Source organism: Bidens hawaiensis, unplaced genomic scaffold (assembly GCF_021521415.1).
Source record: "Bidens hawaiensis isolate Kalapana, Puna unplaced genomic scaffold, B.hawaiensis_p1.1 tig00017448_1, whole genome shotgun sequence".
Classification (NCBI taxonomy): domain Eukaryota; kingdom Viridiplantae; phylum Streptophyta; class Magnoliopsida; order Asterales; family Asteraceae; genus Bidens; species Bidens hawaiensis.
In genome coordinates this window covers 325,979-398,067 of record NW_027492637.1, presented here as the reverse complement: position 1 = coordinate 398,067, position 72,089 = coordinate 325,979, and positions in this window count along the sequence as shown.

Genomic DNA, 72,089 nt, shown 5'->3' with positions numbered 1-72,089 from the left:
ACCAGCCACGATTCAATAAGCGATTCGGTTAGCTCACAAACTAACGAATCAAGCAGTGACCCAAGGTGCGCTACCACCAAGGGGTTCAACCATCAAAGCCCGTGACAACCCAAGTACTGACAACAACAGCAACAGCAACCCGAGCAGCGGAAAAAGAAAGTTTGACAACACCAGATCCTCATCCTCGAATCCCCCACAGCAACAACACTACCGTAAGCCCGAATTCACTCGGAGCTTCAACAATCAGGGTCACAACAACAATAACAACGGTAGTGGGCAGGGTTCGAGCGGATATGCTGGGAAATATCCGAAATGCAACAGGTGCAACTATCATCATGCTGGCCCGTGTGACCGTGTCAAATGTCAGAGATGCGGAAAAATGGGTCACCAGGCAAAGGAATGTAGAGGAGACCTTGCGGCAAAGGGTGCTCCTAAACCACCCATGACAACCAAGGGATGTTTTGAGTGTGGACAAGAGGGACATTTTAAGAAAGACTGCCCTAAGCTGAAACAGAACGACAACAATGGAGGTAATGGAAGTGGCAGTGGTGGTGGAAACAATGGAAAAGGAAGAGCTTTTGTTATTGGGTCGGGTCAAGCCCGCAATGATCCGTACGTGGTGACTGGTAAGTTCCCTGTGAACGATTGTTTTGCTTCTGTATTGTTTGACACTGTAGCTGATAGGAGTTTTGTGTCGAAAGCCTTTAGTCAACTCTTAGACCTAACTCCAACTCCGTTAGATGCTAAGTTTCCTGTTGAATTAACTGACGGTAAGACTATAGTAACGACTCATGTACATGCGGGATGTAAGTTGAAACGGTCAGGTCATGTTTTTGATATCGACTTTATTCCTTTTACGCTTAGTAGTTTCGATGTCGTGGTCGGCATGGACTGGTTATCCGAGAACCGAGCGGAGATTATATGTCACGACAAGATAGTCCACATTACTACCCCCTTCAGGCGAGATCATTTCGATCCGAGGTGAGAGAAGCGGCATGACCACCAGCGTCATTACCCTCATGAAGGCGCAGAAGTATCTACGAAAGGGTCATCTGGCAATTTTAGCGCATATTGTCGAGAAACCAGCGAAGGAGAAACGAATCGAAGATATACCGATTGTGCGAGATTTTTCGGAAGTTTTCCCGGAGGATTTACCTGGACTCCCTCCTATTCGACAAGTCGAATTCCAAATCGAATTGACACCCGGTGCAGCACCCATAGCACGAGCCCCGTATCGGCTCGCACCGGCGGAACTTCAGGAACTGTCCACTCAGTTACAAGATTTGTTGGATAAGGGTTTTATCCGACCTAGCTCATCGCCATGGGGAGCCCTTGTCTTATTTGTCAGAAAGAAGGACGGGACTTTCCGCATGTGTATCGACTACCGGGAGTTGAACAAGGTGACAGTCAAGAACCGTTATCCTTTACCCCGAATTGATGATCTGTTTAACCAGCTCCAAGGATCGAGTTATTACTCGAAAATCGATCTGCGATCTGGTTACCATCAACTAAGAGTGCGCGAAGAAGATATTTCAAAGACGGCTTTCAGAACACGGTATGGTCACAACGAGTTTTCGGTTATGCCTTTTGGTCTAACTAACGCACCAGCCGTATTTATGGATCTCATGAATCGAGTGTGCAAGGCGTACCTCGACAAGTTTGTGATTGTGTTTATTGACGATATCCTGGTCTACTCCAAGGACAAGGCTGACCATGAGGAACACTTAAGGGTAATTCTGGAATTATTGAAGAAGGAACAACTGTACGCAAAACTCTCGAAATGCGAATTTTGGCTTCGCGAAGTTCACTTTTTAGGACATGTGATCAATGAGAATGGTATCCATGTCGATCCCGGAAAGGTAGAGGCCATAAAAAACTGGGAAGCACCTAAGACACCGACTGAGGTGCGACAATTCCTAGGACTGGCCGGCTACTACCGGCGTTTCATCGAAGGATTTTCAAAGATTGCTCAACCTCTCACCGCTTTGACTCACAAAGGCACTAAGTACAATTGGGGTGACGCGCAAGAATCCGCTTTTCAACTGTTGAAAACCAAACTCTGTAGCGCCCCTATTCTAGCCCTACCTGAGGGAACGGAGAATTTTGAGGTACACTGTGACGCATCGATACAAGGTCTCGGTTGTGTGCTGATGCAACTCGAGAAGGTTATAGCTTATGCCTCTCGACAACTACGGGTTCACGAGAAGAACTACACGACCCATGATTTGGAGCTCAGAGCTGTGGTGTTTGCCCTTAAGACATGGAGGCATTACTTGTACGGTACCAAGTTACCATTTACACCGACCACAAGAGTCTCCAGCATATCTACGATCAGAAGGAGCTAAACATGCGACAGCGTCTTTGGGTCGGCTGCTTAAGGATTATGTTTGTGCCATCAAGTATCACCCTGGAAAGACCAATGTAGTGGCCGACGCTCTCAGCAGAAAAGAAACAGATAAACCCAGACGAGTGCGAGCATTGCAACTCACGATTCATACCAACTTACCCGATCAAATTCGCGAGGCGCAACTCGAAGCTTTGAAAGATGATAATCTTCCATCGGAACTCATGCGGGGCATGAACAGGCAACTTGAAACCAAATCGGACGGGGTCCGATATTTTGAGAACCGGATTTGGGTTCCACGATACGGAGAGTTGAGAACTCTAGTGATGGACGAAGCTCACAAGTCCCGATATTCTATCCACCCTGGCTCAGATAAAATGTACCATGACTTAAAGGCACTTTATTGGTGGCCAAACATGAAGGCCGACATTGCCACCTACGTGAGCAAATGCTTGACTTGCGCCCGAGTCAAAATAGAATACCAGAAACCATCTGGTCTACTGCAACAACCGGAACTTCCAATGTGGAAATGGGAACACATTTCAATGGACTTCATCACAGGATTACCTAAAACACCGACGATATGCGATACCATCTGGGTGATCGTTGACCGGTTGACTAAGTCCGCACACTTCTTAGCGATTAAGGAATCAGACAAAATGGAAAGACTGACTCGCGTCTACATGAAAGAAGTAGTGTCTAGACACGGAGTGCCTGCCTCAATCATTTCTGATCGAGATTCCCGTTTCACTTCGCACTTTTGGAAGTCGCTACAGAGCGCACTAGGCACCCGTCTTGATATGAGCACAGCATACCAACCTCAGACGGATGGGCAAAGTGAACGAACTATTCTGACCTTAGAGGACATGTTGCGTGCATGTGTGTTGGATTTCGGAAAAAGTTGGGAACCTCACTTACCATTGGTAGAGTTTTTGTATAATAACAGCTACCACGCAAGTATTAAAGCAGCGCCGTTTGAAGCACTGTACGGACGGAAGTGTCGATCACCTCTCTGCTGGGCAGAGGTGGGTGACAGCCAAATCACTGGTCCAGAACTGGTACTTGAAACTTCGGAAAAGATTGTTCAAATCCGAAATCGCATGGCAGCAGCATGAGATCGCCAAAAGAGTTACGCCGACAAGCGCCGAAAACCTCTCGAATTTCAAGTGAATGACCAAGTGTTACTCAAAGTCTCACCTTGGAAAGGTGTGGTTCGCTTTGGAAAGCGAAACAAACTCAACCCCAGATATGTTGGTCCTTACCGGATAACGGAACGTGTTGGTTCAGTGGCGTACCGACTGGACTTACCAACGGAACTCAGTGGCGTACACAATGTATTCCACGTATCCAATTTGAAGAAATGTCTATCCGATGAAACCCAAGTAGTCCCTTTGGACGAACTGCTAGTTGATGAACAATTGCGCTTCATTGAAGAACCAGTCGAAGTTTTGGACTGGGAAACCAAAACACTCAAGCACAGCAAAATTCCAATCGTTAAGGTTCGTTGGAACTCAAGACGTGGACCGGAGTTCACGTGGGAACGCGAGGATCAAATGATGAAAAAGTATACTCACCTTTTTGAAGGGCTGACCAAACACCGGAAACCGCGAAACCCGACAAACCGTCAGAAATCACCGGAGGTATGAATTAAATTTCGGGACGAAATTTCTTTCTACTAGGGGATGATACGACAAACTGAAAATTTTTCTTACTTTTTCAGACACTCATCACGACTTAACTCAAATTTTCGGGACGAAAATTCTTTAACATTGGAATGATGTGACAATCGTCAATTTCAGGTTACCGTCAATTCAAACTTAAAGATCACTGAATCTATAACGCACATCTCATTACATTTAAACTAGGGTTTAAATGACGCTTAACACTTACTACATGTGTAGTCTTTCGGGAATTGCACCGAAACGCAAACGAGTTGACGCAAACGATTAGTGAATAAACGAAAAATGTCAAAACAATAATTTTGTGATAATTATGTGTTAGACTTATGTGTTATGTGATAACATGTTATATAACGTTAACTCAATGTGCTAGAATTAGTTAATTAAGCTAGTAAAGTAACATTTGAAAGTTAAGGGACCAAAGTGTATTATATTATTATTATTAATATAAACCTAAAACCCTAACTCTCCTCTTCCTTTCTCTCCCAAACCGACGGCAGCCTCTAGACCCCCCCCCCCCTTGCGATCGGCCTCATACACACACATACAATCAAGATTGTTCAAGTTTGATTGAAGATTAAGGTGCTAGGAAGGTATAAACAACTATCCTATGCATCCTCTATGTTTAATTTCGGTTTTAATTGATATGCATGGATAGTGGTTATGGTGTCTAGAGTGTTATATGAACGGATTATTGTCCATAGATAGTTAATATGTTGAGTTTGGATGCAAACAGTTTCTGAACAGATTGTGTTGTTGATGTTCAATTGACTGTAACAGGGTGTAAATGTGAAAATTGGTTGAGATAATTGATACTACAGTAAACTAGGTTGAGTCTAGTTTCTAAAGAATATAAATTTGCAATTTTTGGACGTGTAAAAGTTAACCTTTATGATTTTACAAAAACGTTGTGCAAAGCTGAATTGTTAGACCTGCTGTTAGGTTGTTTTGTAAATATTATATCTCATGAACTACGAGACCAATTGGGTTGGTTCCACTTCTGGAAGTTGGCTTGTTGAGTTAGGAACCTAACCCAATTGGTCTTGCATTTGTTGGATTTTTCATTTAACGGAAATTGCAAATAACTTTCTGTTGCACATAAATTTGACTGTTATGAGTTTGCTGTGGTAAATTGATCATTATGAGAAATATATATGGAATAAAAATACAACAAAATATGTTCTGGAAACCTAACACATATATGCTTTTGTGATGATTTTTGGTAAATTAATTGAGATGCTATGATCGGTGGAATAGACTAGTTTTACAAGTAGAATTCTGTCGTTAAGAAACTAGTTGCTGAATTTTGTAAAAGTTGCATGTAACATGGTAATTGCTAATTAATTGTTGTGTTTTGACCAAATTGACCTTGAGGGGAATGATTGCTAATTAATTGTCGTGTTTTGACCAAATTGTCCTTGCGGGGAATAATTGCTAGTTAATTGTTATGTGTTGACCAAATTGCCCTCACGGGGAGTAATTGCTAGTGATGTACATTATTAATACATGACACGTAAATAGTTGCTCACACATGTAATGTATCACAAATGTACTTGTTAAAGTCACACACGATTCACAAACGAAACACGAAACACATTGTGCGCATAGGTATTATGTGCCGGGTCTAGAGACTCGATAATAGTTCCGACACTTAGAAAAAAAATCTCTTTGTTGTTTTAGAACGCTAGAGAGAGTTTTTCTGTGACGCGCATCCTTTGGTGATTTATTTTTGGGAATTATTCACAAACAGTGAGTTCACTTACCCCTTCTAAACTATTTTCAAACGCTTTTCACTTGGGGGAGATAACATACTCTAAAAACGCATTTAAGATTTTGTTAGTATAAATTATATATCACTTGTAAAGACTAAGTGTCAAACGCGTTAACTAAAGTCCTTCATTCACATCGAACCGTTTAATATTGGATAATAGCGAGTCATTGTTGAGTAGTACTACTGGGTTTGACAAACCCCACCCAACGCTAAACTCGACTGGAGGTCGAGTGGGTGTAATCTTGGCGAAACACATACCATGGTCGGGATAGACCTGGTGGCAAGGCAAATGATAAACAGTCAGCTTCGGTGTCGAACACTTAGTAATACTTGTTTTATAGGCTAGCTACCTATAGATATATAATTGACATAACACTATCTGGTAACGCAAAACGCTTAACGCAAAACGCTGAACGCAAACGCTAAACGCTTTATTTTATATAAACTTGTGAACTCACCAACCCCGTGTTGACACTTTTAGTATGTTATTCTCAGGTAGCCGAGGCGGGCGCGCGGTATAGAATCATGCATGGTTTTTGAGCATTCTGATATGCAAACATGTTTTAACTATTATTACTTGGGTTTTTAAGTCGTCCAGCGTGACGTAACTTTTGTCTTTGGTTTTTACGCTTCCGCACTTATTTTCATTTAAAAGTTTTTATGGTTTGATTATAACTAATGATTCCGATCCTGTTAGTTCACACCCTCTGACGGTAAAACTCCGTTAGTGGATTTTGAGGGTGTGACAAAAAATCCGAAACTTCGTGTCATACCCCCATTGTGTTGACCAAAGGCACAACATCCACTTTCTTGAACTGCTTGGTTATTGAGTTAGGAGAGTCTTTAATCTACAATACTCATCACACAACCTCTTATGTAATGATGAATCTTTTATCTGACACTTTGGTTGTGATATTCGGCTCTGCATTTTTGTCAGTAGATATCTTTGATTTTGTTCAGAACTCTTCAACCAAGTATGAGTGGATGGTTGGGTTTGCACTGATAGCATAGGCTAGCAAACAATTTGTCAATCCATTTTTCTAGCAAACAATTTGTCAATCCATTTTTCATTGAGACACATATCTTGTTATATGGATCTGTAGGGATTTCCCGGAGAGCAAACTTGTTGTGAGACATCTGCAAGCAAATCATACTTAGTTAGGAATAAATTAAATTAAAAATAAAAAAATAGAAACTTTTTTCAAAGTTTTGAAAAAATTTTCTATGTGCAGGACTTCGCATTCACAAATATGAGATTCGCAATCGCAAATCACACCGTTCAACTGCGAGATTAATTAGAAATGTGAAGTGACACTGCTCACTTGCAAATGTGAGGTGAATAGTTTGTGAATTGGATCAGTTGTGAGTCACATATTTGTGAAGCGATCATGTAGTCTCTTGCAAGTTGGCATGAAATGCGAATTGATGATTATTTTTGAATTCATGTTAGATTGCAAATGCGAACCAAACAGTTTTTGAAGTCAGCAATTTGTGAGTTTGATCTAGATTGCGAATTGGCTTCCAGTTGCAAATGCGAGTTGCTTTCAGTTTTGCAAATGGGAACTGAACCTTATGTTTGCGAATGCGAATCGGATTATATCTAAATTTTCATATTTTTCAATTTTGATAAAAAAAATCCAATTCCTTTTGGATCCAAGTTCGCAATCATATCAAAAGCAACCTTATAACATCAGTTTATGCACATACACTTTCAACAACCCGATTTTAACCAAATTCGAAACCTTAGAAGTCATAGAATCTCATGAAAACGTGTTTAAAAACAAATTCGACACATGTACAACATCATTATAATAGCAAAACCAAAATTCCAATCTTAGATCGGGCAAATAACAACCTTAGATGCCCAAATCTGATCCTCTTTAGGGAGTTTTGTAGAGAGAGGATGTGGGAAAAGTGAGAAAATTATTTGAGATTTTCTTATACAAGATCTGACCATCTCATGATATGGTCAAAAATTCTCGATAACTTTGGAAACTTTCAAAAAACAACCCTCGATATAAAAACCAATCCCGAAAATATCCACCCCAACCACTCAAGTTCTTTAGAATTTTCATTTCGGTTTCAGAACATTAGCTGGCTTCGCATTAATGATCTTAACAACAAAGTGTGAAGATAAATGAAAATAAATTAAGATAAAGTAAATAGAAATAAAAATAAAACTTTTGCAATTCCAAATATCTATTAATATTTATACAGCTTAGTGAGAGATTATAAGGTAAAAAAGATCATGGGATTATCTTGACTATAATACCTTTAACTCATATTTGTTTCAGATGTTATTTCAACTCTAAGTCTGAATCAGTGGCGGATCCAGGAATTTTTTTTAGGTGGTTCCCTCTTAATTTATAAGGTAGTTCCTACGCGTCTTCTATATATCCGTACACTATTATTTCGAAACTCGGGTGGTTCCGGGGAACCACCCGTTTGTATGCTGGATCCGCCAATGGTCTGAATGATTGCTAATATCTTGATCCACTTTATGCTTGCATATCTTCTAGAACCTTATGATACTAGTTAAGTTATGACGCCTAATACCTATTATGCTTATGTGTGGCTTATTCTGCATTTTTTTCCAAATAACCCCAAATTGACTTCAACCCCTTAGTGTTTGGTCAAAAACTTTTAAAAAAACATAGTCTATTAAGATATTCGAAAACTTTTACAAACAATAAAGGTTGAACCATGGAATTACTTGCCACGCAGTTCAATCTTACATGTTTCTCATTCAATGTGTTTAGGATTTACTATTGTCATACTTATTACCCCATCTCAAGTAGTTATAATATACCCCTTTATGTTTTCATTTTATCAACATTTTATGTCGATTTTAAACATTTAAGCAGTACTATTGTACTTTATTTATGCTTTTACTATGAATTTTCATCATTTGATATTAAAAATAGTAAAAATTTTGCTTTTCATGGTGAGCAAACATTAACAAACTTGTGTATGACTGGTCATTTACATTTCTGCATATCATCCAGAAACATGTATTTTGAAACATGCACAATCTTTCAAAGAGTAAGACCACTAAATCTAGAAGATTTTAGTTTATATCACATCAAATCTTATTTAACATGTTAAGCCTATGAAGCACATCAAATTCTGAGCATATTGCTCTTTTTAGCCTATTTTATTCATGAGCTAGGTGCATTCAGTCAATCTATTATCATTTCCCAAAGTTCGAATAAACTTATCAAAAATTTAAAGTTTATACTCTCTCTAAAACCAAGATCCTTCTTTTTGAAGCATTTTCTGATTTTCTTTAAACAAAGTTAAATCTTTTTGGTAAGTTAACGAACTCATTATCTTCCTCTAAATTTGAGACATATAGAAAAATATTTACAAATTTTATATACAAAAAGATGTTACAGTGAACTTTTAATCAAAATTGATCATGCTAAGCGATTCGACAAGTTATTCGAATTGGGCATGATCGAAAGCTTTTGTGAAAAGATCTACAAAGTTGTGACCAGTATGAACCCTCTCAGTATCGATATGCTTACGATCATAGAAATCTCGAAGGAAACGCATTCTTAAATTAATATGTTTTGTCTTTGAGTGTTGGACTGGGTTTTACACAATACACACGGCTGCTTCATTATCATGCTTAATTAGAGTGTTAAAAGATTCAAACCATAGTCTAGCATCAGATGCATGATCCAAATGATTTGGGAACATCAGCAGCAAGATGTGGTGACGTATCCAGCCTCACAGTCATCTGCTTCTTGCAATTCTAAGTGATTAAGCGATCACCAAGGAATTGACATCCTAATGAAGTTGACATTCTGTCTAGATTGCAACCTTCATAATAACTGTATGTGTAGACATGCAACTTTCCGCGAGGTTCTCCCATAAGATACCGAAAGATATGTTTGACAGTAGTTAATTGAGATTCCTTGGGATCGGATTGATATTTGGTATACTGACAGAAATGAACATAATGGTCGGCCTACTTTCCGTGACAGAAATGATCATAGACCTGTAAAGGTGTTGATCGGATGAATTCCAAAATGGATATGGAGTCAACACGAGTCTTGTAGCAATCGGAGTAGAAAATGAAACAACATCCTTGAATACAAATTTCTTCACAATGTCATGAACGCACTTTTCTTGATGAGTCAAGATGTCATACTTGTTCTGTTCAACTTGTAGACCCTAGAAGAAAGTCATTTCTCACAACGAACTCATTTCAAAGCGACTCTACATGACCTTGGAGAACTCTCTACAAAAATCATCATTTGTATATCCAAAAATGATGTCGTCAACAAATATTTGGACAGGAATTAGATCATCAGCTACATTATTGACAAGTAGAGTGATTGATTACACCCCTCTTATAGCCATTTTCCAAAAAAAAATGCTCAGTTAGAGTTACGTACCAAGATCGAGGAGCTTGGTGGAGGCCATGGAGGGCTTTGTAAGGTTGGTAGACATGGTCTGGATAATCTGGATCCTCAATACCTTATCATTGCTTAACATAAATCTCTTCTTTGAACTTACCAAATAAGAAAGCAGGCTTGACATCCATATGATAAAGCTTAAATTCCATGTATGAAGTATGATCCAAGAAGATTCGAATCGCCTCAAGTCTAACAACAAGGGCATAGACTTCATCATAATCAAGGCCTTCTCGTTGGGAGAAACCTTGTACCACCAATCTGGTCTTGTTAAACAATCACACCATTGTCATGTTTCTTGTTCCGAAATACCAACTTGGTTCTAATCAGACGCTTGTTGGCGGGTCTTTCAACAAGCTTCCACACATTCAACTTTTTGAACTAGAACAGTTGTTCCTACATAGCTTCAACCCATGGGCTTTCTTTCTAGGAATAACGATAATCTTTGGGTTAAATTTTTGAAATGAAGCATGCGAAAAGACACTTTTTGATGACCCCATACATGCTTCGTGTCAAAATTTCCGCAGTAGGAAACCCAATGATAGTGTCTGTTGGATGCGTCTTGTGAATTCTCATTTGAGGAAAGGAATCTTCCTGCAATTCAACAGTCAAATTATCAATAGGATGAAATATAGATGGAGTACTTACCTAAACAAATTTAGTTGGATAACCCTCATTATCTAGTTGATCTACCAAACGTTCTGGTGCAGCCAAACCATCCGAACAATCATACAAGAATGGAACTAGAATTGTTTGTCAGGTCCCTAATTTGAGGTAGATCTTTACAAAATCAAGTCATAACTCACACAATGATGTGTTGACAAGAGAGTTAATGACGGGTTGCTATATTTAGAAAGAAAACCGTTTGATAAAGGCGGAATCAATAACAAACGATTTGGTTGCTGAGTACTTAATCAATGATAACAAACACACACAAGATTCACTCAAAAGATTTCCATCTATATAATATCAAATCATACAAATGATAATCTTATCTAGGGTTTCTTGATGGAAAGAGCAGCCGATACTTAACAAATATTCTTTCTATTATCGTATTCAGCCGCCTATACTTTCCGTGTCTGTCTCTCTCCTTAGGTGTGCCCTAAATATTCCTTTTATAGGCCTTACACCTCAGGACATCTTTCATTCCTTCTGGAAACCCTAAATAGAACGTACATATCCAAATTACATAATCAAAGCTATGCTAAGTGTAAAATAAGTCTTTCGGGTAGGCTTTGTAGAAGTAAACTTCTCCGAGTAGACTTTATGCTCTGCCTTCCCTTGTAGACTTGATAACCTTGAAGTGTGCCCAGGAACAGTTTCCGGGTATGTTTTACTTAGAGTATTTTCCAAAGGAAAATACTCACCAAGCAGACTTCAATCTTCTTGAGTATATCAGACTTTGCCTGACATAATCCAACAAGCAACCTTGTTCTTCAATGGTCCATAAACTCCTTGCTTGGAATTAGCTTATTAGCAAAGTGTGCTTGGGAGCACTGTACCTTGATTGAGTTGAACCTTGCCGATGTTCCTTGATATATTTCGTTATACATCAAACATACTCGGGCCACTGTTTTATTAAAGAATACCTTGCTCGATCTTCCAAACACTTGGTAACCTGAGCTTGGTTAGCAAAAAGCTTACTCGGCTGTGAAGAACAAACCTGCTTGATATAGTGAACCTTGCCCGGATAACAACTAAAGAAGGCTACTTGAAGATAACCTTGCCCGATAGGCAAGATATCATGCCCGACTAAGTAAAAGCTTGCTCGGATGTCTAAGGTGTGTCCGGTTCCATACTTAGTCATTTCTGAGGAGGTTGAGAAGATTCAAATCTTCCATATGATCAGTTTTGGGTCAAATCTTGACTCCACAATCTCCTCCTAGATTGAAACACCTCAGCTGTCCCAAAACACTTCTGCACTTACACATAATTAAAATACACATCAAATTCAAAATCAAATTACATATTCAAATAACATAAACAAATTACATATTCAAAAGCTGTCCGAAGACAATGCAAAGTAAATCCTACTCTAAGAATCTTGTCTTTTTCTTGCATTGTGGTAAGTTTGTCTTCTATTTGCAATAACACTTCCTGCTCTTTGCTTAAAGATATCAAGGACATGGTAATGAGTGTGACTTTCAGGAATGACCATGTCCCTTATATCCATCAGATCTTCAGTGTGCAGGTAAGTCAGATCCTCATCTCTTTTGATGATCCCCAGTGTTTTCCCATTAGAGTTTCTTAGCACATAATGGCCATTTTCTTTGTATTCTATCTCATCTATTACTCCATTCTTTTAAACTGTGTAATTGGGGCGTGTCATTCTTCTTTCAGAACTAATGCAAGTATTCATGTTTGACAAAGGATTCCTATCTCTGACATTCATCTTGTAGTACCTTTCAGCACTGTCCATTTTCCTTAACTTTGTTGTTCTTGATTTGTGAAGTTGACTTGTTTTCCAGCTTCTCTTTTCCTTTAGGAATTGGAATCCCTTCTCATCTTATTCTCTTAAGTATTTGGAGAGATCATTCTGCTGTCTTCCAGCCCTCTTGATTCTATCTATATAATCATACAAATTGAGATTGGCCATTCTTTCCAGTTGTTCTTGAGTATATTCATTAAAATCACTTCTCACAACAATGTCTCTCAGTTGTCTACTTTCCATAATCACTTTAAGAGATTCAGAAACAGAATAATAGTAGAGTTCTCTTGGAAGATCCACATCTGATTGTGGTCTTTCTGTTCTTTAGGATCCACCCATACTAGATCCACCACTTCCACCTCTTCATGCTTGTGGATATCTTCTTGAAAGTGGAGGCCTGAATGGAATGGATTTCATGGGTTTTCTATGCCTCAATTTGAAAGTATTGATGTAGATTGACTCTAACATTTCAGGTGGGAGGTTAGCAAGGTCAGCAAGGTTGTGTCCTGCTTGTTCTTTAAGAATAATAATCATTTTCTCTATCCCAGGATTGTTTGACAATCCTGCAGGCACAAACCTTCCATCAACAAAGCTTCTAGGGTTCTCACCTTCCCTTAGAGCCTTTTCCTAGTCAGCCTTTTGAATATAAAAAAGTTCTTTTAGATCTTCCTTTTCTAATGCATTAAAAGTGGCTTCATCCATTCCCCTCTGATTTATCATTATCCCCCTTAATATCTTAATCATTTCTTCATTTTCCCAAGGAATTATAGGTTCATCAGTTGTTTCAGAATTTGGTTCCTTTGGGATTGGGGTTTCATTAGTGGTTTCCTCAATTAAATTTTCTTTTTTTAACTTCTTACTTCTTCCTTAAGGTCATTAATTTTCTCTTCTTTGTGGAATGCTCAGATTGTTCTTCTTCTTTCTTAATTTTTCTTTTCAATAATCTGAATTCTCTCTCAACCATCTCCTGAGTCATTGATTCCACATCATTGAGTGTTCTGCCATGCTCTATCAGATATTTACACTTTCCTCCATATTTGTTGTAGATCTTTTCAAGTCTTTTCTTTTCTGCAGCAATTTTCAGTTTGGCTTTCTCAAATTCCATCTCTTTTTCAGCGTCTTTGGTTTTATTGTAGAGATTACTGAGTTGCTCATGAATACATTTTTTTCAAATCAGTTTCAGGGTGGTTGTGAAAATTCAGATACTCTATGAATATTTTCCTTTCCTTTTCTTGCTTTGATTCCTTTTGTTTAACATTGGTTGTTTCAGTTTGTAGCAACTCTTTCAATTCTTCTTTTCTTTTCATTTTGTTATAGAGTGTTTCAACTGCATCCTTTTCCAAGTAATCAATCATTCCAGGTGTCATCCCTCTCTCCAACAGATAACCACATTTTCCTTCAAATTTTCTTTTCAAAGCTTCAAGCTTTTCAATCTCTTCATTTTCTTTGACATATTTTTCTTTTACTTTTTCTCTTTCACTGTTATAGAGATCTTGTAGTTTTTCAACTTTGAAGTTGCTCAAATCTTTTTCAGAGAATCCATGCTTCCTTAGATAATCTCTATATTTCTGAGCATCTCTATTCTTTTGTTGCAAAAGCTTTTTGATAGTGTCATTTTCCTTTTTCTAATCTCTGCTTCAATTCATCATCACTCATAGCAGCCAAAGTTTCAAAGCTTATACCAAAGCTTCTCAATTTCACAACCAATGGATGTTTCCTTTTAGCTTCCATCATACTCAGCTCAATGTTTGCCCTTTGTTCCTCAGTCATAGTGACTTGAGGAGACACAACACTGGCAGCTTCAGCACCTTTTCCATCATTGTCATTATGATCATCAGATTCATCAGACTCATCCTCCTCCTCTATGGATTCATTAACTGCATCGATTTTAGGCTCATCAGAGGTTGGATGTTCTGGGTTTGGTGGTTCACTCACAACAGGAATATCAAGAACTCCATGCAGGTTTTCACCTGGTTTCAATGTTTGTAGAGGGACTGCCCTGATTGGACTGTCTTCATCATCAGGAGTTTCCACATAACACTTGTTCTTTTCATCCCATTTCCCACTTTTTACATTCAAATCATCTTTCATACCTTGATCTGTGGCTTTTCTCTTTCTAGAGTATGTCTTTTCAAATCTTCCCACATTCTCATGTATCCTTGAGGCTTTAGCCAACATCTCTTCTATTGATTCTCCTTTTTCCTTTACAGGTTCCTGTTGAGACTGGCTTGTAGTTTGAGCAGACACACTTACTACCAGAGCTAGGAAGTTATCAACTTCCTCAACTCTTTTCAACTTAATCAGTGCTTCAATAACATCTTGATCATCAACCTCTTCATTAATTACTTTGGCAACATTGGCTTGACTGATCAACTCTTCCTGTGCTGCTATCTCCTCAACTGTCAAGGTTTGGGCTAGTATTTCCCTATCCCTTATCTCTCTTACTAGATTTTCAAATTCTCTTTTTGCATCAGCAGCAGCTTCTTCATTATCTTTAAATAAAATGTCTTTTTCAAGATTAGCCTTAATAGGCTCTTCTTCAACCACTTTTGCCTTACCTTTTTCTAATCTCCTCTGCTCATCATCTTCATTCTCAGATTGTTCATAATCATCAATCTCTTTTTCAAGTGCTTCTAACTCTGGATCAAACTCTACCCTCTTGGAGCTTTCAGGTTGTTCAGTTTTAGTGACAGGCTCCTCAATAGCAGTATTTTCCATATTGATTTCAACATTTTGAGTTTCTTTTAAAGCATTTGTGACCACATCAGAAGTAGCCATATTCTATTCTTCATTTGTCTGTTCAATTTCATCCTCTGCCTCTTCTTCATTAGACTCCTCCTCTCTCCATACAACATTCATTATTTCATTATTAACATCATAGTTTTCCTCTCCTACATAAGATTTATCTCCTTCATAATCAACATCCTCCATCCTTCTTTCATCACTTTCCTCCTCATCATCATAGGCATTTAAGATGCGTGTCAAACCATTCATAGTCTCCACACCTGTATCCTTTTTAGTTTCAACACTCACCAAAGCATCAGTTGGCATATTTACATTCTCCCCCTGTTTTAGGGCAGCCGAGGTCTTCTCAACCTCCTGCTCCAGGGATTGAATTTTCATCATAGCTCGGGCCAACTTTTCTAACAGTAACACATTCTCCTAAGTAACCTCCTCATTTATTTCTCTTAGCCTTGCATTCTCCATCATTAGATCAAGGTTTCTTTGAAACAAAAGATTGTCAGCAGCATGGGTTATTGGTGATGAGGTAGAGAAAGGGTTAGGTTCAGATTGTTCTTGAGATGGTGGGGTAGGTGATTCAGGTGGGGTTTGGTTATGGGTAGGTGTAGGCTGGATTGTAGGGATTGTTTGTGATGGTGATTGAGTATGGGGAGGGCTTGGAATAAGTGTATCAATTTGAATTGGACTGTTGGTTGGTGGTGTTAGTGGTGTTGGAGATGTATGAGTTGATGTTTCATGATGGCTCAAGGTTAAGGTCTGGGTAGGTGATTGAGGTTGTGGTGATTCAGGTGGTGTTTGAATAGGTAGGTCAGTTGGTAATGGTTGGTGTGGTGGAGTTTGTGGTGGTGATTGTATTGGTTGGTTAAGTGGCAAAGGTTGGTTCTCCCCCTGATCAAATACATCAACATCCATGGCTACTATAGCCCCTTCATCATTTCCATCATCATCATCATTATCTTCCTCATCAGAATCATCATCATCACTTTCAAAATCATCTTCCCCTTCTTCCTCCTCTGAGCTCAACTCAGGTACTGGCATAATCTCCAAATCATGGTTCAATAACCATGGTATAATTTCAAATGGGGTGTTGGGATTAAATCTGTTTGCCTTTCCCGGATTTACAATTCTTCTAAATGTGTCGGGATTCTGCAGCAGATGAGTAGTTCCAATTGTGGGTAAGTCCTGTAATTCCCTATTGAAGATTATCTGTAGAAATCTGGGATATTGTAGGAATCTATCCACCTCTGCCTTCTTTAAATTTCCTACCATGCCTTCAAATATCATCTTGGAAAAGTTGAATGGTAGATCATATATAATACCAACAGTGGCATTTGCTAGGTCACGACTCATCAGAGTCCATGAACCTTTTCTTGGAGCAAACCCCTGTATCACATGATGAATTAAAAATCTATACAACATAGGGAACATTCCCTTTTGGAGTTGCCCATCATTACTGTCCCCTGATATCCCATAGTTTGTTCAAAGATTCTCAACAGGTGATCAGTATTGAAGTTTATATGATTGTGGTCGTCATCGCGTAACTGCAGACGTCTTCTTATCATTTGTTCTGTGATTTGGATTTCTTGTCTTGCAATTGTTTCTTCTATTCTTCAACCATTTATATCATCAACCAGTTTTGCTGAGTGCCAGAAATCGAGTGAATGATTTCTATAAATTACTGGGCACTCTGTGAAAGCAAAACTCACATTTGATCTTGCCATCCAAGTAATCATCATAGACACCGGCTCATTGTCAGGAGTGACTTGCAGAGTGCTTAGGTTAAAATGGATACTTTGGTTGATCATCGTCTGCCATATCTGAAAATAAATACAATTAAACACATTCAAAGTGAAATTAGTCATAAAGTACATTACTTTAACCAATTTCAAGGTATAAACTTGAAGAAGAAAGAGAGAAAAAATCATCAATAACCTATTCTTCGACAAGTTTATAACCGAGTCGGAATTAGAGGGCTGATTAAAGTTATGGTTTGGAATATAAACGAATGTGATAAGTCGGTTTGGGTTTCTTTGAGAGTAAGCAGTTGCAGTGGAATGAGAGAGAGAGAGAGAGAGAGAGAGAGAGAGAGAGAGAGAGGAAAAATAATGTTGAAAATATCCCTAACTCCCTCTTATATACCTTTTGAAAGTGGGTTTTAAATGTGTCGTGTAGTGTGTTATTAGCTGTCAAACATAATAATGTTATCCATTTAAAACCCTACCCGACAAAATTATAAGTTCAAACTTTGCCCGAAAAAAAAATTTCATTATAAATTGATAAAGTTTACCCGGTATCTTCCTCTTACAAACCTTGCTTGGTCAAGTTAACTAATTTAAAGTCAAGTAAAGATGAAGAAAGCTTACCCGAAATACCAGATTTCTTGAGAACTTAATCATAAGGAAAATAATCAAGTATAACATTTCAAATAAGCATCCTTGCTAGGAATCAATTAAGATACCCATATGAATTTCTCAAATATAAATCAAATAACTCAATCTTGCATAAACCCTATTAGAATCAGAAACACATTCAATCAAGTATATTTTGATGTATAGTGTGCCCGAGCGACCTTTATAAGAGTACAAAGTGTGCCCGAACAGACTTTCCATACAAAGTATACCCGAATAACTTTTCCTGGAGTATAAAGTGTGTCCGAAATGATATCTAGCAGACAGTGTACTTGGAATGTCAAATTTTGAAATTTACCAAGTATATTAAGGGAGCAATAGTGTACCCGGAATATAAAGTGTTCCCGGAAGACAAAGTTTGCCCGAAAACACTTGTAATTTCAAAGCAATCATAATCACAAATAATACATAATATGCTCGGAATGAAATTAAACATAAAACACCTAAGTGTGCTATAGTCTAAAAATTTCAAAGAGCTTGCCCGACAATCCTATGTTAGCATTAAGCTTGCTAGGATAATCATATTCAAACATCAGGTATGCCCGGGAACTAAACTAAACAGTTTAATCTACCCGAAAAACTTCAAATCAACAAATCATACCCGAAAAACATATTCAAACATAAACAATCAGGCTTGCCCGGAAAGTGACTAAAATAGTAACTCTAACCGAAAAGTATCAAATACTTTAAAGCATGCCCAAAAACAGTAAACTTAGATAAAAACATCTAAGTGTACTCAGAAAAGTTATAAGACATTAAACCTTACCCGAAACTTCATATTCAACCATATTCAACTGTTTTGTGCCCGGAAAGGTTAGAGAACATCAAACCTTACCCGAACTTACATATTCAACCTATTAAAGGAAAAAAATGCAACACTTTTTAACTTAAACCACTTGTCAAAGACATTTTTTAGGTATGTATCATTACATATCATAGTTTAAGAGCAAATGGTGCATTTAGAGATCAAATTTCAGTTATGTTTCTCTTCAAAACATTTCTTTTATAAACTGAAAAGATCTCAGGAATGTGTCATATTGACTAAGTAGCATTCTCAATACTTCATTCTCAGCATTATTATGACTACAAAGGCAGGTCAACAGCAAGTCTAGACTTAACATAATTTTCATCTCTTTGGTGATATGATTAAGTTTCAATTAAGTTGCAGAATATTTAATGGATAACACATGTTGTGTTCTGATGTTCCTTATCTAACCTCAAGGCTTATTTGGCTTTCTCCAGATCACCCCAATTTGACTTTGACCCCCTGGTTTTGGTTAAAACTTTTAATGACAGAACATATTTTTGAAAGATTATAAGATATTTCTTTTCAAATCTACAAACTTATGTGAGGTTGAACGCTGGACTTACATGCCACGCAAATCGGACTTACAGTCCTTTCATTCAGGATGTTTAAAGGACTTATATGATTGCCTTCACCCTTGTAGTTCTGTTATTAACCCTCATGTTTGTATTTTTCCAATAAAAATATGTGAACATTTATCAACATTTGGTTGATTAAATATTTGAAATTAAGTAGTTCACAGTTGTTCGTTGTCATTCATTGTAAGATGATTCATTTTGGGTAACCAAAAACCAACAGGCTTTTGTATGACTGGATAATCACTTTTCTGCCTATCATTTGAAAAGATTTATCTAGGAACATTCATAAACAAAATTGTAATTCCACATAAATCATAGCATTTTCTTTATGTTTATATCACCTTAGATTTTACATATCATGAGAAAGCAACCATACATGTTAATGATTGTACTAAGAGTCCTTTTAGCCTAATAAATCCATATGATTGGCTAAGTAGTCAATGTACTATCATTTCCCAAATTAAAACAGTTTTAAATTCAGACACCCCAATATCTCATATTTGACAGGTAAATGGCTTTCCTTTTTGACCACAAGTGGTCAACAGGACCAAACATATATGTGAGTATATGTCCTTTCAAATCAGAATTATTGACATAGTTCTAAGTGAATGAATAGAAAACAAGTTACAGATTGCCCCAAATGCCTTCAGTTTTCTAGGTTAATATTTATCCAGTCAGTCTGAAAAACATATGACAGGACCAACATATACAAGTATATGCCTTTTCAGCAAAAGTAACTCTTGAGACTTTTCATTGAAAATCCTTTTAAACTTCTATAAAGCTTGAACTGAATAGTATTATCATATCTCTACACCATTAACAACTTGCTCATGTTTTGATCAAAATAAAGTGATTATGCAAAATTCATTAGAAAATTCATTTTATCATTTAATTTTGATATAAAACTCATTTTGACACAAACAGTTGCAACATATTCAAATCTTAAGCATACTTAACATCATCAAAACAAGTAGATATTCTTAACATTCATAGTCTATCCTATCATAATAACATCAAGATGGTCAGATAACACACATATTCAAGCAATCATAATCAAGTAATTACTCATGCCATCAGATAAGCATTTAGTATCATAGAGAATTCAAGCTACTTATCATAACATCAAAAAAGTTAACTGATAATCAATTATTAGTATCAATGACACATAGATTTCACAGATAATCACTTAAGCACATACCAGTTAACATCAAACAAGTAACATATTCATTCAAGATTCAATGTGTGTGACTTCTGATGTGCTAAAAGTAGTTATAAAAAAAATAACTAAAATTATACTAATCTAGACACTAAGTAATACTCTAGACCCTTAAACTTAACTTAAACTACTAACCGGCAAGTGAACCGGTCGACTCTAGTACAACTAAGTAAGTCCGGATATCGAACCCACGAGACTCTTTAAATTACGAAACTAACAAATTAGACTCAACTACAAGACACGCCTATTTATTAATAATATTTGAAGGGGATTAAACCTAATTAATTAAAACTCTAATATTAACTAATGATTACTTTAATTAAACTATTAATAAACGAATTAATATAATAATAAACCCTAAACTTAATTATTATAATAATAAAACATAATCATTACTTAAACTTAATTAATTAATTAAACTTAACCTAATTTAATTTATCTAATAAACAATTTAGAAAACTTTGATTAATTCAGATGATTAGATTAACTACCCAGGCCGGAATCCCCAAAGTTACTGTTATTAATTTAAATAGAAAAAACGCAAGTTATGGAACCGAGATCATAAGATAGACCCTTGACAGAAAACCCGAACAGGACCCTTGAACTTCAAGAAGACGCCTATGGATTTCTTACAAGTTTTAAGACTAACCAGTTTTATATTAAACTTCCTTACGGTTATTTAATTGCTTATGTCTAAGTATCTTTTATGACGAAAACCTACCTTACAGCGCGGAATTTAAAAGATAGCAAAGCAAACCCAATTAATTTAATAGACTAAGCTGACAATCAAATCTAGACGGACTCCTTACGAAGAACTAAATCTAGCAATACCGACAAGCAAAGATCTATTAATAGCCTATCACTTTACAGCTTTTTAGACTAGCAGCTCACTTTTATTTGTTTAATTGATTTTATTTTTTCCATGATCTTAATCGATATCAATCATAAACTAGTCAAGAACACACAGTAAATGACCTAACAAAACCCTATCCTATGAAACAATCAACAAGGGCAATGTGAAACAATAAATTCAAGTAAACAAAACCAAGCAATCATACGCATCAACCAAATAAAACTCAACCGTTTACTTAAAACATAATATCCATAACGAAACGAAAATCCAAATAAAATCAAACCGAACTAAGGTTCATCACGACCTGGGCAGTCTATGGAATTTAGCTTAGCATATTAAAATCTAAATCAAACAAAACAAATAGTAACGAAAACATGGTGAAAGTATAAGAAACGGGGAATCGAAGATGATAAAACCCGTAAACATGAACGTGAACGTGTAGCTCTTCACCGGATGTTCTCTCACCTTCAAAATCACCAACAAACGCATAAAATAGCTCCAAGAACTCTCCAAAATCGGCTGGTGTCTTTCAGGTTATGTCAGGTTTAAGTTAAAGGTGTTTAAATAACAAAAACAAGGCCCGACAATAAGCAAAAACGAATTCAAAACCCATCAGCAGCCCCTAGGCGCCACGCTAAAGGCTTTAGCCTTCCCCCTTCGCGCAGCGCGACTTTTTTTAATCATCATCAGGTCTGACCGGTTCTCTGTTCTGGTTCTTCCTGACGCGTTCCGGATCTCCGTTTCGGCTCGTTTTAGCTTGTTTTTCGCCCTTTTTAATCATGATCAAATCCCGGAACCTACGACACACAAAAACGTTAGTAGTATACTAATCTTGACTAAAAATGAACAAAAACAATTAAAATATTAAATAAAATAAACAAGGGAAACATATATATTTAGCATTATATCAAATATCCCACACTTATTCTTTTTTCGTCCCTGAAAAAGTTTGATGCAGTTGGATCAGAATCGGAAAATTAAAGTCTAACAAACAAATAGGTTAATTTTTAAAGCTCAGAAAAACGCAAAAACCACGATCACCGATATTGTTGTCCACTTAAACCCATGTTTTAATCTTTACCGGGACAAATATGATCCAACAATTTTTTTACTCAGTGGTTTACACAATTAAGACCCGCTTATTTTCAACTTTTACCGGACCAGACCACCCCAACTTGACTTAAACCTCAAAATTAGCAGATTTAAAACTTTTGTTGCTCTATTTTTTCATGAATAGCTAAGATGATCAAGGGTATTGTTTATCCACCTAAGATTAAGCATCAAAGTCTACCAAGCAGCCATTAGATACGATTAAGGTTCAATTATTTTATAGCTAGTGTTCCCCACAACATGACATACCCCCGTTATCAAGCAACACCCCGAACCCTTCACCATAGGTGAGTATGCAAAATTTCATCTGTAGGGCTTACATGTAGCGTGTCCCTTGTGGTCCGTTTCTTAATGGTAATGAGACGCGAGCAAGGGGACCCCACATGGCTAACAGTGTGGATGATCAAGTCTGTAGTGAATTTTGTACTTTTGTACTCTTTTGATCATGTTTATAGACTTATAAGGGTTTGCTTTTTTTGGCTTAATTTTAAATATTCACAAACCCATTTGGAATTGTGAATACCCAGATGAATAGTCGGCATACAGACTCATGGTCTCCGGACCCGAAGCATCCCATCAATACAGAATTTTAGGTTATAAAACCATACGCCGATGAGGTGTAAAACACTAAACTAGCAGTTTTAAGTTTATATCACAGGCTACACGGTATACTCTAATGTTAAACCTACCCAAACATCATATGATAACGTATTCATATTTTTTTAAAATTTATAATATTTTCATTTTTCATACCAAAAATTGAGGCTTGAGTATGGCCCGACCTTTCATTACTTATCTTCCACGGACAAAACGCTTTACCCACAAAAGATTTCCGTTTTAACCATTTTATCAAATTGCCCTTTCATTTTCAAGGCTGAGCCTACCGAAACATCCCAAGTTAAGTGCGCTTTCTATTATTTATCTCATATTGTTAGTTGTTTGAAAAACCAATTTCCGATAAAATCATCATCTCCCACTTTAACGCAACAAAAACTAGACTCAAGGGACATTTTTAAAACATTTTTATTTATTTATTTATTTTTAAACAATAACGAAAACAAAACTACAATTAGTTAAAACAATTGTGTCCCATCCCCACACTTAAATTTTGCATTGTCTTCTATGCGGGCACGGGAAAACACGACTCGAAAATTTAAATCAAAACTAAAAAATATAAAAATAAAAAGAAAAAACCTAAAAAAATAAAAACAAAGTCATAAAAATAAAAACATAAAAAAAAGTACAATGAAAAAGACTTAGCTGGTAATATGCGAGACTGTCAATGTGCCAGTCTATTTCCATGTGTGCTCTCCTTACCGACCGCTCAACTTGAATTGGTAACTCATTCTCTCTTTCTGAACGGACACGGCCTCTCCTCTCGACAAACCTAAGTAACATCAGACATAGAAACTAAAACATAAAGGCTACTTATAAAGTTCAAGCATCCACCAACTTCCAACCCGCCAACCCAACCAAAAAGTCTAAAATAAAATCCGGATAATCGCTCGCATCACACATGAGCTCAAACGGTAAATTCCAATCCGGTGAAACGAGAATAGGAGCACTTACAAGTTGATCTTTCAGAAACTTGAACGCCTTCAAACAATCCTCATCGAACACAAAAGGGACATCTTTCTCTAATAAACGGGTCATCGGGCGGGTAATCTTTGAAAAGTCTTTAATAAACCTCCGGTAAATACCCGCATGAGCGAGAAAACTTCTTATAGCTTTGACATTTGTCGGTGGAGGAAGCCTACTAATCGTATCAATCTTCGCCCGATCCACCGCTATACCATCTCTTGAAATTTTATGACCCAAAACTATCCCTTCCGTCACCATAAAGTGACACTTTTCCCAATTTAACATCAATTTCGTCTCGATACACCTCTTCAACATTTTCTCAAGATTAACTAGACAATGATAGAAAGAATTACCGTACACCGAAAAATCATCCATAAAAACCTCCATGGAAGTCTCTATCATGTCTTGAAAAATTGCCACCATAAAACGCTGAAAGGTAGCCGGAGCATTACACAACCCAAGCGGCATGCGACGATACGCATACGTACCATACGGACACGTAAAATTCGTCTTCTCTTGGTCTTCCGGTGCGATAGGAATCTGAAAATTACCTGAAAAACCGTCAAGAAAACAATAAAACTGTTGACCAGCGAGACGCTCCAACATTTGATCAATAAATGGAAACGGGAAGTAGTCCTTTCAAGTAGCATCATTTAATCTCCGGTAATCAATACAAACCCGCCAACCGGTAACCGTACGTGAAGGGATAAGTTCATTCTTCGCATTCATGACAACCGTCATCCTCCTTTCTTTGGAACAACTTGAGTCGGACTTACCCATGGGGAGTCCGAAATCGGATAAATCACCCCGGCATCCAACAACTTAAGAACTTCTTTCTTGACAACTTCTTGCATATTTTGATTCAAACGCCTTTGGGGTTGAACCACCGGTTTATATTCATCTTCCATCAAAATCTGGTGGGTACAATAAGCGGTGCTAATACCTTGAATATCTGAAAGTCTCCATGCAATCGCCCCTTTATTCATCTATAATACTTCTATCAATTTTGACTTTTCTTCCTCACTCAACTTAGACGAAACAATAACGGGCAAATCAGAGCCCTCTTCAAGATACGCATACTCTAAATGTGATGGAAGAACCTTTAATTCCAACGGAGCGGGTTTTTCGACCTCTTTTTCACAAATAATTTCACTAACCTCCATAATCTCCGCAGAACAAGAAACATCATCTACCAATTTTTTCTCACCATCCTCCATAATTTCCGTCAACTCGTCATCCATCTCCATCCCAACCAAATAGGTACCACAAATATAATCAAGACACTTATCAAAACCCGGAATAAAAGAATTAAGAAAATATACCGAATGGCATGGACCACTAACATCGTCACTATCATCCCGGTGCTTCACCGACTTTGCAATATTATAAGTAACATTCTCGTCACCAACCCGAAGTGTAATTCGCCCCTCATACACATCAATAAGAGCCTTAGCCGTTCTCAAAAATGGCCGACCGAGAATAATGGGGACTTTCTCGTCGGCCTCCATGTCAAGTACCACAAAATCAACCGAAAATACAAACTTGTCAACTTCTTCTAATAAATTTGCAATAATACCTCGCGGATACTTAACAGAACGATCCGCCAATGACAACGGCATACGAGTCGGTGTAAGCTCACCCAACTAAAACTTCTCAAACAACGAATACGACATAAGATTAATACTCGCACCCAAATCCGCCAACGCTTGACTCATCATATCGCTTCCGAACGTGCACGGGATTGTAAACACACCCGGATCCGACAACTTTTCCGGGACCCGGTTCAACACTACCGCCGAACAATACCCGCTAAGCGGAATAGACGAAACCTCTCCCAACCGATCTTTTCTCTTAAGTAAATATTTTAATAATTTTGCATACTTTGGCATGTGTTGGAGGGCTTCAACAAACGGAAGATTAATTTTCAATTGTCAAAACATGTCTAGAAAATGCCCGTATTCCCTCTTGTACTTTTGATTCTTGAGGCGAGCGGGATATGGAACATGAGCAATATTAATATTGGGTGGTGGCCAAAATACGACCGGGTTTTTTAGCACATAGAGACACACACTAAGCACATATCCTCAATCAGACCTCATCTGAGTTGATCATTCCCAGAGCTTTCCAAAGAAATTTCAATCTGGTTTTGTCAAGTGGCTTGGTGAATAGGTCAGCCAAGTTGTCACTTGTATCAACTTTTTTCATTTCAATCAAACCTTTTTCATTACAGTCTCTTATGAAGTGATGTCTGATTTCAATATGCTTAGTTTTTGAATGTTGGACTGGATTCTTAACAGTAAAATATTTAGCAGTATTATCAATGAAAATAGGAGTGTTCAGAAAACTTAAACTATAATCCCGCATTTGGTTCTGAATCCAGAGAACTTGTGAACAACAGGCGGATGCAACAACATATTCAGCTTCTGCAGTTGATATAGATACAGTTGTCTGCTTCTTGCATTGCCATGACACCAGCCTGTCTCCCAGAAATTGACATCCACCTGAGGTTGACTTACTACTCATGTTACACCCATCATAATCACTGTCTGTGTAGGAAATAAGGTCAAAGGATTGGTTCTTTGGATACCAAATTCCTAAGTTTGGTCTTCCCTTCAAATATCTAAAAATTCTCTTGACAGCATTCATGTGGGAGACTTTAGGACTTGCTTGGAATCTTGCACAGACACAGACAACATACATAATGTCAGGTCTTGTAGCAGTTAGGTACATCAGGGATCCAATTTTGGCGCTATATTCATGTTCATCCACATGCTCCCCCTTTTCATCAGCAATCATCTTTTCTTTGGTGTCCATTGGAGTTGAAGCTCTCTTGTATTCATGACATTTGAACTTGTTCAAAATGTCCTGCACATATTTAGTTTGGTGAATGAAGATCCCATCAGCTTTTTGTTGAACTTGCAGTCCTAGAAAGAAGTTCATTTCTCCCATAGAGCTCATGTTGTATTTGGACTTCATTACCTCTTCAAACTCCTTACACATTTGTTCATTTTTTGAACCAAAGATGATATCATCCACATAGACTTGTAATAGCAGCAAATCTGATTTCTTTCTTTCGTATAAGAGTGTCTTGTCAATGGCTTCCCTCTGGAAACCATTTTCAAGAAGATGGTTTGATAACTCATCATACCATGCTCTGGGAGCCTGATGCAATCCATAAAGGGCTTTATTTAGCTTATACACACTGTTTGGATACATTGGATCCTCAAAACCTGGAGGTTGAGCAACATACACCTCTTCATCAATCTTTCCATTTAAGAATGTAGACTTAACATCAAGTTGGAACACCCTAATGTTCTTTGAGGCAGCATATGCAAGGAAAATCCTTATAGCCTCAAGTCTTGCAACTGGTGCAAAGACTTTCTCAAAGTCTATTCCTTCTTCTTGAAGGCATCCCAGTGCCACAAGTCTAGCTTTGTTTTTAATCACCACACCCCCCCCTCATCCCTTTTGTTTCTGAAAACCCATTTTGTGCCAATTGCAGACCTGTTTCTTGGCCTATCAACCAGATCCCAAACATGGAGATCTCTGAACTGTGCCTGTTCCTCCTGCATTGCTTCCACCCAACTATTGTCCTTTAGAGCTTGAACAATGTTCTTTGGTTTTATTTGGGATAGAAAGCAGGAGTATAAACAGATGTTTGCAATTTCATAATGGCTTCTAGTAACTCTTTCATTTATATCTCCAATGATGTTTTCAGTGGGATGATTCTTTTCAATATAAGGGGTTTGAACTATCATATCCTCATACATATTTGTGTCAAGATTTGATTCATTAAGATTTGGTTCTTCAATGATCAATTCTGTTTCAGCAGCATGAAACTCTGGTGCTTCTTCATTGTACTGTATTGAGGTAGGTGCACCATTGTTTCCTATATTCATTCTCTCAAACAAATTTTGAAATCTTGCAGTAGTCAAAACTTCTTCATTTATTTGATTGCTTGGGTTCTCCTCAGTCTGAACTTGGTCATTCTCTACTTCTTGATTGTCTTGATTGAGATCTGCATGATCTTGTTCTTGGTCAACAATGTCACTGAGATACCTTTAACAAATGTATACTCCTTTTCTTTGCTAGAAACCTTCTTCGATAACCCTTCTAAGTCCAATGATTTCTTCTTTTTCTCTTCAAATACACTGGTCTTGTAGAATGATGTGACAATCGTCAATTCCAGGTTAACTCCGTTAACTCAACTCCGTCAATTCAAACTTTAAGATCGTTGAATCTATAACGCACACTTCATTACATTTAAACTAGGGTTTAAATGACGCTTAACACTCACTACATGGGTAGTCTTTCGGGAGTTGCACCGAAACGCAAACGAGTTGACGCAAACGATTGATAAATAAACGACAAACGTAAAAACAATAATTATATGATTATTATGTGTTAGGATTATGTGCTATGTGATAATACTATGGTCATGTTAACTTATTGTCCAAGTATGATGGAATGTTCTAGAAAAACAACACTTGGAAAGAAGAGGGACTAGAATGTAACTTGATTATTTATAAATATAACTTAAACACTAAACCCTAACTATTTTCCCTAACCCTACAACTTCCGATCGGAAGTCTCTTGTTCCCTCTCCACGGCTGCCGTCCACAAAGATCACACACACACACATCAATCAAGAGATTAATCCAAGAACTAGGTGCTAGGAAGGTATACTTGATCATCCCTTACCTCCTTGTTGTGTAATTTTGATGTTTAATGGGTTGTATGTAAACCCTAAGTAGGCCGATTATATGTATGTATGTGATCAATATGATTCTTGTTAGTTGCATAATAGATTGATAACTAGATTGATGTTGTTGCATGATTCATTGTTGTCTTTGATTTGGATTAGATCACAAACCCTAATCTTGTATGTATGGTGTGATTGATATGCATGGATAGTAGTTATAGTGTCTAGAGGGTTATATGGATGCATGATAGTTCATAGGTTGTGATTATGTTGAGTTTTGATGTGAACAGATTCTGGACAGAATGTATATACGATGTTTAACTGACTGTAACGAAGTGTAAACGTGAAAATTGATTGAGATTGTGGGTACTGCAGTAAACTAGGTTGAGTCTAGTTTCTATGAAGTATAAATTCGTAATTTTTGGATAAGTGGAAGTATACTTTTATGATTTTACAAAAACGTGATGCAAAGCTGAGCTGTTAGACCTGCTGTTAGGTTATGTTGTAAATGTTATATCTCATGAACCACGAGACCAATTGGGTTGGTTCCACTTCTGGAAGTTGACTCACTGAGTTAGGAACCAAACCCAAGTGGTCTTGCATTTATTGGATTTTTCGTTTAACGGGAATTTCAAATAACATTCTGTTGCGCATGAATCTGACTGATATGAGTTTACTGTAGTGTTTTGATCATTATGAGCAATCTATATGGAATAAAAATAAGATAAAACATGTTCTGGAAACCTAAGATATGTATGCTTCTGTGGTAATTTTTGGTGAATTAATTGAGACGTTATAATCGGTGAACTAGTGCAATCTTTCAAGTAGAAATTCTGTCATAACGAAACTAGCTGCTGAGTTGTATAGGAATGCATGAAATATGATAGTTTTTATATAATTGTTGTATTTTGACCAAAATACCCTTGCGGGGAATAGTTGCTAGTTGATTTCCATGAATTGACCAAATTGCCCTTATGGGGAATAATGGTTAGTTAGTCTTTGTTTGTTGACCAAAATGCCCTTACGGGAATAATTGCTAATAAGTATGTTATTAATACGTGACACGAAAGTAATTGCTCACTCATGTATCGTATCACAATTGTACTTGTTCAAGTCACACACGATTCACAAACGAAACACGAAACATGTTACGTGCATAGGTATTATGTGCCGAGTCTAGAGACTCGTTAAATGTTCCGCTACTTAGAAAATTTCCTTGTTATTTTAGAACGCTAGAGAGTTTTCTACGACGCGCATCACTTGGTGATCTAGATCGGATATTCTTCGCAAACAGTGAGTTCACTTACCCCACTCTTAAACTGTTTTCAAACGTTTTTCACTTGGGGGAGATAACATACTCCGATAAACATATTTTCTGAGATAAACGCATATGAAAGATTTTGTTATAAATTATATATCACTTGTAAAGGCTAAGCGGCATACGTAACATTTGAAGTCCCACACATCGGACCGGTTAATATTTGGAATAGCGAGTCACTTTTGGGTAGTACTACTGGGTTTGACAAACCCCACCCGACGCTAAGCTCAACTGGAGGTTGAGTGGGTGTAAATTTTGGCTAACACTTACCATGGTCTGGAGGACCTGGTGACGGGCACTTGATAAACAGTCAGCTTCGGTCGCGAACCACTTAGCGATACTTGTTGTATAGATTAGCTACCTATCGATATATAATTTGACATAACACTATCTGGTAATGCAAAACACTTAAACGCTGTAACGTGGTTACACACTCAAACGCCGTAACGGGGTTACGCAACACTTAAACGCTGTAACGTGGTTACACACTCAAACGCCGTAACGGGGTTACGCAACACTTAAACGCTGTAACGTGGTTACACACTCAAACGTCGTAACGGGGTTACGCAACATTTAAACATCGTAACGAGGTTACGCAAAACGCTAAACAATTTACCTTATTTAACTTGTGAACTCACCAACCTTGTGTTGACACTTTTAGTATGTTATTCTCAGGTAGCCGAGGCGGGCGCGCGGTTTAGGAGCATGCATTAATGAAAACACTTTTATTCTGCAAACTTAATTTTAACAGTTACATTTGGTTTTAAGTCGTCCTGCGTGACGCAACTTTTGAATTAAGGTTTTACGCTTCCGCATTTACTTTCATTTAAACGTTTTTCTTTGGTTTGGTTATAACTAATGAATCCGATCCTGCCAGTTCACACCCTCTGACGGTAAAACTCCGTTAGTGGATTTTGAGGGTGTGACAGATTGGTATCAGAGCCATTGGTTATAGCGAACTAGAAACTGCATGCATACTAGACTATAACCGCGACGACCCATTAGTTATAATGATACACACTGCATAGGTTTGTGTAGTCTTGAAATCTTATTTCTTTACCTCCTTTACTCATACGCGCGCATATACACGGCTTACCTGTAGAAATGTCGACGCCACCCTCATCATCATCCGATTCGATGACGCATGCTCACGGGAAGGAACCGCAGTTACCTACTGCCTCGCCACCCCACGTAGTCCCGGAACTCGAAGCTCCTGCACCGAAGAGGTACCGCCTATCCGGAGGCTTGTATGACAACGACGTTAGCTGGGAGTGGTACCCCAACATGATCAGACGTATGGTCTACCGTGAACAAGTTCCCCCATTGCCTCACCCGAACCACCCTGCTTACCCTAACACTCTACCACCTATACCCGAACCTGTAGAGCGAGTTCTCGCAGCTGTCGTTTCTTGTTTGGAGCGTGATGTGGGTTACATGCGCTACACTAGAGAAAATGTTGCCAGACTGTTTAAAGATGGAACCGAGACTCAGGAGGAGATTGCCCGCATGGCAGCGGCAACGAAAGAAATGCAAGAGACTAGTGAGCAACAAACCAAGGTTATGATGAAGATGCAAGCCGAGATGATAGACTTGCAAGAGCAACTCCAAGAAGCAAGGACCCGAACCGAAATAGCATTAGAACGTTGCGATATCCTACAAATGCAACTTGCCCAGAACGCAGCAGAACCCGAGGCAGAGCCTGAAGAGGAACCTGAAGAAGATCCCGAAGAGGAGCCTGAGGAGGATCCCGAGGAAGATCCCGAAGAGGAGCCGGAGGAGGAACCGGCTGAGGAGGAGGCACATTCAGAGGTGTCCTCCGATGACGACATCTAGTGATGATGACACTTAGATGGAGGGGTTGTCTCCATCCTAACTATTATTTTTCTATGATTTTAAGGATTGATTGGAAATACTTTGTAGCGAATACAATGGTTTTAATCATGAATTTTTACTTAGACTAATATGTGGTTGTGATGTGATGTTGTTCCTTATTTTTCTTTCTTACCTATTTTTTTTTTATTACATGTATGGTGTGTTGTATATGAAAGAAAAATTCATGTTTAACATTTTATACTGTGATTCTAGGAAATGGCCGGAAGAAACGCTGGACGAGGACGTGGTAACATCAGCATGACTGCAGCTGAACTCCAAACCCTGCTGAATGACCATGTTGCTGCCGCTTTAGCTGCACACGTTCAAAATCAAACAGGAGGTCCGAATGGAACATGTACCTTCAAGAACTACCTTGACTGCAAGCCCAGTACGTTTAAGGGCACTGAGGGAGCTATAGGCTTCCTGCGTTGGGCTGAGAAGGCCGAGTCGGCCTTTGAGATGTGTAACTGTCCCCCTGCCAGTAGGGTCAAATTCGCTGCTGGGACACTTGAGGATTCCGCCCTCACTTGGTGGAATTCGAACGTCCAGATCCTTGGATTAGAACTGGCTAACGCGATGAACTGGGAGGAGTTCAAAAACATGATGCGAGAAGAGTACTGTCCGAGGGAAGAAATTTCGAAGTTAGAGTCGGAGTTTTGGTCATTGAAAATGGTGGGTTCAGAGATTGAAGCCTACACTACTCGTTCGCACGAGTTGGCGGTGATGTGTCCGCGGATGGTGGATCCGCCGAGCAAGAGAATAGAGATGTACATTGATGGGTTAGCACCACAGATTCAGGGTATGGTGACGTCTTCCAGACCAGCCACGATCCAACAAGCGATCCGTTTGGCTCACAAACTGACGGATCAGGCTGTGACCCAGGGTGCGTTACCACCGAGGGGTTCGACTGCTAAAGCCCGTGACAACCCGAGTAATGACCACGTCAGCAACAGTAACAACAACAGCAACCCGAACAGCGGGAAGAGAAAGTTTGACAACACCAGATCTTCATCCTCAAACCTCCCACCGCAACACCACTACCGTAAGCCCGAATTTACTCGGAGTTTCAACACTCAGAATCACAACAACAACAACAACGGTAGCGGGCAGGTTTCGAGCGGATATGTTGGGAAATATCCAAAGTGCAACAGGTGCAACTTTCATCATGTTGGTCAGTGTGACCGTGTCAAGTGTCAAAGATGCGGAAAGATAGGTCACCAAGCGAAGGAATGTAGAGGAGACCTTGCGGCGAAGGGTGCTCCTAAGCCACCGATGACGACTAAGGGATGTTTTGAATGTGGACAGGAAGGTCATTTCCGGAAGGATTGCCCCAAGCTGAATCATAATGACAACAATGGGGGCAATGGAAGTGGCAGTAACGGTGGAGGAAATGGCAAAGGAAGAGCGTTTGTGATTGGATCGGGTCAAGCCCGCAGAGATCCGCATGTGGTGTCTGGTAAGTTCCCTGTAAACGATTGTTTTGCTTCTGTTTTGTTTGACACTGGAGCTGATAGGAGTTTTGTGTCAAAGGCCTTTAGCCAACTTTTAAACCTTACTCCAACCCCGTTAGACGCTGAGTTTCCTGTCGAATTAGCTAACGGTAAAACTGTAATAACAACTCATATACTTGCGGGATGTAAGTTGAAACTGTCAGGTCATGTCTTTGACATCGACCTTATTCCTTTTACGCTTAGTAGTTTCGATGTCGTTGTCGGCATGGACTGGTTATCCGAGAACCGAGCGGAGATTATATGCCATGATAAGATAGTCCATATTACCACCCCTTCCGGCGAGATCATTTCGGTCCGAGGCGAGAGAAGCGGCATGACCACCAGCGTCATTACCCTTATGAAGGCACAGAAGTATTTACGAAAGGGTCATCCGGCAGTTTTGGCGCAGATTGTTGAGAAACCCGCGGAGGAGAAACTAATTGAAGACATACCGGTTGTGCGAGACTTTCTGGAAGTTTTCCCGGAGGATTTACCTGGACTCCCTCCTATTTGTCAAGTCGAATTTCAGATCGAGTTGACACCCGGTGCAGCACCCATAGCACGAGCCCCGTATCGGCTCGCACCGGCGGAAATTCAGGAGTTGTCCACCCAGTTGCAAGATTTGTTGGATAAAGGTTTTATCCGACCTAGCTCATCGCCATGGGGAGCCCCTGTCTTGTTTGTCCGAAAGAAAGACGGGACTTTCCGAATGTGCATCGACTACCGGGAGTTGAACAAAGTGACGGTCAAGAACCGTTATCCTTTACCCCGAATTGATGATTTGTTTGACCAGCTTCAGGGATCGATTTACTACTCGAAGATCGATCTACGATCCGGTTATCACCAGCTGAGAGTGCGCGAAGAAGATATTTCAAAAACGGCTTTCAGAACACGGTATGGTCACTACGAGTTTTCGGTTATGCCTTTTGGCCTAACCAACGCACCAGCCGTATTTATGGATCTCATGAATCGAGTATGCAAGGCGTACCTCGACAAGTTTGTGATTGTTTTCATTGATGATATTCTCGTCTACTCCAAGAACGAGACTGACCACGAAGAGCATTTAAGGATAATCCTGGAACTACTGAAGAAGGAACAACTGTATGCTAAACTCTCGAAATGTGAATTTTGGCTTCGCGAGGTTCACTTCTTAGGACATGTGATCAACGAGAATGGTATCCATGTCGATCCCGGTAAGGTAGAGGCCATCAAAAACTGGGAAGCACCTAAGACTCCGACTGAGGTGCGACAATTCCTAGGATTGGCCGGCTACTATCGGCGTTTCATCGAGGGATTTTCAAAGATTGCTCAACCCCTCACCGCTTTGACTCACAAGGGCACTAAGTACAACTGGGGTGACGCGCAAGAAACCGCTTTTCAACTGTTGAAAACCAAGCTTTGTAGCGCCCCTATTTTAGCTCTCCCCGAGGGAACGGAAAACTTTGAGGTACACTGTGACGCATCTATACAAGGTCTCGGTTGTGTGCTGATGCAACTCGAGAAGGTTATAGCCTATGCCTCTAGACAACTACGGGTTCACGAGAAGAACTACACGACCCACGATTTGGAACTCGGAGCTGTAGTGTTTGCTCTAAAGATATGGAGGCATTACTTGTACGGTACCAAGTTTACCATTTACACCGACCACAAGAGTCTCCAACATATCTACGATCAGAAAGAGCTGAACATGCGACAGCGTCGTTGGGTCGAGCTGCTTAAAGATTATGATTGTGCCATCAAGTACCACCCTGACAAGGCCAATGTGGTGGCCGACGCCCTCAGCAGGAAAGAAACAGATAAACCCAGACGAGTGAGAGCATTGCAACTCACGATTCATGCCAGCTTACCCGATCAGATTCGCGATGCGCAACTGGAAGCTTTGAAAGATGATAATCTTCCATCGGAACTCATGCGGGGCATGAGCAAGCAACTTGAAACCAGATCGGACGGGGTCCGATATTTTGAGAACCGGATTTGGGTTCCACGATACGGAGAGTTGAGAACTCTAGTGATGGACGAAGCTCACAAGTCCCGATATTCTATCCACCCTGGCTCAGATAAAATGTATCATGATTTAAAGGAACTTTACTGGTGGCCGAACATGAAAGCCGACATCGCCACCTACGTGAGCAAATGCTTGACTTGTGCCAGAGTCAAGATAGAATACCAGAAACCATCTGGTCTACTGCAACAACCGGAACTCCCAATGTGGAAATGGGAACAAATCTCAATGGACTTTATTACGGGTTTGCCTAAGACACCGACGGGATGCGATACCATCTGGGTGATCGTTGACCGATTGACTAAATCGGCACACTTCTTAGCAATTAAAGAAACAGACAAAATGGAAAGACTGACTCGTGTCTACATGAAGGAAGTAGTGTCGAGACACGGAGTGCCTGTCTCGATCATTTCCGATCGAGATTCTCGTTTTACCTCACACTTTTGGAAGTCGCTGCAAAGCGCACTGGGCACACGTCTTGATATGAGTACCGCATACCATCCTCAGACGGATGGGCAAAGTGAACGGACTATCCAGACCCTGGAGGATATGTTGCGTGCATGCGTCTTAGATTTCGGAAAGAGTTTGGAACCCCACTTACCCTTGGTAGAGTTTTCGTATAATAACAGCTACCACGCAAGTATTAAGGCAGCACCGTTTGAAGCGCTGTACGGACGGAAGTGTCGATCACCACTCTGCTGGGCAGAGGTGGGTGATAGCCAAATCACTGGTCCGGAACTGGTACTCGAAACCTCGGAAAAGATCGTTCAAATCCGAAATCGCATGGCAGCAGCACGAGATCGCCAAAAGAGTTACGCCGACAAGCGCCGAAAACCTCTCGAATTTCAAGTAAACGATCGAGTGTTACTCAAAGTCTCACCTTGGAAAGGTGTGGTTCGCTTTGGTAAGCGAAACAAACTCAACCCACGGTATGTTGGTCCGTACCGGATAACTGAGCGCATTGGTCCGGTGGCGTACCGACTGGACCTACCAACAGAACTCAGTGGCGTACACGATGTATTCCACGTTTCAAATTTGAAGAAATGCCTATCTGATGAAACCCAAGTAGTCCCTTTGGAGGAACTACAAGTCGATGAACAGTTACGGTTCATTGAGGAACCAGTCGAGGTTTTGGATTGGGAAACCAAAACGCTCAAACACAGCAAAATTCCAATCGTTAAAGTTCGTTGGAACTCGAGACGTGGACCGGAGTTCACGTGGGAACGCGAGGATCAAATGATGAAAAAGTATCCCCACCTTTTTGAAGGGCTAACCAAACACCGAAAACCGCGAAACCCGGCAAACCGTCAAACATCACCGGAGGTATGAATTAAATTTCGGGACGAAATTTCTTTTTACTAGGGGATGATATGACAAACTGAAATTTTTCTTCTTACTCTTTCAGACTCTCATCACGACTTGACTCAAATTTTCGGGACGAAAATTCTTTAACAAGGGAATGATGTGACAATCGTCAATTCCAGGTTAACTCCGTTAACTCAACTCCGTCAATTCAAACTTTAAGATCGTTGAATCTATAACGCACACTTCATTACATTTAAACTAGGGTTTAAATGACGCTTAACACTCACTACATGGGTAGTCTTTCGGGAGTTGCACCGAAACGCAAACGAGTTGACGCAAACGATTGATAAATAAACGACAAACGTAAAAACAATAATTATATGATTATTATGTGTTAGGATTATGTGCTATGCGATAATACTATGGTCATGTTAACTTATTGTCCAAGTATGATGGAATGTTCTAGAAAAACAACACTTGGAAAGAAGAGGGACTAGAATGTAACTTGATTATTTATAAATATAACTTAAACACTAAACCCTAACTATTTTCCCTAACCCTACAACTTCCGATCGGAAGTCTCTTGTTCCCTCTCCACGGCTGCCGTCCACAAAGATCACACACACACACATCAATCAAGAGATTAATCCAAGAACTAGGTGCTAGGAAGGTATACTTGATCATCCCTTACCTCCTTGTTGTGTAATTTTGATGTTTAATGGGTTGTATGTAAACCCTAAGTAGGCCGATTATATGTATGTATGTGATCAATATGATTCTTGTTAGTTGCATAATAGATTGATAACTAGATTGATGTTGTTGCATGATTCATTGTTGTCTTTGATTTGGATTAGATCACAAACCCTAATCTTGTATGTATGGTGTGATTGATATGCATGGATAGTAGTTATAGTGTCTAGAGGGTTATATGGATGCATGATAGTTCATAGGTTGTGATTATGTTGAGTTTTGATGTGAACAGATTCTGGACAGAATGTATATACGATGTTTAACTGACTGTAACGAAGTGTAAACGTGAAAATTGATTGAGATTGTGGGTACTGCAGTAAACTAGGTTGAGTCTAGTTTCTATGAAGTATAAATTCGTAATTTTTGGATAAGTGGAAGTATACTTTTATGATTTTACAAAAACGTGATGCAAAGCTGAGCTGTTAGACCTGCTGTTAGGTTATGTTGTAAATGTTATATCTCATGAACCACGAGACCAATTGGGTTGGTTCCACTTCTGGAAGTTGACTCACTGAGTTAGGAACCAAACCCAAGTGGTCTTGCATTTATTGGATTTTTCGTTTAACGGGAATTTCAAATAACATTCTGTTGCGCATGAATCTGACTGATATGAGTTTACTGTAGTGTTTTGATCATTATGAGCAATCTATATGGAATAAAAATAAGATAAAACATGTTCTGGAAACCTAAGATATGTATGCTTCTGTGGTAATTTTTGGTGAATTAATTGAGACGTTATAATCGGTGAACTAGTGCAATCTTTCAAGTAGAAATTCTGTCATAACGAAACTAGCTGCTGAGTTGTATAGGAATGCATGAAATATGATAGTTTTTATATAATTGTTGTATTTTGACCAAAATACCCTTGCGGGGAATAGTTGCTAGTTGATTTCCATGAATTGACCAAATTGCCCTTATGGGGAATAATGGTTAGTTAGTCTTTGTTTGTTGACCAAAATGCCCTTACGGGAATAATTGCTAATAAGTATGTTATTAATACGTGACACGAAAGTAATTGCTCACTCATGTATCGTATCACAATTGTACTTGTTCAAGTCACACACGATTCACAAACGAAACACGAAACATGTTACGTGCATAGGTATTATGTGCCGAGTCTAGAGACTCGTTAAATGTTCCGCTACTTAGAAAATTTCCTTGTTATTTTAGAACGCTAGAGAGTTTTCTACGACGCGCATCACTTGGTGATCTAGATCGGATATTCTTCGCAAACAGTGAGTTCACTTACCCCACTCTTAAACTGTTTTCAAACGTTTTTCACTTGGGGGAGATAACATACTCCGATAAACATATTTTCTGAGATAAACGCATATGAAAGATTTTGTTATAAATTATATATCACTTGTAAAGGCTAAGCGGCATACGTAACATTTGAAGTCCCACACATCGGACCGGTTAATATTTGGAATAGCGAGTCACTTTTGGGTAGTACTACTGGGTTTGACAAACCCCACCCGACGCTAAGCTCAACTGGAGGTTGAGTGGGTGTAAATTTTGGCTAACACTTACCATGGTCTGGAGGACCTGGTGACGGGCACTTGATAAACAGTCAGCTTCGGTCGCGAACCACTTAGCGATACTTGTTGTATAGATTAGCTACCTATCGATATATAATTTGACATAACACTATCTGGTAATGCAAAACACTTAAACGCTGTAACGTGGTTACACACTCAAACGCCGTAACGGGGTTACGCAACACTTAAACGCTGTAACGTGGTTACACACTCAAACGCCGTAACGGGGTTACGCAACACTTAAACGCTGTAACGTGGTTACACACTCAAACGTCGTAACGGGGTTACGCAACATTTAAACATCGTAACGAGGTTACGCAAAACGCTAAACAATTTACCTTATTTAACTTGTGAACTCACCAACCTTGTGTTGACACTTTTAGTATGTTATTCTCAGGTAGCCGAGGCGGGCGCGCGGTTTAGGAGCATGCATTAATGAAAACACTTTTATTCTGCAAACTTAATTTTAACAGTTACATTTGGTTTTAAGTCGTCCTGCGTGACGCAACTTTTGAATTAAGGTTTTACGCTTCCGCATTTACTTTCATTTAAACGTTTTTCTTTGGTTTGGTTATAACTAATGAATCCGATCCTGCCAGTTCACACCCTCTGACGGTAAAACTCCGTTAGTGGATTTTGAGGGTGTGACAAATGAGTCATCAAAGTCTTCAGGATAAATCTTGAAAGACCTTATTAATTTTTCATGATCAAACAACCATGCTGCACCATCAACTGTATTGAACTGATTCTCATTAAAGATGATGTCAAATGATTCAATAACACTCATATGGTCTTTCACATATACTCTGTAAGCTTTTGAGTGTGTAGAATAACCAACAAAGAAGCAATCCAAGGATTTTGTTTGAAACTTATTCAAATAATCCCTGGTGTTTAGCAGAAAACACTTGCATACAAAGGGCTTGAAAAACTTTATATAAGGCTTTCTATTGTAGAAACTTTCATATGGTGTCTTGTTATGCCTTTTGTTGACAAGTACCCTATCCTGAACACAACATGCAGTATTAATAGCTTCAGCCCAGAATGTAACTGGTAGATTTGCATCTACTATCATGGTTCTTGCAGCTTCAATAAGTGTTCTGTTTCTTCTTTCTGCAACACCATTTTGTTCATTAGTTCTAGGAGCTGAGAATTGCAGTATCAAACCTTGTCTTCTATAATGAATATTTTCGGGCAAGGTTTGATACTTGACTTTTATCGGGTAAGGTTTTTAGGTGTTAAAATGATGTGCAAAAATATATATATAAATAAAACACGAATCGCAACTAAGCTTTAAAACCAAACAATCTATCCTAGTTTACACAAACAGCAAGTGTACCAGTCGCGTATAGCAAAGAAAAGGAAAGTCCGGATATCGAACTCGAAGACACGTGAGAAGGGCTCAAATAATAGACCCTAATCCAAGTCTTACCTAAAAATATTTAATTGATTTTATTTTAATTTTTATTTTAAATAATTTAACTAACTTACTTAACTTAACGAAACTAACAAGAAAACTTATCGGGACTTAACGAGGTTTTAACAAATGTGGAGAAACGACTACGTAGGAAAGAATCCTATTGACGGTTCAACGTCTAACGGAATTAACTAATCACACGACACCGGGATCTTAAAATAATCGACTAAGGTTCATTAAAGTTCGCTAGATCACCTCTCGGTCTCACCAACTATCCCTCACAAATCTAAGAAAATTGAATAAATGCACCGGTAAAAATATTACTAAGGTACCCTAATGACGCATCTCCTCTCGGACTCAACGACACAAAACCCGCTTAAAATTGGTACTATAAATTATAGGGATAAAGGGGTAACAATATTTAACTTGATCTAAGACACATATTTGCACACAAAACTAAACCGGATAAGACCAAAACTCGCTCTCGCGCAATTCTAACCTAACCGAATAAAGACGCGAGACAAACCGAATCCCTATTACCTCTCGGTCGCAAGGAAGGTAAACCTATTGAATTTTAATAATTAAACGTAATCAAGATTCCTATGGTCGCGCTAACCACAAATAGATCAATAACACCAAGTCTAAGACTTAAACGTAGAACCTAATCGAACGACGCACAATCAATCAATCAAAGTAATACGCAGAATCAATAACAATAATTATATAAAAACAATATTTTAACACACCAAAGATCGAATTAAATAAAGTCTTTCAATACTAATACGTCGTGTAATTAATTAAAACCAAATAAGCCGCTAAACAATGTCAATAATCATCTCAACCTAGGTAGTGCAAATAGTTTAACTATTCATAATAATAAATGAAAACAAAGCAAAATTAAGAGTATTCAACATGTTTATAAGCTTTGAAATAACAAAAACATAAAGAATAATAATACCCTAGTGCTTGTCCTTCTCTGTTTCTTCCACTTGGCTCACCACAATGCAAAAATCAATTTTTTTTTTTTTTTGATGAAGGGGTGACTGCCAAGCGAAATCTGCCCGAGGGTAGTATATAATATATTTTTCTTGATGATGATGCTTCTGCGTTTAATTCCCACCACCCAAAAACTAATGATTATGTCTCCTTAACACAAACAAACAACTTCAAGGTTTGACCAAAAATTCAACAATATTCTTTTTTCCTTGTTTGTAAAGCTTCCGATCGGCCAGAAAGTAGTGGGTCTAGGGTTTTTTTTTATTTTGTTTTAATATATAATATCCATGTAAAGCTTTCCTCTAGCGGGCTTGGGTAGGGCCTTGAGCTTTTTCTTGTTAACTTGATCATAAAAGCCTCTTTTATTTTCTAAAACCCGAACCTTTTCACTTTTAAAACTCGTCACCTACACAAAATAATAAACTTTGTAAGAACAAGTTAAAACGAGTTAAAAACATTATTTGTTATATAAATTAGTAATAAAAAGGTGATAAAATGGTATGGAAAAATAAGTGTGTTTTACAACACATCATAAAACTTTTAATGGATAAGATTATTATATGACAGCTATTAACTCACTAAACGACAAAGTGCATTTAAAACCCACTTTCAAAAGGTATATAAGAGGGAGTGAGAGAAGATTTTCAATATTATTTTCCCTATTTATATCTCTCTCTCTCTCTTTCCACTGATTGCTCTTGAAAGAAACCTAACCGACTTATCGCATTCATCATAATCCTAACCCTAATTTATCAGCCCTCACAATCCGAATCAGTAAGCTTTATTTAAACGTTTTTCGACCACGATTATGTGCTAATGGGGCTCTTATTATTCATGTTTACTAAAATCTCTGTTTTATGTGTAGGTTATAAACTTGTCGAAGAGCAGGTTCTTAATGACATTTCTTTCTTTCTTCTTCAAAATTATAACTTGAAATTAGTTAAAGTTGTGAACTTTAGGACTAATTTCTGCTTTGAATGTGTTTGATTATGTTTTTCAGATGGCGGATGATAACCCGCCAAGATATGTTTATGAGCACAAGCACAACATATGTGCCTTGTTGCAAGTCATTCCGTCAAATGAAGAAGTTGCAATGATGATAAGATGGCTACAATTATCCAACATTAATTTTGCTTTAACTGAATATCCTACGATCTACCGAAATCATTCACTTGATTTTTGGAGATCAGCAAGATTGTATGATGATGCTAACGTAAAAAGGATCGACGCCACAGTTGCGAATCAAGAAATTCTCATAGATGAAAGAGTGATTCGAAGATGCTTGAGGTTGAACGATGATAAACCAGAATCACTTCATTTAACAACTGCTCAACTCTTCAGAATATTTAGTCAAATGATGGGTTATCAGGGGACTGTTCATGAAGGACAATTCCAGAAAGGAATGTACTCGTTGTTATATCAATTTGTGATTCATCACATCATTCAGGGTTTTGCCCCTCGAAAGGGCTCATGGACTCTTATGAGTCGGGATCTGGCTAATGCCACAGTTGTTGTCCTATTCAGATATCCTTTCAATTTTTCAAAGATGATTTTTGTAGGACTGGTGAGCAACTTGAAGAAGGCACACCATGATAGATTCTTGCAATATCCCAAATTTTTACAAATCATTTTCAACCAGGAATTGGAAGATTTACCTATTACTGGAATCACATATTCATTGCAAAATCCTAATACATACAAGAGAATTACAATATCAAGTAGTACCAACAAATTCAATCTAGATATTGTACATGAAGATCTACCATAGCTAATGGTTGATAATATCCAAATTACTCATTTACATGAGTTATTGGCTGAAGAGGAACAGGTTGTAGAGAATGAGAATGATGAAGATGATGACTCTGATGGTGATGGAGGTGATGAGAATGAGAATGATGATGGTAATGATGGTGATGATGGAGATAATGATGGAGATAATGGGAATGATGTTGGGAGAAATGATTTCAATGCTGGAAATGCTGAAGGTATGGAAGAAGGAGGTATTGCAAATTTTGAAGATTATGTACAACCTCAGGGGAAGTTTCAAATCATTCCAACACCACCTACCACACCCCTTAACTCACCACCACAAACACCACCCTACCCACCATCACCAATTGCCCAAACCACCAAATCACCACCACACTCACCACGACCAGCCTTAAGCCAAACCTCACAAATAAACTTAAACCAAACTCCACCACAAATACCACATTCCTCTCCACCATTAAATGACCAAATTACTCAATCACCACCCACTCGCATACCCATCCTAACCCAACCTCAAACTATAACTCAACAACTACCAGAAACCCAACCCCAACCTCATACTCAAACCCAACTTCAGACACAAACCTCAAATCCTTTACCAGACCCATTTCCCATGTCACCACCCACTACACCTCCCCATATTTCTAATCTTTACCAAAGAAATTTTGACTTGATTATTGAAGCTATAAAGTTGAGAAATGAAAATTCAGATCTAAGGGAAAAGAATGTGGAACTGAAGGCTCAGTTGGCTGTTGCAAAATCAAGAGTTCAAAACCTAGAGAAGGAGGTTGAGAAGACCTCAGCTGCCCCAAAACAGGGGGAGAATATCATTGTGCCAACTGATGCTGCTAATAATGTGATTGAGAATATTAGTGCACCAACTGGTGCTACTGGTACTGATGAGGTTGTGATGGTAGATGCTGGTGTAGATGTTGATGTGATGTCAATCTATGATGGTTTGACTTGTTTATTAAATGCATATAACGCTTTTGAGGAAAGTAATAAAAGATTGATATCAGAAGAGGACTATGAAGCTGATGAGTTTGAAGAAGATCAGCAGAACAATGATGCTGATAATGAAAGTCTGAATGTGTTGAACAGAGATGAGGATGAGGGAAGAGGAGAAAAGGAGACTGAGGTTGAAGATGAAATGATGAATATTGATGAAAATGTGGCTACCACTGCTGTGGCCACTGATATTTTAACTGAAGGAAAAACTGATGTGATTATTAATGATAATGTTGCTACTAAGGAGCCTACACTTACTTAACCTGAAATCTCCAAGAGGGTAGAGCACGATGAAGAGATGGATCAGTTGGACAAAGAAATTGATGAGTATGTCTTTGAAACTAAGGAAGACTTGAAAAGAAGAATGGATAAAGGAAAAGCAAAAGTCTATGAAGAAGAGCCTGTTAAGGCTGATCTGGTTAAAGAAAGGTTGAATGTGGAAGAAGATGAAACTTTCGCTGCTGCTAGGAAAGAGTTTGAAAATGTTGTGAAAGAAACAAGAGAAAGGGAAATAATTGCGCGGATCTTGAATCCTGAAGAACTGGCAGAGCAGGAAGCTCTAATTGATCAAGCCAATGTTAACAAAGTGATTGATGAAGAAGAGGCTGTGGATCAAGAAGTGATAGAGACTTTGATAAATTTAAAGAGAGCTAAAGACGTGGATAACTCTTTAGCTATGGTACTAAGCTTGTTTCAAACTCAGAATCAGCCCCAAAATGAAACCAATGAAACAGCTGAGCCAACAAAAACTGTGAATATGGAAATTAATGTTGAAGAAGAAATTGGTGAATCAATTGAAACAATCTTTGCAAACAAATGGGCTGAACAAATAAGAGAAGATATCAAAAAGAACCCATCTGATTGGGAGTGTGAAGATGATTCAAGATATGGGAAGAAGTATACCAGAAAAAGAAAGACTTATGATCAGGCTGAAGAAGCTGAATCAGTCAAGAAGGGGAGATGGGATGAAAAGAATAAATGTTTTGTTGAAACCCCAGATGAGCAAGGAAGTCCAATTAGAGCTATTCCTCTACAAAGCTTAAGGCCTGAAGAAGTAGTTGAGGGAGTTCCAAATGTTCCAGTTCCTGATATTCCACCTCCTAATGAACCAAAAATTGATGTTGTAGATGAAACAACAGAGGAGGAGGATGAATCTGAAAATGATAATGATATTAATAATCAGTGTGAAGATGATGAAAATGCTAATGTAGTGTCCCCACAAGTTACAATGACTAAAGAACAAAGGGAATACATTCAGCAGAGCATGATAGATGCTAAAAGGAAAAACCATTTTGGTGATCAAATTGATAGGTTTTGGAATAAGTTTTGAAAGCTTATCTTCCTTAAATGATTATGAACTTCAGAAAATCCTGGACAAAGAAAGGGACACCGTTGAAAAACTGATACGGCAAAAGAACAAAGATAGCCAGAAGTATAGAGATTATCTAAGAAAACATGGCTATTCTAGAAAATATTTGAGCCATTTCAAGTTTGAACAGCTCAGAGATGCTTATAATAACACAAGAGAAGAAGTCAAAGAAAATTTTGAAAGAGAAGATGAACTGGCTGAGAAACTTGAAGCTCTGAAAAAGAAATATACTGGAAAATGTGGTTACTTGATAGATAAGGGAATGGCACTAGAAGTAGTGGATAGCCTAACTAAGGCTGCTGTTGAGTCACTCTACAACAAGTTTAAACAGAAAGATCTATTGAAGAGAGTGCAACCTGAACCATCCAGTGTACAGCCCAGGGGAGATCAAGATGAACCCCCTATAAAGAAAAGAAAGATCATGACCCTAAGGGAGAAACAAAAGGCCCAAATTGAAAAAGAAAAATCAAAATGGGAAACAGCTGATGAAACTCCAATCCAGTGGAATTGAACCCTGAACCAATGGATGAACCTATTGTTCCTTGGGAAAATGCAGAAATGATATAGATTCTTAGGGGTGTAATGGTAAATCAGAAGGGAATGAATGAGAATGCCTTTGATGCATTGGATAAGATGAATTGAAAGAATTGTTTTACTTACAAAAGGCTGAATGGGAGAAAGTTCTGTTGGAGGGTGAGAACCCCAAGAGTTTCGTTGATGGGAGATTTGTGCCAGCATGATTAATGAAAAATCCAAGAGTAGTTCAAATGATTATTAAACTTTGCAAAGATGCTGGTGAAAACTTTGCAGACCTGATTAACTACCCTGCTGAGCTAATTGAATCCATGTATATGAAAGTTTTTGCTATATCTAGGCCTAGCAAACCTGGGAAGTCTATCCCAATTAGGCCACCTATATCAAGACCACACCCATCAGCATGCAAAGGTGAATCAAGTAGAGCCGGATCACAAAGAACGACAAGACCACAATCAAATGAGGATCAACCAAGAAGACTCTACTTTGACTCAGTCTCTGAGTCTTTAAAAGTGATTATGCAAAGTATAAAATTGAGAGATATTGTATTCAGAGATGATTTTGCTGAGTATTCAAGAGAACAATTGGAGAAGATGGCCACACTTGACCTATATGACTATCATGACAATAATAAATTGGCCGGGAGACAGCAAAATTAACTCTCAATATATTTGAAAAATGAAGCTGACAAGGGATTTCCATTTTTGAAAGAAAAGAAAAGTTGGGAGATGACAAAACAGGATAGAACCAGAAGAACAACAAGAATGAAAAAGATAAGAAGTACCCAAAATAGAGAATACAATGAATGCGAATGCGAATTAATTGCAAAATGTTTACGAGTGTAAATTTCTTGCGAATGCGAAACGTTGACGATTTTGAACTTTTCAAAACACGCTGATGAACATCCAGCTTCAAATCTGCTCGTTATTTAAAGAAAGCCCAAGATCTAAAACACATGTCTAACACAAATATAACAAAATACTTGATATATACCTGAAATAAAATATCTAAAAACCTCAAAAGTTGAGCCAAATATCAAATTCCAATTGTAGTTTCCCGGATGGATCTCCCAAAAATGTTTCAAATCAATCCATGTTGATAGTGAGTGTAAATCACTAACAACATGATGTAAGGATGAAAGAACGTGCTTTAAGTGTTTTATATTGTGTGTTTTACTGTTGAGTTAAGATTTAACCTAAGAGAAGTAAAAGGAAGATTGGAATTTTCTCAACCTCCTCAGAAATCGCTAAGTATGGAATCCGAGCACACTTGGATACCCGGACAAGGTTTTCCTACCCTAGAAATGTATTTTGTCCATCGGGCAAGGTTATCTTCTAGAATTCTTCTTTAGTGCATACCCGAGTAGGGTTCACTATGTCTAGCAGGATTGTTCTTTATAACCGAGTAAGGTTTACCTCCGTGTAAGCTCTTGGCTAACCAAGCTCATGAAGCCAAGTGATTGGAAGATCGGGCAAGGTATTTATCAATAAAACAGTGGTCCGAGTAAGCTTGATGTGAGTAATGAAATATCTCAAGTAACATCGGGCAGGGTTCAACTCTAGCAGGCTACAGTGTTACCAAGCACACTTTTCTTTGCTAATAAGCTATTCCAAGCAAGGAGTTGAAGGGACCATTGAAGAACAAGGTTGCTCGTAAGGTCATGTCGGGCAAAGTTTGATGTGATTAAGAAGATTGAAGTCTTCTAGGTGAGTATTTTCCTTTGGAAAATACTCTAAGTAAAGCCTACCCGGAGAACTGTCCAAGCACACTTCAAGGTTACAAGGTCTACCCGAAGAAGACAAAGGCACAAAGCCTACCCGGTGAAGAATACTTATGCAAAGTCTACCCGGAAGACCTGTTTTTACACTTAGCATAGTTTTGAATATGTAATTTGAATACGTATTATTTATTTAGAGTTTCAAGAAGGAATGACAGTTGTCTAGAGGTGTCAGGCCTATAAAAGGAATATTTTAGAGCACACCTCCAGATGGAAAAGCCAATTAATATTGAAAGAATATTTGTTGAGTGTGACGTCTGTCATAGAATCGTACGGATATAACTTTCCATCAAAGAAACCCTAAATCGATTTACGTTTGTTTGACTTGTTTATATGAATGGAAATCTTTTGAGCGATTCTTGTGTGTTAGTTACCTTTTGTTATTCCTTTAGCAACTACACTGTTTGTTTCTGATTTCGGGTTAAAGAAACGGTTTTCTTTCCTAAAATAGCAACTATCATTAACTCTCTTGTCGACACATTTATTTAGTGAGTTATGACCTGATTGTGATTGTGAGTGAATATTCAGGACCGACATTTGCTTGTATATATGTATCGAACACAAGTACTTTAATTGGTTTTATGTTTACAGGTGATCGGAGCTTAAAGGAACTAAATTTGAGCATTTATTATGGAGTGGAAATGAAAGTAATGATATATGATATGATAGAGAATTGAAATACGAAGAAGTAGCCGCAAACGGGGATGAAAACGGAGTTGAAATGAATATTTTATGAAGAAAACGGTGTTTTGGTGCTGTAGCCGCCGTAAGGCAGTGACCAAAGGTCATAGGCTACGCCCAAGCCGTAGGCTGCGGTGGTCAGCTCGTGGGCTAAGTCCGGTTCTAACGAGAAATCGTTTTTCTTCCATATTTAAGCCCAATTAAATCCTAGGTCGAAAAGGCTTCATATCCTAACATCCTTGGGCGATTTTGGGGCCATTATCCACCATCCTAGCATCTACCACTCACCACAAGCATCCATGTTCTCATCATCTCAACCAAGAATCAAGATTTCCAAGATGCTTATGCTAGGCTAAAGCTTTTGTGACCATATCCGGGTGTAGGGTTGTGTTTGTGGTTAGACTTTTTGGTATTTTGAACCTTTATATTGGATTTGGATTTGATAAACCATTCGGTTAGTTAGCTTTTGATGTTTGTTTGTGCATTTAAACAGTTTTTCGTAATTGAATGCTTTGAAGTTTTATCAGTTATTTGAGTTTTGGTCATCAACTTTTAGGATTAGGTTCTTAGAGTCATTGACCCATTTATCTTTAACCATCAAGCCGGTTTCATTTATCAAATCCTAAAACTGGTAATCAATTAGGTTATTATTCAGCCAAACCAATTGTTCGGATTAAGTTCTGTCAATTAGTAAGGTCAAATATCTAGTCTTTCAATTATAGGTGTAATCAAATGAGTTTTCCAAATAGGTTTAATCAATTGGTCTAGTCTGTTTCACAACCTGAAACCTGGAGATTTGTTATTTCCTCATAATTGTTTTACAAATCAAAGTAACATTGTTTTTTCTTAACAAATCTTTCAAACCGCTTGACATCGCCTGTCCACTTAGTTTAATATTTTATAAATTATGAATTTGATTAGCACTTTCCACTGATTCCCTGTGGAGACGACCTTACTTACCCGTACTAGTTATAAGCATTTAAGCATATAAATACTTGTTTTTTTTATTATTGCACGACATCTACATCAAAATGGCGCCGTTTCCAGGGAATCAACGCGCAAAGTGCTAGTTTAGTGTTTTGTTTACTTTTAGTTTTACTTTATATTTGTCATTTTTACCCTTGGTATTTGTGTGACTTATGTGTGTAGGTAACTCAGGATAACGTGGAGTTGGGTTTATGACCCACGTGAAGGATATAAGGCCGTGGAGGACGATGACTCGTACCAGAAACATTCATATCGTGGCCCATCTTCAGCAAACTCCCAAGGCTTCTACGAGTTTGATAACCAAAGGAGCTTCAACCAGCAGAGTCGCAACATGCAGTATCAAAATTATTCATCGCCTCAATATGATTATAAGGGTTATTTTAGGTCAACAACAGGTAACCAAGAAAAGTTGTATCAAATCAGTTATCAATCTGAGAAGAGAATTAATGGTTACCAGTTTGAGGATCATTTGGGGTATGATAGTGATGGGTCCGAGATGCCAAATTTTGTAAGTTATCAAGAGGAGGAGGACTATTACTACAATGAACATCTTAAAGCAATATACAAGGAAGTACCTCAATATTATAATCATGGTGGTACATATCTGTTGAAACCCGTTACGGATCTAGCCGCTATGATACATCGATTATACAATACGAATCTAAACGTTAAATTATTACTTTATTGATAAATATGGAAGAATACATTATGGTGGATGGAAATAACTTATGGAGAGCATAATTTAGATCTAGATCTCTCTTTTAAATATGTACACCTACAAATGAGCATGAATATGCCTATTTATAGGCTAAAGCACCAATTCATTAATTTAGTCTAATTCGTTATATCTTCATAACGAATTAGACTTCATTCGTTATGATTCCATAACGAGTGATGATAACTTAACGAACCAGCCTCCATTCATTATATTACATAACGAATGGGCTTATAAACTTAACGAACTAGCTCTCATTCGTTATGCTACCATAACGAATGAGCTTATACCTTAACGAACTAGCCTAGCATATAACGAATGGACCTCATTCGCTATACAAACCATAGCGAATGGGCCATTTACAATAAATAAACAATCTAGACTATGTATAACTTATTCGAATGCTACGGACAACCATTTCGTGCACTAACAGACACCCCCTTTTCCGTAGCTATCGAATACTTTAATCTTGAATACTTTAACTGCAAATCACCAGTCACAAACCGTGCATTAACAGACTCCCCCTTGACTGATGATTTTCGGGCTTGTGCAAACGGACAATCTTTAAATCTTTTCAGCAAACCAACAACCTGTAGCTTCTCATATCAGATCACCCCCTCATTGTGAGCAACTCTTGGAGATCATTCCGATCATCCACTGGCGTATGACATGGTTAAATCTTTCAACAGTCAGCAGCAAGTCATCAGCTATCCGTCAACACCGGTAAAAGAAAAAACATATCTTTATGTTTAACCTCGTCACACATCTTCATGAACAACTCGATCATTCAACATCTTTCACTTCGGTTTTCCCTCTCTTGATAACGTGTATCCAAATATACTCTTTGAAGCTCTTCCACATCACGTTCGCAAAGATGCACTAATGTTTGGGCATCATAAGATTCAGAGTTCCAACCTCCATTAATAAACCTCAAATGATCAAATTCTTCACTCCAATGCCAAGACTCGTATATTCTTCAATAAGATCAACTCGTTTGAGAATCGTCCCACTCAACAGAAGTAATGCGCCATTTACTCGTAGCCAACATAGTCAGGATCAAGTCCCTCAGAAAGAAGTAAACGAACAGACACTCGTATCCCACATAGTCAGGTTTCAATCTTTTAACAAATCAATCACCAATCGAAGACACTTGCAGTCTTGAACTCAGTCAAACGCAGCTTTTCAAACACGAATTACCACCACCCGAATTGCAGTATTTTTCAAGAAACCTTGCAAATGTAGGAAGATACAAGCCAAATAATCTCAAATGAAAGTTTTATCTCCCCCTTTTCTTGACAAATTCGTCAAGGTCTTAAATAATCTTCAATGTGCACAAACAAACACACTCCTCCTTAAATTACACGAGATCTCCCCCTCGGCCAGTCGAAACGCATAAACAGTCAGCCGAAAAATACATTACCAAAATCTGCACGAAGAGTCTCCAATACATTAGGAACATCCTAGAAAAATTTCAATTAAGAAAATCTTTCTCGATTTTCCTGCCAAAAATTCATCGAAAAATTTCGAAAAATAAATTTTAATGCCAAAATTTTCAAGAATGAAAACTCACTCACGAGGAGTATTCTGGAAAAAATTCACGCAAGAAAATTTTTCCCGCCATTTTACTCCTTTTTTTTAATGTTTTTGGATTTTATCTATACAAACGAAAACACATTCTTTAGATTTCTCCCCCTAAAACCTAAAACATAAAATAAGACTAAATCTATAAATGCTTTGATACCAGTTGTTTGATCCCTTTTAAAATCGTTCTAATCAATATATATAATAACTTAGATCTAATCCGGATCTATATGTTAATATTAATTATCCGGATCTAGCTCTCTAATACGTTAGTTTGATTGCTATTAGTATGTAGTATATATTATCAGTATGTTTATTGTGAAGCTTGAGAGATAGAGAAAGAATACTTTAAATCTTTCTGAATAATATTAATTCTCTCAAAACTTCAACACATACAAGTGAACAGTGGTTCACTATTTATAGAAGACGATCTGGTTCGCTAACATCCCCTAGCGAACCAGCATCCCTTTCGTTAACTTAACGAACCTCCCCCTGATTCGTTAACATCCCCTAACGAATCAGGAGGGAATACATTATAATGTCCTAGTTCGCTAACATCCCTAGCGAACTAGACTTAACCTTAACGAACTAGTCTTAATTCGCTAACATTCTTAGCGAACTAGACTCACATAACGAATTAGATAAATAAACATTTAAATATTACATTTAAATATAAAATAAACATTAATGATAATTACAAAGACTCGAGACGCAAAACCGTGCACTAACAATATCAAAGGAATTATCAGCAAGATCAAAAAAATGCCTCGGGTAACAAAGAAGAGTCTTTGAAAGACGTTATGGATTTTCTGAAGGAGATGAAGAGAGATCAAGAAGCTCACAATCAAGATTTTAATCAAACGTTAGAACTCCAGGAAAGGTTTAATGCAGCTCAAGATAATCTGGTGAGTCAACTATTAGAAGAGGTGGCTCAAATTGAACGAGAACAAGAAAAGTTGGTTAGTGGTGTCATGGTGGATGATGAAGTGATATATGAGCTTCATGGTCTTTCAGAGCACGAAGTGGAGGAAGAGGTTGTGGAGATTAATACCACACCAACTCTGTCAATCATTGAAGAGTCAAAAAGTGCAATGGTTGTGATTGAAGATGATGATATAAAAGGAGAGAGTTTAATTTTTTAGGTCATGAAGTTGAAAATTTAGACCCAGTTGAAGAAATAAAAACCTTTGAAAGATCGGTGAAGGAAGTAAACTATGTGAATCCTTGATTGTTCTCTCATACTAGTCACATTGATAAATGAAGTTTGGGGAAATAGTGCAAATTCAAGAAAAAGAAAGGTGAGTCAAGAAGACCTTGAGCAAAATTTGATGAAATGGCCTTGTATTCGGTCTACACGAGTATTAACCTTGAGAAATAAGGTGTGGGTCCGACATGTCACTTACCGAGCTTATACGGGAAACGCGGTGGGAAAATGTTCAATTCGCCCCCAATCAACATGTAACGCTTCGAAGATAATAAAGAGTGCATGGGCTCGACGTGTTCACTACCAAGCATATGTTGGAAATGCTGAAGGTAAATATGCATTCAAACTAGCCTGCTTTGGTTTATCGGACATGCCGAACATGAAGAAAAAAGTAGAACTGAGGCGTGTCAACCACCGAGCTTTTATAGGAAAACTCAGCATGTAAATGTTCCTTGCGACCACCATAACCGCCCAATCAGGTAACGGTCTGACTGAAGACCTTAACAAAAACTTAGCGCTGATCGGGAGGCAACCCAGATTTTATTTTCTATTGTATTTTATTTTATTTTATTTTTTTGTAGTTTGTTTAACCATTTTATTTCAATCGTACTAGTGTAGCGAAAGTCATGTGTGGCGATGCCACACATGGAAAAGTTGGAGTTTGTAATGTTTCGGTAAAGAATCATCTTGACATTAGTTGCAGCTACCCAAGGTGCGTTCATACTTTGCTACGGTTGATTCAGGTACATGTATATTTTTGTTGTATCTGAACTTTGTGGGTGTAGTTCGCTATAAACCCTCATAAGACCTCACTCATCCACCCGGGCTACCGGGGGGGTTAAAGGGCTTGGTGCATATTTTAAATGCAATCGTGATTCCTACGAAAGTGAGTTAGGTCTTTTAACATATTTACTCATTCAACAAATTTATTTATTACATGTATTTAACTCGGCTTGGTAATTAAAATTAATAGTTTTGCAAACAGTTTAAAAGACCTATTCTAATATTGTGAGAAGCATGCTTCTACACGTGTGAGAGTTTATAGATTTTGTTGAGTGAGTAGTGGAGACAGGTTCGTCTGGAGCAAGCACGAGTACATACGAGTTACCTATATCAGGTGATTTTGTTTTCATAATTTTCTTTGTTTTGCTAGTTTGCTTGTTAGAAGTGTATTTGTATAATTTGTTATGACCATCACATTAGACCCGGTTTTAAAATTTTTAAAGAGTCAATTTTAACCCCGTTCTCATTAATGTTATGATAAATTCTAAATTTTAAACATTGATGACAATGTTAACCTCAAGTGTGGGGATGGGGGAAAATTAAAAAAATTTTCTTAGCTTGATTGTGCGTAAAAGTCGAAATTGTAACTTGTTAATTGTTATTATTAATGCCAAGTAGAGTTCTTTGGTCATGGTCAGTTTTTAAGCTTCTCGAAAGTCTTCCCATGAAAATGTTTTTTAAAATGGACCGTTTAGATGGCGATAACAAGTCATGGGGACGGGTACACATGTGTCATGTTGGCAGCCTAATTCCTCTGGTATATGTGTGAGATTTGCCTTATATATAATACACATATAATATATAGTATATACACATGTCATATGAGTGTCATTATAGAGAGTAACCAGTATGTCTAAGATATCTAGAACTTGGTTGTCTCATGCATTTCGAGATCTTAATACCACCAACTGTATGGAGAAATACGACTCTAGAAAACCTACATTATATTGGCCTTAAAAAAAATCCCAACCCTACATTATCCCTTTGGAGCCAATTGTTGCCTTTTTCCGTTTTTCTTTGTTCTTTCTAACCTACATTATAATCTTGTTAGCCTTGGCCTTTTATTTTTACCATGTGGATGAAATCCGGTATGTTAGAGTTGTATATGAGTTTTTTTGTCGAGCATAATACACAATGTCGTATGTCTCAGGTCAGTTACTTGCTTATGTTGATGTTAGTGTTAAAAAATGGAAATTCAAAAAAAAAAGCTCAAAAAGAGTCAATGTTTGAGTCAGTATCATTTGTAAATAATAGTCAATGAGTTGTTTGTTTGTTGAATAAATTGGGTTTCATCCACCATAAGCTACTAAATAAATCCTCTTCCACACCCTAACCTAAGCCACAACAAAACCCTTAGTTCTATTCTCTATGCAACAGGTGGATAATGGGTGGAGATATAACTTGCTTCCAAGATTATTACATTGTGTTCATACTTGGTATAAAGGGCAGAGAGATACTAGCACATTTTTTGTTGGTCCAGATATTAAACCGAGAAGAGAGATGTTATATTATGAGGGGTACGAACATGTGTGCCTTAACCGGAAACAAAGTACACTCGTTTGGGTGGTTCCATAGTTTTAAAATGTATCACTAAATTGTTAGGTGGGTTATCAACCTTGACTTTGTCAGTTCTTAAGAATTGGGTATGACCTTATACCCCACTAGTAATAATAATGATAATTGATAAACCAACGATCGAGGTGTATGTGCTTCATGATAGTTTCCTTGAGGGAAAGAAAATGGTAAGTGTGAGGATGTGATGTAAAGATGAAAGAACGTGCTTTAAGTGTTTTATATTGTGTGTTTTACTTGTTTATATGTATTGATCACAAGTACTTTGATTTGTTTTATGTTTACAGGTGATCAGAGCTTAAAGGAGCTAATTTGGAACATTTAGGATAGAGTGGAAATGAAAGTAATGATATATGATATGATAGAGAATTGAAATAAGAAGACGTGGCCTTAAATGAGGATGAAAACAGAGTTGAAATGAAGATTTTATAAAGAAAATGGTATTTTGGTGTTGTAGCCACTGTAAGGTAGTGACCAGAGGCCATAGGCTACGCCCAAGCAGTAGACTACGGTGGCCAGGCTGTAGGCTATGGACGAGTCTGACGAGAAATCGTTTTTTCTTGTTTTTCTTCAATATTTAAGCTCAATTAAACCCTAGGTCGAAAAGGCTTCATACCCTGGAATCCTTGGGCGATTTTGGGGCCATTCTCCACCATCCTAACACCTACCACTCACCACAATCATCCATGTTCTCATTCTCTCAACCAGGAATCAAGGTTTCCAAGATGCTTATGCTAGGCTAAAGCTTCTATGACCATCTCCGGGTGTAGGGTTGTGTTTGTGGTTAGACTTTTTGGTATTTTGAACCTTTATATTGGATTTGGATTTGATTAACCATTCGGTTAGTTAACTTCTGATGTTCGTTTGTGCATTTAAATAGTTTTTCGTAATTGAATTCTTTGAAGTTTTATCAGTTATTTGATTTGTGGTTATTAACTTTTAGGATTAGGTTCTTAGAGTCATTGACCCGTTTATCTTTAATAATCAAGTCGAATGCATTTATCAAATCCTAAAACTGGTAATCAATTAGGTTATTATTCTGCCAAACCAATTGTTCGGTTTAAGTTCTGTCAATCAGTAAGGTCAAATATCTAGTCTTTTGATTATAGGTGCAATCAAACGAGTTTTCCAAATAGGTTTAATCAATTGGTCTAGTCTGCTTCACAACCTGAAATTTGGAGATTGGTTATTTCCTCATAATTGTTTACAAATCAAAGTAACATTGTTTTTTCTTAATAAATCTTTTAAACCGCTTGACATCGTCTGTCCACTTATTTTAATATTTTATAAATTATGAATTTTATTAGCACTTTCAACTGATTCCCTGTGAATACGACCTTATTTACCCGTATTAGTTATGTCACACCCCGACCAAAGGCGGCGGAACATGCCGGGATGCGACGGATTACCCATAAGCACATGACACTATTTAAAGCGATAATATTTAACAAACACATTTAATTTCACAAAATCATAATCGTCACATAACATACTTATTCATACAATGATCATCACAAAATATAGCAAATAAATATATTGTTCATTTTGCTGATAACCAAAGGTGTTTGTGACGTTTCCTTCAAACTCCCAATATCAACCTACATGCAAACCTGTAACATTTCATAAAATAAAGTTTATCAACACAAAGGTTGGTGAGCAATTCATAGTTTTGAGCATATATGTATATAGTAAGAAAAGCCACAATCTTGTATACGAAACAACCAATAAATAGCAATAATTTGGATAATATGAGGTCGCTAATAAAAATACATAAGCGGCACCGTCTATAAGAGAATACCAAATAGATTCGGATTTCATGAGGTCGTTAATAATAATACATTCACGGCACCGTGCTATAAAATAATACTAGATTGTTCACGGATTTATGAATCAACCCTTCAAAAGCGATAATACACATAAGCATAAAACATATAAGCATAGAACACCAAATTGAGTATTTATTTAAGTAAAGAATACAATAAAGGTTGTGGTTTAAGATTTAAGTATAAAGCATTTAATTTGAATAAGTATGAAATGTCACCCCCAAAACGAAAGATGGAAAACGGGGTATGAAAGTACTCACATTCAAGTATTAAACTTGGTTCGGAAAAAGTCGGGAAAACGGAAGGACTGGTCTAGCGAGCAAGGCCTAAAATAAAAATAAAAGCCTTTAATAAGAAAGGTTGTTTTAGGAATGCTTTAAAATAAAAGATAAGAAATGTAAGCATTTAAAGTTTAAAGTTTAAAAGTAACTATTTAAGAAACTGAAATAATAACCCTTTAAAAATGTAAGTTTGCTCGAAACCAAGTTAAAGTATCTAACCTTAATATTTACTCAACCTATGTTAAGTAATAAGGTGGATAAAAATGCAAGAATGCAAGTCCCTTTGAAATATAGATACTAAAACGGGTTTTAATGAGTGTTCAGGTTGTTGGTTCGGGTCTTGATAATTGGTCAAGCCCAAAGTCAACTTTCCGGAATATTAAATGTTATGACATAACTAATAAAAATATATTAGCACTTAACCAAGTTTGTAGTTCTATTGTTTTAAAACTAAAATCGCACGTTAAGCGAGTGTTCGGTTTTTTCGGTCCAAACTTGTTATAAGATCAAGTTTGATTCAACATTCTAAGTACTTTAATAAAATATTTAAAATCAGTTTGTAAAGTATTTTTAAATAAATATACAAGTTTTGATAGCTAAAAACACACTTTTGTGTCTTAAGCGAGTGAAAATCGGTTTAGTTGGGTTTGGTTCGGTTTCCATCTTACAATAAGTTCATAGATGGTTTCCACATGCCCAAATATCAAAGAACTTGTACAATAACTTATAAATGATGAAACTTAAGTTTTACAACCAAAAGTTAATAATAAAGTCTTTAAACGAAAGTTCGGTTTTCGGTTCGGATCTAGTTTCGGGTTAAGACCATGGTTAGAATCTTCAAACCCATAACCATAGAACTTACAATAATGATTTTAGAACCTTAAATCCAACATAAAGCATGTTTAAACAATTATTTAACAAAACTACTAAACAAAGTTTGGTTTACGGATTGGAGCTATTTACGGTTAAACCGAGGCATAGACTCTTCAAACCCATAACAATGGAACTTGATAAATAAGCAAGATAAGTATAAGTTAGCATGGCTAGTAAGCAATAATAAATTTAGATTGTTAGGTGCGGAAAATATATAACAAAGACCAGGAAAGTCCTCCATGTAGCCTTGCCTTAGGTGGCCTGAAACTTAACCAACCGAGGCCGGATAAGTAACTACCAAAGGTAACAAGGGTTGTATTATATATATGTTGTGCCATGTGTTTCGAGTATAAATTAATAGTTAGTAAACTAATAAAAAAATGAAGAACTAACTTAGTTTGACTTTGGAAGTCAAACTTGACATAAACATGAAAAACAACCTTGAATGATCCTTGAATTTAAGTGAGGAAAGAGTATGAGCAAGGATTTATGTGAGAAAGGGTTGGTTATTTATAGGAAGAGCTTAATTTTGTTAAACAAGTGATTTGGTGGTTAAAACTTGGATTTAATGGATGATAAATGGTCTAAAATGATTTTTATAACTTTCAAAAATGACCGAATGGCCCCCGAAGTTCGTTTTAAGTGATTTTAACGCGTTTTAAGGCCCGAAAAGGATGTTTTCAAGACCAAAAAAGTGTAAAACAATATTGTAACATAAAAACCATCATTTTGATTATTTCATAAGTTTCGGTTTACAAAACGGGTCGGGTTACCTGTCAAACGATTACGAAAACAAATACAAACCATACCCAAATTTGACGAATGTCACAGTATCCCCAACTTTAAGAAATTATGTCCCGAAATTAAGATGAAGATGATGCAAACAAGTGTGGATACTTCTCTTTCATTGTGTCTTCTCGTTCCCAAGTGAATTCTGCGCCACGCCGTGATTCCTATCGAACTTTGACTAACCGAATACGACTACGCTTGGATTTCTTCTCGCTGCGATCCATGATCTCAACGGGTCGTTCAACCATAATCATCGACTCATCGACATGTACTTCATCAAGAGGTATATGGAGATTACCCTCGGCTAAGCACTTTTTAAGATTCGAAACATGAAAAGTTGGATGAACACCGACAAGTTCTTGCGGTAGTTCGAGTCGATAAGCTACCTTCCCAACATGTTCAAGAATTTTTAAAGACCAACAAAACGAGGAGCTAGCTTACCCTTCTTTCCGAAACGGACTACCCTCTTCCAAGGAGATACTTTTATAAGGATAAGGTTGTCAACATTAAATTCGATCGGTTTTTTCCGTTTGTCGGCATAACTCATTTGACGACTTCTAGCGGCTAGGAGGTTCTTATGGATTTGATCGATAACGTCGGTGGCTTCTTGGACCATTTCGGGTACCGTGATTTGAGCTTCACCGATTTCGTTCCAACTAATCGGGGAACGACATTTACGACCGTAAAGGTCTTCAAAATGAGCCATCTCGATGCTAGAATGATAAATGATATTATACGAGAACTCGATGAAAGGGATGTGAGAATCCCACTTCCTACCTAAACCAATAACGCACGCTCGTAGCAAATCTTCGAGTGTTTGAATCGTACGTTTGGACTGATCGTCCGTTTGAGGATGATAAGCGGTGCTAAGATTGAGACGTGTTCCCAAGGTCTCTTGAAGAGATCGCCAAAAATGAGAAGTAAAACGAGCATCGCGATCGAAGATGATAGACAATGGTAAACCATGTCGGCACACAATTTTCCGAACATAGATTTGAGCAAACTGCTCGACAGAATACTTCTCGCGGATTGGAATGAAATGAGCAAACTTGGTTTAATGATAAAATGATCACCAAAATACTATCGTTTCCTTTTTGGGTGTTGGGTAGTTTAGTGATAAAGTCCATAGCAATGTCTTCTCATTTCCAGACGGGAATCGGTGGTTGCTCGAGTAGACCAAAAGGTCTTTGATGTTCGGCTTTGACTTTTGAGCAAGTAAGACATGTAGATACATACAACGCTACATCCTTTTTATACTCGGCCACCAAAAGGTAGCACGAAGATCGAAATACATCTTATCCGCGCCGGGATGAACGGAATACCGCGAATTGTGAGCTTCGTCGAGTATAAAAGTACGAATGTCATCGCGATTGGGAACCCACAAACGATTGAGAAAGTACAAAAGACCATCGGGTTTGGTTTCGAGTTTAATGTTCGGCTCCACATGGCATTTCATCGTACATGTTACCTTCTTCAATGGAGGTACGCTGAGCTTGAAAGATACGGATTTGAAAATCGGTTTAAACAACAATGCTTAAGAGCATAACGAATTTAACATTAACCTTTCGACTTAGGGCGTCGGGTACAACATTCGCTTTACCGGGATGGTAGCGAATTTCGCAATTATAATCGCTAAGTAATTCGGCCCATCGTCATTGCCTCATGTTGAGATCTTATTGGTCAAAAATGTGTTGAAGGCTTTTAGGAACGGTAAACACAACACATTTTGTACCGTAAAGCTAATGTATCCAGATTTTGAGAGCGAAAACGACGGCACCAAGTTCGATATCATGAGTCGTATAATTCTTCTCGTTGACCTTAAGTTGCCTTGATGCGTAAGCGATGACTTGACCTCGTTGCATGAGAACACAACCGAGACCTTGATGGGATGCATCGCAAAATACAACAAAATCGTCGTTTCCATCGCGAAGGGTTAGAACGGGAGCATTGCAAAGCATGTCCTTGAGAGTATGAAAAGCTTCCTCTTACTTGGAACCCCAAATTAATGGTTTTCCTTTATGAGTGAGGGAGGTAAGCGGCAAGGAGATTTTGGAAAAATTCCAAATGAAACGCTGATAATATCCGGCCAAACCAAAGAAGGATCGAATTTCCGTGGGAGTCGTTGTAGTTTTCCAATCCTTAACGGCCTCAATATCAGCGGGATCGACATGAATACCTTTGTCATTTACGACATGTCCCAAAAATTGAACTTCCTCCAGCCAAAATTCGCATTTGGAGAATTTGGCGTACAGTCGTCCGTTTCTAAGGAGTTAGAGAATGGAACGCAAATGATGCTCATGTTCAGCTTGGTCTTAGAAAAGATAAGAATGTCATTAATAAAGACAATAACGAATTTATCAACAAATGGTTTGCAAACGCGGTTCATGAGATCCATAAACACCGCGGGTGCATTGGTTAACCCGAAGGGCATGACCAGAAATTCGAAATGTCCATATCGAGTATGAAAAGCGATTTTTGGAATGTCTTCTTCGTGAACACACAATTGATGATAACCCGATCGAAGATCAATTTTGGAGAAACAAGTTGCGCCTTGAAGTTGGTCGAAAAGATCATCGATTCGTGGAAAGGGATATCGATTTTTTTATGGTGAGTTTGTTAAGCTCTCGATAATCGATGCACATATGAAACGAACCATCCTTCTTTTTCACGAAGAGAACGGGAGCGCCCCAAGGAGAAGAGCTTGGACGAATAAAACCTTTATCGGAAAGTTCTTCGAGTTGGTTTGACAATTCTTGCATTTCCGACGGGGCTAGACGATAAGAAGCCTTGGCCACGGGCATTGCGCCGGGCACAAGATCGATTCGGAATTCAATCGGACGAACGGGTGAAAGACCGGAGAGATCATCGGGATATACGTCGAGGAAATCACGAACAATAGAAATATCTTGGATTTTCTTTTCCTTTTTGTCTTTTACCACCGCAAGAGTTAGGAACTGAACATACTTTTGGCGTAAGTATTTTTGCGATTGAGAGCACGACATGAGATTAAGCCTTCTAGAAGTTGCTTTGCCGAAGACTTTAAGAAGTTTCCCGTTGACGATTGGAATGCGAATGAATTTATCGAAGCAAACGACTTCGGCACGGTGTAAAGATAACCAATCCATGCCTACTATGACATCGAAACTTCCCATTTGCATCGGGATGAGATCGATGGAGAATTTATGATTAGCAAGGATGAGGGTACAATCGCGGACGACGGAATTGATGGTGATAGAATTTCCATTAGCGACTTCAACAGAAAACGGTCGGGAAAGCTTGGTTCGAGGCATAGCAAGTTTCGACTCAAATTTCAAAGAAACAAAACTTCTATTAGCACCAGTATCAAATAAAATAGAAGACAAATGATGGTTCATCAAAAACATACCGTTCACAACATCATTAGACACTTGAGCTTGATTAGCATTCATCATAAAAGCTCGCCCTTGATTGCCATGGTTTCCTTGGGTTACTTGAGGTGGAGGAGGAGGAGGTGCTTGAATTGCTTGCATGGGTTGGATGGCTTGCATGGGTTAGAGGAGTGTTGCATTGAGTTGGGGAAGTTGAGGTTGGTAGGTTTAGACTTGGTAGGCTTGGGTTTGGTAATAAAGCATGGTCACGGTTGGGGCTTGGTTAGAGAAGGCTAAGCGAGGGCAATTGTTGCGGAAGTGGTTAGGATCGCCATAATTGAAGCAAGCTCAGGGTTGTTGGGGTTGGTTTTGTGGGTATGGAGCATATCAGTTTTGGGAATTTTGGGGAGTGGTTCTTGGTTGGTTAGGTTGGGTTTGTTGTGCGGATCGGCATGTGGTGTTGAGATGACCAAAATGATTACAAAGAATGCATTGGCGACAAGGAAAATGTGAGGGATGGTGTCGTTGGCAGTTGTTGCATAGTGGGAAAGTACCAGTGTAGGGTCTTCGGGTTTGTGGAGGATCTTGGGTTTGTTGTTGTGGTTTCGGTTGGGTAACGGCAAAGTTTCGGTGATTTGTTTTAGGTTTCTTTTTGTTGTTGTGGCGGGAAGAGTTAGAGTATTTAATGGCTTGTGGTGCGTGTTCAGCTTTGGCTTGTGGTGCGGGTTCGGGCTTGGCTTTCTCACTTGATTTCTTGAGGGTTAGTGTACCCGCTTTCACATGGTTTTCCGATAGTGCACCGGCTAGAGTGATAGCGTCCTCAAGGTTCACGGGTTTGCTACTCATTACTGAGTCCTAGATTTGCATTGGTAGACCCTCAATGTATTTGTCAAGTTCACGTTCGGTAGGGGTAACCAAGTGAGGGACGAGTACGCTAAGCTTGTGGAAACGTAGTGAATAAGCGGCATTATCACCACTTTCTTGCTTGAGATTCCAAAATTCCTCCTCGACCTTTTGCAGCTCGTGTTTAGGGCAGAATTTCTTCATCATGAGTGCCTTTAAAACGGCTCATGGAAGAGCCATTTTTCTAAACATGATCGAAGCGAAATTTGTCCTTTTCACATCGGGGAACTCGTTGTGTCGGAACACACTTTCAATTGATTCGAACCATTGCAACAAAGTAGTTGCACAGTTGGTTCCAAAGAACTCGGTAGGGTTAGCACTTGTAAATTGCTTAAGCAAGTAAGATGCGGGTTTGGGTTCAACAGGTGCAACAACGGGTGAAGGTTGAGTAGGTTGGATTTGGGTTACAAGTTCGGGAATCACAGCGGCCATTTGCCTGACGATGAAAGCAGTCATACGTCGGTTGGAGTTCTTGCGCGGGTTGCAGCTTACCGGAGGCATGCTAAAAATTATAAAGAAATGGAATAAGTTTGAGGTAAAAAGAAATGGATTTGTGAGTGTATAAAAAAATAAAATAAGATTTTAATTTTTGATTGTGAATCCTAGAGTTAGTGAGGAGGAGATGTTAGTGTTAAATAAAAATATAAAGCTTTGTATATAAATAACAATTCGTAAACAAAACGTAAATGATTTTGAGAGGTTAAAGCTTAAAAATGTGTAATTTTGATATTTACAGAGTCGGAAAATTGTACATGAACCACCATGATTTGATATTCTGACACTAAAAATATTTTTAAAAAACACCACGTTGGAGTCTAAGCATGTGCACGAACCACCACGTCTTTTTCATGTTTTCGACTCAAATAACGATAATAACACATAATAAAATGGAGATACAACGAGATGTTAAAACACTAGTCCACGAACCACCGTGGCTTTCATGTTTCAACACCAAAATTTAGGATGGCGACAGGAACGCTCGCATTCGACTACTTAAAGTATTGACATATATAACACGGTTCGTTGGCCTAGAAAATGAGCACTATAATTCAACCATCCCAGGTAAGTAAATCACCTTCGATCCTTGGAATCTTTTTGTCAAATGATCGTTTTGTAATGTCTCGTTTACTATGATGGCTACAAACCCTATATACATGCAACCTTTAAGGGATTTGAAACAACGGGATCCAAGTTAGTCTTGTAATACATAAAACACAATGAAAATCTAACTTTTGCGTTTTAAGGTAAGGATACCTTGAGCATACTATGAAAGTGTGTGTATGTGAACATTTATGATATTGGTGAATTTTAAACAAGTTTATAAATAAACATGCGAAATGAACAATCAAAATAGAGTAAACACGTATAAGCGCACGTATAGGACCCTAAAGCATAACAATACTAGTTCGTTACATCTAACCACCTATCCTATTGTCATGACTCTGATACCAATCTGTCACCCTGACCAAAGGCGGTGGAACATGCCGGGATGCGATGGATTGCCCATTAGCGCATGAAACTATTTAAAGCGATAATATTTAACAAACTCGTTTAATTTCACAAAATCATAATCGTCACATAACATACTTATTCATACAATGATCATCACAAAATATAGCAAATAAATATATTGTTCATTTTGCTGATAACCTAAAGGTGTTTGTGACGTTTCCTTCAAGCTCCCAATACCAACCTAAATGCAAAGCTGTAACATTTCATAAAATAAAGTTTATCAACACAAAGGTTGGTGAGCAATTCATAGTTTTGAGCATATATGTATATAGTAAGAAAAGCCACAATCTTGTATACAAAACAATCAATAAATAGCAATAATTTGGATAATATGAGGTCGCTAATAAGAATACATTAGCGGCACCGTCTATAAGAGAATACCAAATAGATTTGGATTTCATGAGGTCATTTATAAGAATACATTAACGGCATCGTGCTATAAAATAATACCAGATAGTTCACGGATTTATGAATCAACCCTCCAAAAGTGATAATACACATAAGCATATAAACATATAAGCATAGAACACCAAATCGAGTATTTATTTAAGTAAAGTATACAATAAAGTTTGTGGTTTAAGATTTGAATATAAAGCATTTAATTTGAATAAGCATGAAATGTCACCCCAAAAACGAAAGATGGAAAATGGGGTATGAAAGTACTCACATTCAAGTATTAAACTTGGTTCGGAAAAAGTCGGTAAAATGGAAGGACGGGTCTAGCGAGCAAGGCCTAAAATAAAAATAAAAGCCTTGAATTAGAAATGTTGTTTTAGGAATGCTTTAAAATAAAAGATAAGAAATGTAAGCATTTAAAGTTTAAGGTTTAAAAGTAACAATTTAAGAAATTGTAATAATAACTCTTTAAAAATGTAAGTTTGCTCGAAACCGGGTTAAAGTATCTAACCTTAATATTTACTCAACCTATGTTAAGTAATAAGGTGGGTAAAAATGCAAGAATGAAAGTCCCTTTGGAATATAGATACTAAAATAGGTTTTAACAAGTGTTCGGGTTGTTGGTTCGGTCTTGTTAATTGGTCAAACCCAAAGTCAACTTTCTGGAGTATTAAATGTTATGAGATAACTAATAAAAATATATTAACAATTAACCAAGTTGTAGTTCATTTGTTTTAGAACTAAAAACGCACGTTAAGAGAGTGTTCGGTTTTATCGGTCCAAACTTGTTATAAGATCAAGGTGGATTCAACATTCCAAGTACTTTAATAAAATATTTAAAATCAGTTTGTAAAGTATTTTTAAATAAATATACAAGTCTTGATAGCTAAAAACACACTTGTGTTGTAAGGCCCCGTTACCGATACCTTACATTTGGACGTTGGATTTACTCATTAACATAGTTCAAATCATCAGAGTTAATAAAAACGTTCGCGGAATATAAAAGCTTTCAGTAAAACATACATATTAATCCTAAAAATAACATATTGTCTTTAAAACATAACTAATAAACGTCTTGGGTCTTCCAATGCCAGTCTCTTATTCAATGCCATTTGTTCCCCTTAAGCGAGCTGCCTCATCCTACTCACCTGCGTGTATACTAAAAGTCAGCTACGCTGAGTGAATTCTAGTTAATCATACGTCATACAATACTTTCATACTTACATACTTTCATTCATACTTTCATACTTACATACTTTCATTCGTACTTTCATACTTTCATATCTTATGTTATAAAGAGCATTACGCCCTACTTCCTCGAGTATTATTAGGGCCCGGTTCCCTCTTTCCTCGAATATTATTAGGGTTCGGTTCCCTCTTACCTCGGGTATTATTAGGGCCCGGTTGCCTCCTTCCTCATGTATTATTAGGGCCCGGTTCCCTCTTTCCTCGAATATTAGTGGGGTCCGGTTCCCTAGTTCTCGAATATTAGTAGGGTTCGATTCCCTCTTCGTACCATACAACCATACATTAACCTTCTTTTATTAACTTTATAACATACATACATATAAGAATACATACTTTACCTTCATTAAACATAGCATTAAAACTTGTCAGCACGTGCAATATCCGAAAATTGTTCACGTATTGACAAGCCATCATTCCTAACCTTCACATAATCACATAAGACATACACTTATCACTTAGGATAAATGTATTAACAAACACATCGAGTATGCACACAGCCCCGAAAACATAACATAGAAAATGGGGCTAGAAACTCACCTGGATCCTGTTTCGAACTAAGTTTTACACCAATATATAAATATGTATATATGTTAGGAATATTGGATTTTAATAATCCCTATTGAATGGTATTGGCCGATAATAATCCATATTCATTTTATCGCCACTGGCGGTCCCAAAATCAAAAAGGTTGTCCCCCAACGGTCCATCGTTAAAAATGACTTAACGACGTTATATTTTTTCCCGAATTTCAAACTAACATTTTAGGGCTATTAATCGGAAGGAAAATACGAGTCGAATGATATAAAACTTAGCTTCAAACAATGATCTAAACGGCTTGATTTTGGTTCATTGTAAGTTCAAACACCCGAATTGAAGCATTGTTTCGTCATTTTGAAGCACTATTTCGAACTAAGTTTTACACCAATCGACTCGTATTCTCCTAAGGATCAAAAGCCCTAAAAAATTGGTTTGAAATTTAGAAAAAACTATAACGTCGTTAAGTCATATTTAACGGGGGACCATTGAGGGCCAACTTTTTTGAATTTGGGACCGTCAGTGGCGATAAAATGAATAGGGATTATTATCGGCCAATACCATCCAATAGGGATTATTAAAATCCAATATTCCTATATTTTATTTAACCGTATAATTAATTTAGTTGGTATTTAGTTACCCAATGTATCTTCTAAGTTGGGTTTGTTTGTCTAATTCTCACATATGGGTCCATTAAGTAGATCAGGCCCACTGTCCCATGTAGCCTCTGAACCCTTGGTCGCCGAGAACTTTCATTGGCCGAAATCCCATGTTCACCGAAAACCATCAAGTTTGACCGAGAACTCTCAGTTTTGGCCGAGAACCCTCAGGTCATATGTTTTCAGCTCATCGGCCTATCTTCCCGTTTCTTTCCTTAGTCTAGTTAGTTAACCAATTTTCTCCACCATCATAACCGTTTGACACCCAACAATATTACGGCTTCAAGGTCTAAACCATTTTAGTCATAAAGTGTAAACCTTTATAGTGTTAAAACGTCATAGGCTAGATCTAGGGTTTATCTAGGAGCCGTATGATGCCATAAGCTCATTAAATTCATTTTAATCATCAAGTTTGCATTTTTATGAAACATCTAGACCCGATCTACTCTAGGGTCAAGTTTCATGGCAAACCTTTCACAAAAACGTAACCTTTAAACGTAAAGAACATATTTTTAGACATTTGTAAGGTCACGGCTAGCTTGATTATAAGCTTGGATCGTGTAACTAGCTAGGATATTTAGGATAGATCAAGGACCTTGGCTCGTTTGATCTTGGATCTCACTTTCTCTCTTGCGGCCGATTATGGAAATGTATGTGTGTGTTTTATGTTGTGTAGAGAGAATAAGATGGATAAGATGGATGGAAATGGAAAGATACAGGGTTTAAGGGGTTTTTATACTCCCTTAAGCCCATTGACCTAAAGCCCATCTTTCCTTTTATTCCATGATTAATTCCCTTTAATAGCCTACTCATCTTACCATCTATTATCTTATTATTTCTTTTACACACTCAAGTAACTTGTCCATCATAAGAGATAATAAATAAAATATTATTTATTGAAATTTTGGGATGTTACATGTGTGTCTTTAGCGAGTGAAAATCGGTTTAGTTCGGTTTGGTTCGGTTTCCATCTCACAATAAGTTCATAGATGGTTTCCACATGCCCAAATATCCAAGAACTTGTATAATAACTTATAAATGATGAAACTTAAGTTTTACAACCAAAAAGTTAATAATAAAGTCTTTAAACGAAATTTCGGTTTTTGGTTCGGATCTAGTTACGGGTAAAGTCCGAGGTTAGAATCTTCAAACCCATAACCAAAAAACTTATAATAATGATTTTAGAACCTTAAATCCAACATAAAGCATGTTTAAACAATTAATTAACAAAACTACTAAACAAAGTTCTGTTTACGGTTTGGAGCTATTTACGGTTAAACCCAAGCATAGACTCTTCAAATCCATAACCATGGAACTTGATAAATAAGAAAGATAAGCATAAGTTAGCATGGCTAGTAAGCAATAATAAAGTTAGATTGTTAGGTGCGGAAAATATATAACAAAGACCACGAAAGTCCTCCATGTAGCCTTGCGTTACGAGGCCTGAAACTTAACCAACCGAGGCCGGATAAGTAACTACCAAAGGTAACAAGGGTTGTATTATATATATGTTGTGCCATATGCTTCAAGTATAAATTAAGAGTTAGTAAACTAATAAAAAAATGAAGAACTAACTTAGTCTGACTTTGGAAGTCAAACTTGACATAAACATGTAAAACAACCTTAAATGATCCTTGAATTTGAATGAGGAAAGAGTTTATAAGCAAGGATTTATATGGGAAAGGGTTGGGTATTTATAGGATGAGCTTAATTTGGTTAAACAAGTGAATTGGTGGTTAAAACTTGGATTTAATGGATGATAAACCAAACAAGGAGACAAAGAAGACAAGTTGGTCTAGAATTATTTTTATAACTTTCAAAAATGACCGAATGGCCCCCCGAAGTTCGTTTTAAGTGATTTTAACGCGTTTTAAGGCCCGAAAAGGATGTTTTCAAGACCAAACAAGTGTAAAACAATATTGTAACATAAAAACCATCATTTTGATTATTTCATAAGTTTCAGTTTACAAAACGGGTCAGGTTACATGTCAAACGAATACGAAAACAAATAAAAACGAGACCCGAATTTGACGAATGTCACAAGTTATAGGTATTTAAGCTTATAAATACTTGTTTTTTATTAGAGCACGACATCTACATCACAACACTCGGATCTCGAATCGAATCTTGTAATACATGTAGTGAGGGAAAGATGTAGCTTAGAGAGAGAAAATGCACAAGGTTCTTAGGTGCATGGGTGAATAGTATACCTTTTATAGGGCACTCATGCACCTAGGATTCCATACATTTGGGTCTAAATGGATCTGTCCTTTGGGCTTTACAAGGTAATATCCTAAGGCCCGGTACAAGAGTTAAACAAGAGCATACAATAGGTAACATATTTTAAAAAGAGCTATCAAATACATAAGCCTAACACAATAAAATGATAATTTTTTCCTTTGGATAATAAACGAGCAAATGCCAAATTTAGAATTGGAGAAATTATGCAATTTCCATTTTCAATTTTGTAATTTTCTTTATAATGTTTTTTTTTATCTGTCGTCTAGATCCTTTATAGGGGCTTCGTAGGCTTGTAATTTTAATGATTTTTAACGTCTATAAAATTAGTCCCAATGATAGTGAATTAGGGTGTTCATGCTTAATTGTTATAATTAAATGACATTTAAGGTTTGTTGACCAACTAGCTAGGATCAATAATGTTCAGTTATGGCTAATGATGACGGGGGTAGCCCAAGGAATTGATAAAATGACTTTCACATATTAACGCTAAAAGGGTTAAAAGGTTAAAATCTTCGTTTCCCGCCCAAATTTATGAAAACAAGTACGTGAACAGTAAGCACGTGCAACAGTACAACGTCGAATAACTATTCACATCACTGTTCCCTCTGAACAAGGGACATTCTCAGAAAAGGTAATATTATTATAATCATGGACCAACGGTCCAAAGGTTCCCGCCCATAAAAGGTAAACTCTCTAAGCAAACTGGAATTTAACTAGTTTATACACTGGATAAAAGGCTTGCATCTCCCTCTATAAAAGGATGATCCAGCCATAAACAAGAGGACACCAGATTGGGGAGTTAACACATACTCTCTAATCTTCTCTTCTTCCTTGAAAAATCTGCACTTTGCTTATTTCTTTTTTACTTCAATAATATCATAGCTTCACCAAGAACTTCATCCAAAAACCGGTCTCAAACATCTCAGTCTTGGATCTCCGGTGAACTATAACAACTAACAACAAACTAGTGAACCTCTCTCTACGTTTTGAAAACGTAGAGGGACACCACGACCTGTATTAGGTTAACCTGGACCCTTGAAGCTTGTTAGCCTAACCAGTATATTCACTATCATTGGTCTTATCTTTGTTGTAGAAACAAGTTGGCGCACACCTTGGGACTACGCCGCTTACTTTATCTTAAAGACCAATAGTGTAGCTCCGTTTTTATCAAAATCACCATGTCGGAAGGTGGATCTCCCAATGAAATCGACAAAGTGTCAAGAACACCAAGTGTCGGCCAAGAAACTCTGGCGGCTACCATATCTTTTTCCACCCCGGGAGGAACTCCGACGGAACCTTTGTTCCTCGAGTTTTCACCTTTACGAACTCCAACCCCTTCACGATCTGGATTTCCTTCTCCTCATGCAGGAGTTACGAACACCCCGGAGCGTGTTGACTTGACAATGGAAGGGGTATCACGACATTTTTTGCAACTAAGACACCTTCTTAACCAACACATGAGCCATGAAAGGAGAAGGGGATAAAAATGAGGCTGGAGTATGACGATCCAGAGCCTTCACTGTCACTCGGACGTCTGCCTTCCCCTTTAACCAGCTCACGACCGGCTGCTCCTCATTTAGAAGTTGGTCCAAGTGTAACCTCCCAACCCTTTAACCAAGCTTTATATACCTACGGGAGGCCAAGCCCAACGGCCTTCCCCTTGTTCACTTCACAACCCCTTGGGCACGAGACCACTCTCGACCAATTATGGCAGTCGCCAGCTTCAAGTGTTCCTCCTACAACCACTACATGGGAGCAGGCCATGTCAGTCTTGCCCTTGGCTTGGAGTGCGGCAATAAGCACCCCATGGGAACAAACCAAACAACAACAACCCCTGAAAGCCTTCAAGGATTTAACCTCATGCCTCAGATGATGGCTAAAATGATGGTACACTTCCCTTGGACCCAGCTCATCAACCAAGCGCTAGGTACTCACCAAGGAACAACGAGTCATAATCCTGCTACAAGGGTAGAAGAAGACCTTGCTAAGCCCTATAAGCCTGGTAACCTGTCATGCTTCTCTCAACAAATCACCAATTATGACTCTCAAACAAAAATCAAGATGCCACCCCATATAAAAACATATGATGGGACCGAGGATCCCGAAGACCACCTCCAGGTATTACCGGTGCTGCCAGAATCGAAAGGTGGTCCCACAATGAATGTTGTTTAATGTTCAT